This window comes from Notamacropus eugenii, chromosome 4 (genome assembly GCF_028372415.1).
Source record: "Notamacropus eugenii isolate mMacEug1 chromosome 4, mMacEug1.pri_v2, whole genome shotgun sequence".
NCBI lineage: Eukaryota > Metazoa > Chordata > Mammalia > Diprotodontia > Macropodidae > Notamacropus > Notamacropus eugenii.
The window spans coordinates 382,476,745-382,548,833 of record NC_092875.1 but is presented as its reverse complement, the minus strand read 5'-3'; the positions used below and the strand labels follow the sequence as shown (position 1 = coordinate 382,548,833).

Here is a 72,089-nt window from a genome sequence, read left to right as displayed (position 1 = left end):
CCAGGGACAGATGGATTTACAAGTGAATTCTATCAAACATTAAAAAAGGGTTAATTGTTAATTCCAATACTATAATAACTGTTTAGGAAAATTGGGGAAGAAGCAGTCCTACTACATTCTTTTTATGATAAAAATATTGTTCTGAAACTGAAACCAGGAATAGCCAAAATAGATAAAGAAAATTATAGATCAATTTCTCTAATGAATACAGATGCAAAGATTTTAAATTAAATATTAGCAAAAAGAATACAACAACTCATTATGAGAGTAATACATTTTTGTTAAGCTAGGATTTATACCAGGAATGCAGGGCTGGTTCAATATTAGGAAAAATATTAGTATTATTCTTCATATCAACAACAAAACTTACAGAAATCACATGATAATCTCAATAGATGCAGAAAAAGCTTTTGACAAAATACAACACCCATTCCTATTTAAAACACTGGAGTGCATAGGAAAGAACAGAACTTTCCATAAAATAATAAACAGTATCTCCCTAAAGCCATCAGCAAGCATTATATACTATGGGGATAAACTAGATGCATTTCGAATGAGATCATAGGGGAAGGGGGTGTAGACAAGGATTTCCATTATCACCAGTGTTATTCAATATGGCAACAGAAATGTTAGCTGTAGCAATAATATAAGAAAAATAATTGAAGGAATTAGAATAGGAAAGAAGAAGTTATCACTTTTTCCAGATGATATGATAATACACTTCGAGAATTCCAGAGATTCAAGTAAAAAAAAAAAAAAACATTAGTTGAAAGAATAAACGACTTTGGAAACGTTGTTAGTTACACAGTAAACCCACATAAATCATCTGCATTTCTACATATTACAAATAAAGGCCAACAGCAAGAGAAAGAAAGAGAAATTTCATTTAAAGCTGTGGTAGACATTATAAAGTATCTGAGAGTCTATGTGCAAAAACAACCTCAATGACTATATGAACACAATAATAAAATAATTTTTGCACACATAAAATCAGATCTAAGTAATTGGAACGAAATCAGTTGCTTGTTGGCAGACTGAGCTGATATAATAAAAAAGGTAATTCTACCTAAATTAATTTACTTATTCAGTGCCATACCAATCAGACTACTAGAAAATTATTTTCCAAAGCTGGAAAAAGTAATTCCAAAATTTATCTGGAAGAACATAAGTTCCAGAATATCAAGGGAACTTATGAAAAGAAATGCTAGGGAAGGTGGTCTAGCCCTACCAGATCTGTAAAGCAGCAATCGTCAAAACAGCTTGGTGCTGTCTAGGAAATAGAAGGGTAGACTAGTGGAAAAGTTAGGTATTGAAGACAAATTAGTCAATGAATATAGCAATCTATTGTTTGATATTGTATGATAAACACAAGGACTGCAGCTGCTGCAATAAGAACTCACTGTCTGACAAAAATTCCTGGAAAAACTGGATAACAGTGAGGCGAAAACTGGTTCCAGACCAATGCCTGATATTGTACACAAGAATGAAGTCCAAATGGATACATGATGAAGATATAAACTGGTAGAACAATTATTGTCAGATCTATAGAGAATGGAGAAATTTTTGACCAAAGAAGAGAAACAGAACATTATGAAGTGCAAAATGGATAGTTTTGATTACATAAAATTGAAAAGTTTTTGCACAAACACACCCAATGCAACCAAGATTAGGCAGGAAGCAGAAAACTGGGAAAAAAATTTCAACTAGTGTCTGCGATAAGGATTTCATTTCTAAAATATATAGAGAACTGAGGGAGGGCTCCTTAGAAGTGAAGGAAGAAATAGGAAGAGAAAAGGGAAAGGGAAGGGAAGGGCAAAATAAAATGGAGGAAAGACTGAGGGAAGCAGTGGTGAAAAGTGAAACTATTTTGAGGAGCAGAAAGGAGAAATAAAAGCACAGAGAGGGAGAAATGGAGTGGAGAGGAAGACACAATAATCATAAGTATGAATACGAATTGGATGAACTCTCCTATGAAACAGAAGTGTACAGCAGAATGGATTAAAAACTATAATCCTACAATATATTGTTTACAAGAAACACATATGAAACAGGAAAATACAGAAAACTCAAGTAGAATATATTATGCTTCAGCTGAAGTAAAGAGAGCAGGGATAACAATTCTATTCTCAGACAAAGTAAACCAAAAAATGTGTCTAATCAAAAGAGATAAGAAAGGAAACTATATTCTACTAAAAGGCACCATAGACAATGAAGCAATATCATTCTGAAACACATATATACTGTTATAGCATCCAATTTCTTAGAGGAGAAATTAAGGGAGTTACAGGAAGAACCAACGAAACTATATTAGTAGGAGACCTCAAACTCCCACACTCTGAACTTGATAAATTTAACCTCAAAATAAATGAGAAAGAAGTTAAGGATGTGAATGGAATTCTGGAAAAGAGAGATATGATAGACCTTTGGAGAAAACTGAATAGAAAGGAATATTTCTTTTTCTCAGTGGTACATGGCACATACACAAAAGCTGACCACGTATTAGGGCATACAAATCTCATAATCCAGTGCAGAAAGGCAGAAATATTCAATGCATCCATTTCAGATCATAAAACAAACTAGGAAATCAAGGAATATTTTATTTCTCAGATTTGTGGAGAATGGAGGAATTAATGACCAAAGAAGATACAGAGAACGTTGTGAAATTAAAAATGGATAACTTTGATTACATCAAATTGAAAAGTTTTTGCACAAGCAAAACAAACGTAATCAAGATTAGGAGAGAAACAGAAAACTGGGAAAGAATTTTTCCCACTAGTCTCTATGACAAAATCCTCATTTCTACAATATAGAGAGAATTAAGTCAAATTTACAAGAACATAAGCATTCCCAAATTGAGTCATGGTCAAAGAATATGAACAGGTAGTTTTCAGAGGAAATGTTTAAACCTAACTATAATCATATAAATAATGCTCTAAATCACTATTCATTAGAGAGATGCAAACCAAAGCAACTCTGAGTTACCACATCACACCTATCAGATTGGCTAACTTGACAAAACAGAGAAATAATAAATGTTGGAGAAGATGCAGGAGAGTTGGAACACATTCATAGTTGGTAGAGTTTTGAGCTGATCCAGCCATTCTGGAGAGCAATTTGGAACTATTCCAAAGGGCTATACAAACGCGCATACACTTTGAACCAGCAACACCGGGAAAACATTATCCACAGTAACAACCACAGTATAAAAGGATGTTTTGATAAATGTATCCGTTCACAGTAAAACGTTTGAAGAGGACTCACAATGTAAAATGCCATCTATATACAGAAACAGAACTATAATGTTGGAATACAGAATGAAGCAGGGCATGTTTCGTTTTTGTCATGGTTTCTCCCATTTGTTTTAATTCTTTTATGCAACATGACCAATGTAAAAATATGTTTAATAGGAATGCTTGTGTAGAACTCATAGAAGCTTGCAAGCCATCTTAGGGAGGGAGGTTGAAGAGAGAGGGAGAAAATTTGGAACTTATGGAAATGACTGTTGAAAATTGAAAACAGATATATTAATGATTTGGGAGGGACTAATATTTAGCAGGTCTTTTGTCTGATTGAAACTCTTATTCCATTGTCTAATAAAACTAAACACATTTTTAAAGTTTTTATCTACTCTCTAACTACATTGATTTCTAAATTCCAAATGCAACTTTTAAAATTCATTTTTTTTTCTAATGGCCCAACAACTTTTTCTGATCATTTGCAACCATTGTTTTTTCAGACCATAGTTTTCATTATGCTACTAGTATCATCATCAGTCCAGCATTTTATCCACTACCTCATGTAGATACATCTAGCATGTACTTTTCGTTTTAAGCAATTAAATAAACATATTGAAATGTAAGCTCATCTTCTACAGGATCACTGAAAGGTATCTTTGGAGAATTTAAGGAGCCAATAAAATGACGAGATTGCTATGCACCCATTCATGTTTCTATGTGATTTATTTTCTACACTTACGTTTTACATATTGAAGCTTTTCATTACAAACATTTGGGAGATTATAGATACTTGGAACAGTAATATCTATAAAAGTTGCCATTTTTGCTTTTACTGACCAATGTAACATTTGGGTGATTATAGACAAGAATTTTGCATAATACATAATTTACAGTATAGGTTATTTTCTGTTTCTCAAATTGATGATGTGATCTGTATTGATAATAAGAAAACTTGTCATCACTTAGTTTAAGAAAGATAATGATCGTGTGGCATATAATTCTGACTAACTAAGATGACTTTTTTGTGTTTTCTATAGGGGTTATATTCTTGCGAACTAAAATGTTACATTGTTTCTAACATTTCAACAAGCGTTTTTTTTCTCCAAAAAGTATTTATTAAGCACCTACTATGTGATAGGAACCATGCTAAGTACTAGAACAAAGATAATGATGCCACTCCTATTCTTCTACTCATGATGAATTTACTTTCTAATATTTCTTTTATAATCTGCATCAAAGTCCAGGCTTAAAGATAATCTTTCTGTAAGGGCTTTTGTCAATGACTGAGAAACAAACTGTCATAAATTTCTCCGTTCTCTCAAACAAAATAGCTTACAATATGTAATTGTCCATTTCTTCTTTGTCAATTATCAAGTTCAATTGGGCATTGCCCATGTGAACCTTTTGATTGTTCTCTGAAAATTTAGCCATTTCTTAAGCTTATTCCATAGAAAAAACCCCTTTTGATTATATCGAATAATCGAGTGTCAAATAACTATTTTAGCCTTTCATTATTGCATATATGTGTTCCATATATGTGTCCCATATATATACACACACACACATGTACATGCATACATATGTGTGTATATATGCATATGGGTATATGTCACAACTGGATTTGTGCAGGTACTAGCAGTTCCAGAAATTTCCAATTGAAATTTAACTTCTGTTTGCCTATAAATCACTTTATATAGAGAACCTCAGCTTTCTTCTTGATAGCCTATTATGCTCATTATGTTTTGCATAGAGAACAAGATATTTGCAAGTTATCACATTTATCATTTGGTTCAATATAAACTCCAGGTTCAATCTGGAAGCCTTCATTCTGTTGTTGTTGTTGTTATCGTTGCTGGGTATTTTTGTCATTCACTATGCAGTTGATGTTTGTCGAATACTAATGAAATTTTGAAATCACTAGAGAAAGATAAAAATGAGATTAAGGATCTAGAAGCCAAAAAAACTATTTTGAGATGAAGAAGTCATTATTATGAGTTTATCATCATCATTGTTATCATTGATGTTCTGATGTAAGGAATTTCTCATGAGAAATGTTCCTCTACCAATGATGTTAAGCAATATTTTTCACCTTGTAATTTCAAAAAATTGCCTCATTAAAGCGTTATAACTTGGTTTCCTCTAATCTAAGGTCGTTACCTTATTCAGTATGGCAGGATATCACTTATGCTTTTATTTGTTGTTTCTTATTCATTTGTTTCAATTGTGCTTTACTCTTCATAACTCAATTTAGGATGTTCCTGGTAAATATTTTTCAGTGTGATTTGCCATTTTCTTCTCCAACTCATTTTACAGATGAGAACATTAAGGCAAGCTGGGTTAAATGACTTGACAAGGATCATAAGCTGGTATATGCCGAAGGCCAGATTTGAAATCAGTAGCTTATATATTCCTGACTCTGGGTGTGACACTCTATTCACTGTGGAACATAGCTGGACTATATTTTATTTACCTACTCTTTAAGAGTAATATTAGAAAAAAATGTACACAGCTTTCAAATAATCATTTCAGGATATGAAGAAATCCATTCCAAAACACATAACGCTGAAAAATTCCATATGATTCTACCACAGAACTTAATATTTAGTCTTCCTAATGAATGTTGGCATTGCTAATAACTATAACCATGAATTATGGGGCTGCCATGTATGTCCAATATATTCTTTCATATTTTTATTTCAGAAACTAATATCTACAGGATTCATTTGGACTAATTTACTCAATTCAGATACCAGACGCTTGTGCACTGCAAATAGTGTTGCATCAGGGGAAACGAATCATGAATGATCAATAGAACAAAGATCTGTTCTCTGGCATAAATAGAGGGCCCTATTTTGTATATTAGTCTTCAAGATTTCAGAGTAGATTCTAATTTATAGAACACCCAGTCAATTTTTCAGACTATTAGATTATTCCTAAGTCGATCTTTTTTTGAGGATATATAAAGATTAATGTATAAATAAATAAGAGTAATTTGCAGTTGGTAACAAAGAGCAATATCAAGATCTCTATGCAAAACAATACCCTTTAGGTCTTTCTTAACTTCAATATCTTCCAATTGTTTTCTCTCTTTAATTTTTTAACTGTTTATCAAATGATAGCCTTTCCTCTTTTACTCAATAGTGCTGGAATTCACTGCTTGAATCTTCTATCCATATCTTTTTTTTCTTTGCAAATTTTTGCTGTTATTGCTTTCAACTTTCAGGTTAAAACTTGCAAAATTTCCCAGGTCCATAGCTCTGAATATGTCATTTGACTCTTTATGTGACCCTTGGTCATCACTCCCAAATTCCCTTTTCCCTTTCTGTTTTTGAAGATTTTTGAAGGTTTCTGACTTATTTCTCTGAATAACCATGGAATCCTTTGCAGTCTCTAGTTACACCTTTTCTCTCCTAGAATGTCCTCTGGGAGGGTCCAGTTGTTTTTATTCGCAGTGTTGAAACGATGAAAAAAAAATTAATGGGACATCATGACCTTTCTAAGGAATAGTGAGAGATATATGATCCGTTGTTTTCTATATTTGGGCACATATTTTAAACCAAACTCTATATAAACTGTGGATATAGCATGCTTGTCAGGCAAGGAAACCTGACATTGTACCTCAATTTAATTTAAATTTGCAACCTGGAAATCTAAACATAGTGAAACGCTCACTTCATAATATGGCAGACAAAACTGTCTTCTTCAGCTTGATGAGTGTCATACTATAGAAACTTTCCTACGATTAAGTGTAAAAGACTTTTCAAGTTATTAAGAATAGGGGAACTGTATTTAACTGTGTTAACAGTTTTTGGTGATAATGATAATGAGGTCATAAACATAGAGTAGATAGTTCTGCACCATTTAATAAATGTTTCCATTCAATTTCATTTATTTCAATTTCAATTTGAATCATGAGTTTTACTTGAGGCTCTTAATGATGTGTGATCAAGAGACAGATCTTTTCAAGTTTTTACTGCATAACCTGATTGTAAGCTAATAATGTTCTTTCTATAAATATGTCTGTCTTTAAGTGGATATTATAGCCGAAGTTAGTCTTTTTAATTTATCTCCAGGTATTTACCTGTCTCACATTTAATATATTCTAACATTTATAGTTAATTGTATTTGCTGAGTAGGTTTCACTAAAGCAGTAACAAATCCTCTGAATATATCAATGCTTAAATAGCTAGAAACTATTTTAAATCCACTTAGTAGGAAGCTGCATAATTCACTCACAATTTGTTCTGACTTCCTTATCAGTTTGCTTAGTATCTTAGAAAATTATTTAAACTGCCACTCATATAGAACATAAGAAAACATTAATATTATTTTTAAATTAATAATTATACAAATATAAATGTGTTTGTGAAGCTGAGGGAAGTAAAATATTTGTAGCTGCTGAATCTCTTGATACTTTGAGAACTTAGTGTTTAGTTGTATTTACTAAGGCAGGTGGCTTTCTATTAAAGAAAATTTTGTTACTTTTCTCATTTATCACCATTAGGAGTTTTTATAAAACATCATTTTGTGCAAGCAAACCTCTTGCTCTTTGTAGTTCGTATGCCTCAATAATAAGAAAGTGAAAAATGAAACTTGTTGGAATATTTATTTAATGTTAGCCTCTGTTATCTGGCTCTCTCATAAGCTATGTAACTGAAATAAATGCAGGTCTTGAGGAGATATTATCTTTCTTTTTTTAAGTTGCAGTTTTTATCTCATATGCAAATTATTTTGAAATCTATGTCTCTAACTTCTCATGAACTTGAGTCCTGTTTTGCTACTTGCTTGCTAGACATCTCCAATCATATGTAGTATGGTGTTTCAAACTCAGCAAATTAGAAAAAGACCTCATTAGGGTTTCTGCTTACCTTGTTCATATACCTTAGCAGTGTACTTTCCAAGGATGTACACTTAAGTTATCAGTTTCATGTACGCATTTCTGGAGCAAGCTCAATATCTGGGAGGCTCCAAAAGAAATTGTGGGAGAGAAGAGATATAAAGTTACCTACAAAATCAAAGGTCTGCACAGACATTGTGCTGATCTCTTTCTTGTATGACTAGGAAACCTAGACTGAATACCGAAGCCATGCCAGAAAACCAAACTGCTTCCTTTTGTTTTGTGTTCTGAAGACACTAAGGATCACCTAACAAGCTAAAATACCTGACACTGATGTCTTTCCTGAACCTGAATTGACAAGCATTCAAACTCTACGGTTGAGTGAGCAACACTGATGGACAGACCATGTTGTTTGGATGCCAAATGTACATTGGCCTAAAAACTTACTTACACAAAATTACGGAACTCACATGTTCACATGGAGATCAGGAGTGACATAAGGACATTTTCAAGATCCCTCTGAAGAAATTTGGCATCACTTTAAGACATTGAAAACAATAGCACGGGACCATTCAGCGTTGTGTGTCCTTATCAAAAAGTGCTATACACTATGAGTGAATCAGAATTTCAGTACGTCAAAAAAAATTGAGATAAGCAAATGTAAAGATATCTCCATTCCAAATGTTCATATGGTCCATTTGTGTTTGACATGTGGTTGAATTTTCTGAGCTTGTGTTGGTTTGATCAATCACAGTTAGACACATTATATATTGATCCCAACATGATGATTTCATTTTGGTCATCTCTGAGAATGAAAAACAAAAATAATTCTCTTTTTTAATACTTTTCTTACATTGCTCTTGTTATTTTGCCCGATGTTTCTGCTGCTACTTTTATTAGTTTTTTCTTAAATCTCTTCTTTTCTTTTTAAAATTTCTCTCTCTGTTTTTAGCCCTTCTAAGAATTCTTTTTGGGCTTGTGTCGAATCTGTCTTTTCCTCTAATGCTTTTCTTTTCTTTTTTAATTAATTTATTTATTTCACTTTTAACATTCATTTTCACAGAATTTTTGGGCTCCAAATTTTCTCCCTCCTTGTCCCCTCCCCCCACCCTAAAACACCGAGCATTCCAATTGCCCCCATCACCACTCCGCTCTCTCCTCCATCATTCCTCTCTGCCCTTGTCTCCCTTCTCTCCTCTGTCCTGTTGGGCCATATAACTTTCTATACCCCTTTACCTGTATTTCTTATTTCCTAGCGGCAAGAACAGTACTTGACAGTCATTCCTAAAACTTTGAGTTCCAACTTCTTTTCCTCCCTCCCTCCCTAACCCCTCCCTTTGGAAAGCAAGCAATTCAACATACGCCAAATCTGTGTAGTTTTGCAAATGACTTCCATAATAGTTGTGTTGTATAAGACTAACTATATTTCCCTCCATCCTATCCTGCTTCCAATTATTTCTATTCTCTCTTTTGATCCTGTCCCTCCCTGTGAGTGTTGACCTCAAATTATACCCTCCTCCCCATGCCCTCCCTTCCATCGTCCCCCCCACCATGTTTATCTCCTTGTCCCCCATCTTCCTGTATTGTAAGATAGGTTTTCATACCCAAATGAGTGTGCATTTTATTCCTTCCTTTAGTGGAATGTGATGAGAGTAATCTTCATGTTTTTCTCTCACCTCCCCTCTTTTTCCCCAAGCTAAAAAAGTCTTTTGCTTGCCACTTTTATGACAGATAATTTGCCCCATTCCATTTCTCCCTTTCTCCTCCCACATATTTCTCTCTCACTGCTTGATTTCATTTTTTTTAAAGATATGATCCCATCCTATTCAATTCACTCTATGCACTCTGTCTCTATGAGTGTGTACATGTGCATGTGTGTGTGTGTAATCCCACCAAGTACCCAAATACTGAATAGTTTCAAGAGTTACTAATATTGTCTTTCCATGTAGGGATGTAAACAATTCAACTTTTATAAGTCCCTTATGACTTCTCTTAGCTGTTTACCTTTTCATGCTTCTCTTCATTCTTGTGTTTGAAAGTCAAATTTTCTTTTTAACTCTGGTCTTTTCATCAAGAATGCTTTAAAGTCCTCTATTTCATTGAAAGACCAATTTTTCCCCTGAAGTATTATACTCAGTTTTGCTGGGTAGGTGATTCTTGGTTTTAGTCCTATTTCCTTTGACTTCTGGAATATCGTATTCCATGCCCTTCGATCCTTTAATGTAGAAGCTGCTAGATCTTGTGTTATCCTGATTGTATCTCCACAGTACTTGAATTGTTTCTTTCGAGCTGCCTGCAATATTTTCTCCTTGACCTGGAAATTCTGGAATTTGGCCACAATGTTCCTAGGAGTTTCTCTTTTTGGATCTTTTTCAGGTGGTGATAGGTGGATTCCTTGAATACTTATTTTGCCCTCTGGTTCTAGAATCTCAGGGCAGTTTTCCTTGATAATTTCATGAAAGATGATGTCTAGGCTCTTTATTTGATCATGGCTTTCAGGTAGTCCCATAATTTTTAAATTGTCTCTCCTGGATCTATTTTCCAGGTCAGTTGTTTTTCCAATGAGATATTTCACATTATCTTCCATTTTTTCATTCTTTTGATTTTGTTTTGTGATTTCTTGGTTTCTCATAAAGTCATTAGCCTCCATCTGTTCCATTCTAATTTTGAAAGAACTATTTTCTTTAGTGAGCTTTTGAATCTCCTTTTCCATTTGGCTAATTCTGCTTTTGAAAGCATTCTTCTCCTCATTGGCTTCTTGAACCTCCTTTGCCAATTGAGTTAGCCTATTTTTCAAGGTGTTATGTTCTTCAGAATTTTTTTGGGTCTCCTTTTGCAGGGTGCTGATCTGTTGTTCATACTTTGCTTGCAAGTCTTTTATTGCTCTTCCCAGTTTTTCCTCCACCTCTCTAACATAATTTTGAAAATTTTTTGAGCTCTTTATGATCTTTTCCCAGAACTGATCCCACTGAGCAGGCTGGGATGTAGAAGCACTGACTTCCGTGTCTTCCCCTGATGGTGAGCACCGCTCTTCCTCATTAGAAAGGAGGGGAGGAGAAACCTGCTCACCAAGAAAGTAACCCTCTATAGTCTTGGTTTTTTTCCCTTTTCTGGGCATTTTCCCAGCCAGTGACTTGACCTCTGAATATTCTCCTCACACCCACCTTGCCTCCGGATCCTCCCAGCCAGCGCTTGGTGTCTGAGACTCAAATGCTGCTTCTCAGCCTCAGGGCTTTGGGTGGGGGCAGGGCTGCTATTCAGTGTGAGATCAAGTTCAGCTGCCCGGGTCGGGGCAGGGCCACCTCACGGGCTCAGTTCCCTCAGGGGGTTTATGCAGAGACCTTCAACAATGGATCCGGGCTCCTGCCTGCTTGGGGAGCCTTGGTCTGCTCCCACCTCCGCTGTTGCCTCCCGAGGGGGCCTGAGTTATGGAGACACCCTGCTCCCCTCTCAGCGAGCCAAAAAGACCCTCTCACTCACCTTTGGTGCCCGTGGGTGGAGGGACCTGCGCGGCTGCTGGAGATTCTGTCCCTGAAGCCTGCTCAGATCTGCTCCTCTAGATGCTGCGCGACCAAGGCAGGGCTGGGCTCTGCTCTGGGTCCGGTGTGTGACAGACCTCTCGGATCAGTTTTTCAGGTCTCTCTGGAATAGTAATATCCTCTGCTTCGTTGTTCTGTGGCTTCTGCTGTTCCAGAAATTGTTGGGAGTTCTTCTTTACAAGTGTCTTATGGATTGTGGGTTCGGAGCTAGCATATGTGTATGCTACTATGCCATCATGGCTCCTCTCTCCCAATGACAATAATAAGAAAAATAATGTAACATTTATCCAGAATTTTATTTTTATTTGATGTTGTATTATTGTGGTCAATTTGCATATTTCAGAAATATAAAATTATAGATCAGGAGCTGAAAAAAGACCTCTCTCATGTTTCTCGCTGTTTTCTTCCCATTTCAACACTTGAAACTGATTGTTCAATGTTCCTTTGAATTAATCAGACTTGTCTTATTAGACTCTTATCTCTTCTTTGCTTAGGCTCAACAAATTACATGGAATCAAAAGCTTGAACAATTTAATAATTCTTCTTTCACAATTCCACATTTTTTTCTAGAGTAGTTGCACCAATTCATAGTTCCATCAGTAGACAATTAATAGATGTGAACAACCAAATATTTACTTCACATATCACCCTTTTTTCCTCTTCTGAAATCCTTCATTCAAAGAAGAGCTGTAATGAATTTGCTCTGTACACCCAAAATGTTCTTAATTTGAAGCCCAAGGTTTCATTATCCATAACATTTTCTTTCAATATTATTTTCAGTATTTTTGCTAACATAATAATTTATGTATGTGAGATGTGTTACTCATTGAACAGTTAATAAAAGAAGGTTCACTTTGCCCTAACATAATAAGAACATGAAACAAGGCTACGGTGTCATTTAGATTCCATAGATACTGCATTTCTTTGGTCAGCAAAGCATTGCATGGTGACTTGAGTGGTCTTTAGACATCTATTAAGTAAGAAGACCCTTATTTTGATGTGGAGGAGACTTTTTTTTACCAGAGCATTTCATCAAGAGAAGTGAATGCCTATCATATTTCAGGAGCGGCTTTGTTTTTTCGTTTTTGCCCTTTTATAGACAAGTAAACCTCGTTTGGGGAATTTGGGAACTATGATCATACTACAGACTTTTAGAGAACTTTCCATCAATCATTTTATTTCAGAGATAATCTTCCTGACATAGTTCTAAGGGAAAAGAAAGAAAAAAAGTGAAATGTTAAGATATCACTATCTATATGTATCTATCTATATAAAACTATGTATTGTATTTTGCATATATGGATGGATGGATAGATGAATAAAATTTCCTACCCTTCTCCCCAAAGTATCGTCATAAAAAAGAAGAAAAATGTCTAGAGGAGGACAAAGGGCAGAAGTATTACTCTTTTATACCTTGTTCAGAAAGATCCACCACAGAAACTAATTATGATTCATGGGGTGAGTGATGTCATTTCTGACCTTTAACCATAATTCCAAAGTAATGCTAAAATTATGTGGTGACAATGAGCTGGAATAGTTTTAGAGATAGCAATACCAAAAATATCAAAGACAGATCACAGATGGTGGCCCTTCTTGCACAGAGAACTCAATTCTTCATCACACACTAGGGTAATCAATTTGGTCTCAGCTTTTTACTGAGGTCTCATCTTTCCCTGTCAACATTATGTCATTAGCATATTGCCATACCTCAACTTCTCTGGGAAAATGAGGCTTCATTCAGGTTTCTACTCTCAATAATATCACAGTATGAGGGAATATTAAGGTAGACCTAGGGAAGGTCAGTGAAATCATACTGGACTCCTTCCCAGGTGTAAAAATGACTATTGACTTCTCTCAGACATAGGGATAGAGAAAGAAAAACTGGTAAAGTCATCACCTCAATATCACTTGTCCCAGACCTGGGGTACTCGGGTTTGCAATATTTATGAGGTCAGGATTAGCTGTAGAGATGAGCATAAAATTTTTGTTCAACTCCTACTAATTCATGATCAGCTGTCAGGTGCATCTGTCTTCCTCACAAAAAACACAGGGTTTGTAATGGGAGTTGGTATAGCAAAGTACTCCAATTTCTTTCATGTCCAACATTAGAGAGGGAGATAAACGTATTTGCATAAATATTACATAAATATTCACACAGTGTTTCATATATTAAAGTATTACAGATATTCACACAGTGTTTTACTATATGCTTGTATGTGCAGGTATTTACATATACACATGTACACGCACATATAGGTGTATGTGTGTATGTATATACACACACACACACACACACACACATAAGCACACACATATGCTCTGGGTTTCAGAACAAGGCAAAATTAAAGTAGCTAGGTGACATAGAGGATAGAGTGCCAGACCTGAAGTCAGGATGACTTATCTTTCTGAGTAAAAATCTGACCTCAGACACTTACAAGCTGTATGACCATTGGCAAGTCACTAAACCATGTTGACCCTAGCTCCCCACCTGTAAAATGAATTGGAGAAGGAGACCAAACCCAGATCTACCTCTGAGAGAGGGTGTCTTCCGTCCACCTAAGCAAGACTCCTTCCTTTCTGTTCCCAGGGTCCCACTGATATAAGTATCATCACAACTTTCTTGACCTCCTGATTATATTTCACCAAATGACCTGTTTATGCCTACATTGCTGTATGATGCAGGAGACTAATAGTTGAAGTATAAAGACATTCTGGTGGCACTCTACTCAAGAGATGAGATATAGTCTCCTTTGAATTAGGCTGTTCATATGGTGGCAGATCATGAAGGTTATGGTAAGGATAAATCCTATTTGTCAATTATGTTATCTTTAGGAATTTTCTTTACTTCCCTGAGAGAGCTAACTTTAAAGGATGCTAATATTCCTGAATCCAGGAACTAGCAGCTCTCTGTCTGAGGTTCTAAGAAATTGAACTAATTTTACCTAAGTTAGCCCTTAGGGATCTCCCCAAGGTCATGTAACTCAGCTGCAGAATGTATACATTATGCTATGCCTTCAAACAACACTCTAAAGAGGACTTATAAAATTTCTCTTTCAAACTCTTATATACCACTACAATTCGTTGTTAGCAAAGGTCCATCCACTCTTGGTTGTATCAGGGTAAGTTTCTCACTCTTTTCCTAAAATAAGCAATAAGAAACAATTATTTAAACCACTGGTGGGAGGTCATGGTTTTGTTCTCCTTCTTTCTCACGGTTCTACTACATTGTCAGTCATAAAACCATCTTATTTCATCCCAATTACAGATCATAGGAAATGAGAAGGGTGAAGCCAAGATGACAGGGAAGAAAGACGAACCTGTAGAAGCTCCCCGCACCCAGCCAATAAAATACCAGTAGAAATGACTCTCAACAAATTCTAGAGCAACAGAAGCCACAAATCAAGAGAGTGAAAGAGAGTTCCAGCCCAAGACAGCCTGGAAGGGTGACAGGAAAGGTGTATTGCACCAGGCTTGGAGCAGAGTGCATCCCAGCATGGACTGCATGGTGTAGCAGGGACAGGACTCAGATCAGCTTCAGGGTGCCACCAGAAGAAGCAATTCCCAGATTGCTCAACTCACAAATTACATAGACAGTTTCAAAGGTCATTGAGAAAACTCTTTCACTTGTGTGAGAAGGGATTGTGGTCTGGACCCGACAGCAGCAGCCACTGCCATGGGAGTGTCCATTTTTGGAGTTGTCCACCTAAAGATCCTAGGAGAATTGAGCCACTGATCTGGATCTCAGTCCTGAGTGGCTCTTCTGGGTTGAGGAAGAGTGCTGGTAGTGGAGCAGGAGAAGGTTCTGGAAAGTGAACTCTACAGTCAGATCCTGGGCAGAACAGACTGGCTGTGGTTACTCCCAGACCAGAGTGCAGGCCAGGAGAGGAGTAAACTCCTCCCCTTGATTGTGCCACCTCAGAAGAACTTACAGGACCCCAGAGTTTGCCACTCTCTTGAGAAAGGACTCAAAAGTCAAGTAATTGCCTGGGAAAATGCCCCAAAATGGGAAAACAATAAGACTATAGAAGGTCACTTGCTTGATGAACAGGTATTTTCTTCCACCATTTGGGATGAGGAAGAAGAATGTATAACATCAGAAGAAGTTCTAAAAGCAAGGCTTCTGAATGCAAAACCTCCAAAATAAATATGCAGTGGTCTCAGGCCATGGAAGAGCTCAAAAAGGAGTTTTAAAATCAAGTAAGAGAGGTGGAGGAAAAATTGGGAAGAGAAATGAGAGAGATGTAAGAAAATCATGAAAAGCAAGTAAACAGTTTGCTAAAAGAGACCTAAAAAACGCTAAAGATAATAACATCTTTAAAAATAGGTTAATTCAATTGTCAAAAGAGGTCGAAAAAGCCAATGAGGAGAGGAATGTTTTAAAAACAAAATTAGTCAAATGGTAAAGGAGGGTCAAAAACTCACTGAAGAAAATAAATCTTTAAAAATTAGAATGGAGCAGATGAAAGCTAATGACTTTATGAGAAACCAAGAAATTACAAAACCAAACCAAAAGAATGAAAAAGTTAGAGATAATGTGAAATATCTCATTGGAAAAACAACTGACCTGGAAAATTGATCCAGGAGAGACAATTTAAAAATTATGGGCCTACCTGAAAGCCATGATAAAAAACAATATTCTATACATAATCTTTCATGAAACTTTTAAGGAAAACTGCCCTGACATTCTACAACCAGAGGCGAAAACAAATATTGAAAGAATCCATTGACCACTTCCTGAAAGAAATTTCAACACAGAAATTCCAAGGAATATTGTAGTAAAATTCCAGAGTTCTCAGGTCAAGGAGAAAATGTTGCAAGCAGCTAGAAAGAAACAACTTGAGTATCGTGGAAATACAATCACGATACCACAAGATCTAGCAGTTTCTACATTAAGGGAGAGAAAAGCTTGGATTATAATATTCCAGAAGTCAAAGGGACTAGCATTAAAACCAAGAATCACCTAACCAGTAAAACTAAGTATAATACCTCAGGGGGAAAAATGGTCATTCATTGAAATAAAGGACTTTCAAGCATTCTTGATGAGAAGACTAGAGATGAATAGAAAATTTGACTTTCAAACACAAGAATCAAGAGAAGCATAAAAAGGTAAATAGGAAAGAGAAATCATGAGTTACTTTCTAAAGTGGAACTGTTTACATTTCTACACTGAAAGATAATATTTGTAACTCCTGAAATTTTGCTCAATATTTGGGTAGTTGGAGGGACTACAGAGAGAGAGAGAGTACAGGGTGAGTTGATTAGAAAGGTATGATATCTAAAAAAATTTAAGGGGTGAAAGAGGAATATATTGGAAGGAGAAAGGGACAAATGAAATGGGGCAAATTATCTCTCATAAAAGAGGCAAGAAAAAGCATTTTCAATGGAGGAGGAAAGGGAGGAGGTGAGAGGAAAAATGAAGCTTACTCTCATCACATTTGACTTAAGGAAGTAATAGCATGCTCAGTCCGTTTGGTATGAGAATCTATCTTACACTACAAAAAAGTAGGGGAGAAGGGAATAATTGAGATGAGGAGATGATAGAACGGAAGGCAAATGGGAGGAGGGAGTTATTAGAAGTAAACACTTTTGGGGAGGGACAAGGTTAAAGAGAGAATAGAATAAATGGGGGCAGGATACGATGGAGGGAAATACAGTTAGTCTTACACAGCATAACTATTGTGGAAATCTTTTGCCAAACTACACATAAACAGCCTATGTTGAATTGCTTGCCTTCTCAGTGGAAATGAGTGGGCAAGGAGGAAGGGAGAGAAGTTGGAACTCAAGGTTGTAGGAACTAATGTTGTGAATTATTTTTTCATGTAACTGTGAAATAAGAAATACAGGTAATGAGGTATAGAAATCTATCTTGCCCTACAAGAAAAGAAAGAAGATGGGGATACGGAAAGGCCTGGGTGTGATATAAGGGAGGGCAGATTGGCAAAAGGTTAATAAGAATGCACGGTGTTTCAGGGTGGGGGTAGGGGAGAGATGGGGAGCAAATTTAGAACTCAAAATTTTATGGAAATGAATGTTGAAAAGTAAATGTAAATAAATAAACATTAAAGTGAAAAAAATAGAAGATGTCTTAAAGGTAGTTCTGAAAATAGCACTCTGTTAGTTTAAGTTCAGTTTTGGCTTAGTTGTGATACTCATTAAATCTTTGAACAGTTCAAGAATGGGATTTACTTTGACCTAGGAAAGCAAAAATTTGTCACAAAGAAACAGTGACACGTACCTTTTTTTATTTATTTCCCCCTCTTCTCCATATGGAAATATTCTGGTCAGTAGGGCAAGGTTTATTTACTCGTGGTCTTTAAACATGCACCAAGTCAAAGGGGTCTCAATTCCATGTGATTGGGACTTTTTCTTTGCTTAGGGGACAAAGAAGCTATATCAAAGGAGACAGAGGTCCATCAGGTTGCAATGCTAAATTTATTTTCTTTTAGGAAGAACTAATTTCTCTCAAGCAAAAAGAAGCAACACTGTTCCCATCATACTCAATTGATTTAAATTCTGGGAATTGTTTGCTTTCCTGTCTTAAGGAGTATAATGCTTTGACATGAAAGAGGAGACTAAAAATCTTTAGTAATATATAAAAACCAGGAAGTTTGTGAGGTTCAAATGAGATGATTAATATAAAGCACATTTCAAACTTTAAAGTATTATGTAAATAACTTTTGTCATCATCATCATCATTATTAATTATTCTATTATCACTAGTCCTTTAGGCTGAATATTTCATTCCTTGGGCATTTTACTTTTATCTGTGGAAATCAAGTAATTCTTAAAAAGTGATCTAGGGGTTTGCTGGTAATAACTACTCTATCTAGAAAGAAAAAGTGTGTCCAATCTTTTAAGATTAATCTTCATTACTAATATTTTTCCTAAGTCTCACAGCTATACAAGAAATCAAGCCCTAACTTTTCTGAGATATAAATATTCCCACTGAAAATTTAGTAATAGATTCTCAGAAGTAACTACTGCAGATTTCGAAAATACCCCTTGTTGAAATCCAAAATAATTGACAATATTCAAAACCAGGCTGTCGTGAACCAGCTACTGAAGTTATCAGATCTGAATGGACCAGCTTACAGAGCACCAAAAGCATTAACACGACTTGTAAATCATTAGCACAGTGCTGAATATATGGCAGTAACACACATACACACACACATGGACATGCACACAAGAGAAATATTAATGAATTGACAATAACACTTTTTCTGCTTTAATATTAACATGGGATATTATTTGTTATGTCTATTATTTTGTTCAGGACAATTATTGGTAATAAGTGTTATTATTTTCACCATTTTAAGATGGAAAAATTGAGAAAGAGATATAGTCACATAACAAATGAGTGTTGGAGAAAGTATTTAAACTCGTGTCCTCAAATTCAATTCCAGTTCTCTTTCCACTACAACAACTTGTGGACTCATAATTGGTTTGTTGATTTTCAATCTTTGAACATTTATTAAATATCTACCATGAACCAGGCATTGTGGTAAGTGATAGAGATATAAAAAGGGACAAATATCTACACTCCAGGAGCTTAAATCTAATGAGGGAAATGCAAATAAATATATGCAAAATAAGCTATATGCAGTATAGATAAGAAATAATTAACAGAGAAGGCAATAGATTTAAAAGGGTCTGGGGAGACTACTTAGAGTCAGGGATGTCTGTAGCTCAAGAGGATGAGGAAGAACTTTGGAGGCATGAGGAATAGCCAGAAAGGATGTCTGGAATCAAGAGATGAAATGTGTTATTGGTAGAACAATCAGGAGGCCATATACATTGGATCAAAACATATGTGTTGGGTTGTAAGATGTAAGAATAATGGAATGGCTAGAAGAGTCTAGGTTATGAGGAGCTTTCAGAGACAAACAGAGTATTTTTTATTTGTTCCTGAAAGCAATAGGAAGTCCCTGAAGTTTATTGAGTAGATATGGTGCCAAAGGAAGACCTGCGTTTTAGGAAAATCACTTCAGTAGATTAATGGAGAATGAAGTGGAGGGGGAGAGGCTTGAGGAAGACAGACCCATAATAGACTATTGCAGTAATCAAGGCGTGAGATGACAAGGTTCTACATTATATTGGTGTCAATATCAGAGAAGAAAAGATAAAGAATCAAGAAATATTGCATAAGTGAATGGCACCTCTTGGGGAATAGTTTAGATATAGGAAGGGAAGGGAAAGATAGTGAGAAAACTAGTATCACTTCTAGTTTTTGATTTGAGGGACAGGGAGGATGGTATTTTCCTGTATGCTACTGTAATACAAAAGTTAGGAGGGGAGAAGGATGTATAGGGAGGCAGTGAGGTCTATTTTGGGAAAACTGAGTTTAAGACATGTACAGGACATCTAGTCTGATGTGTGTAAAAGGCAGTTGGAGATGCAAGATTGTAAATCATCAGAGAGTTTGGGGCAGAATAGGTAGATTCACGAATCATCAACATAACAATATTAAGTCCATGGAAGCTTGCATGACCACTAATTGAAGTTGAAGAGAAGACTAGAAGAGGACTCAGGACAGAGCCCTAAATGGCACCTATGATGAGTAGTCTTCACTTTAGTAATGATTAGTTTCTTACAATATTCACTGTGTTAAAAAATAAAGGCACATGTACTGAAATGATATATATGAAACTATCATTTCTTTTAATTGACAGAGCTATTTTCAACAACTTGGTTTTATTATAGTATACTTTGTCGCTGCTTATCATTATTTTAATTTCACCCAATTTAGTTTATTTGAATTGTATAAAAAAGTTTTATTATTTAGTTTAGAGAAAAAGACCCAGAGGTAAGTAATACAGTGAGGGACCATAATGGATAGTGTCATAATACAAGATATAATTGCATATTGGTAATAATTTTGTCAGAAATTTATCATTTTATGGTAATCATTGTTTTTATCAAAATTTTCACACCATAATAAATGTGTCAACTATTTCAAAGACTAAGATTAGCAAAATATTAAGTTTAAGAAATAATTGTTCCTAATGTAATAATATGCCACAAGCAAATGGATCAGTCATTGAAACAGTCACCATTAAATATCTGAATTTTTATTTGGGATTTTTCAATGTAAGTATTTGCCTCTTCCTATAGAATTGGAGCTTACTGATTTGAGAAGGACAGAAAAAGCTCTTTTTCAGAGGCATAAAAATGTGGCAAATCTTTTACAACTCTACAAAAAATGAACTTATTTTCTCCCACATTGCAGAATTAGGTTGTTAAGCAGCAGTAGTGGACATGAGCAAAATTACAGACATTTGGATTTCAAAGTTTGTGCAACTGGGAGAATTGAAAGAAACTAACAGTGCTCTTCTCTGAGACATGTTAATCAAGTCCTGTGTTTTCAATGCAGACTAAGGTGGTGTTAATTCTTCTGGCAGATTTGTCATGTTGTGGAATATATTGAGCTTGAAGTCAAGTAAAGATCCCAAATGTTTGTCACTCAGACTATATTGTCTATCTACACACTACTACCCATTTAGTGATTTTTTTAAAGTTGAGGCTTTGAATTCAAGATGATATATGTGTCATTCCTAATTGAATTTTGTCTCATTGGATTTCACATATAATTTTACCTTTTCATTAAAAAATCCAATTTTGTTATCCAATATTAGCTAACAGTCCCAAATATAGGACAGTTGGGAATTGGATAATCATGTTTTCTCTAAATGATATTGATGAGCACTAGACTAAAGAGCTCTAATGTAAAGATGTGGATTATCAAGTATCTTTCTTCCACCTTGTGCAAAAAGTGGTATACAGGACTTTGTCAATATTTTGCTCCAGAATGTTCAAGAAGGTTTAATAGACAATGAGAACAGTATGACATCTTTAAACATAGGGCTATTAAACAAAGACTAAGATTAGCAAAATATTAAGTTTAAGAAATAATTGTTCCTAATGTAATAATATGCCACAAGCAAATGGATCAGTCATTGAAAGAGTCACCATTAAATATTTGAATTTTTATTTGGGATTTTTCAATGTAAGTATTTGCCTCTTCCTATAGAATTGGAGTTTACTGATTTGAAAAGGACAGAAAATGCTCTTTTCCAGAGGCATAAAGTGACTATTAAACATAAGTGTTTCCTTTCTTCACCCTCAAGTGTCAGCTCTCCAATAAAATGTTCTTGAAGACTGACAAAAAAATAAAGCCAAGCTAATAAGTTTTAATTTGAAGATTCTAATCACTTCCTTACTCTTCATTTTTGAAGGATGTACATATATATATGTAAGAGAAAGAGACAGAGAGCACATACATAAGAGAAAGAGAAAGTTTATGTTCCTTGTTACTACCTCAAACTGGTAACAAAGATAGCGAACTAATTATAATGACTAAGCATAGTAGCAAAGAAGAGATGAGAAAAAAATGCTTCCCTATTGTCTTATAGAAGCAAGAGAATGGGTATACAATATTTCATATGCAGTTAGACTTTGTTGATATATTGGGTAGTTTTGCTGATTATATTTTTTCTTTTTTTATGCCGAAAGGGATAGCTCTTGGGTGGAGAAAGATGAAGGGACATATTTAGAAATGGAAATTTCATTCATCTGATTATCTATGGTTAGATAAAAAAAATTGCAACTGAAATTCTACCCCACAATCATGACAAAATTGAAAGAAAAGGAAAATGATAAATGGTGGAGGAGTTTTGGGAAACTAAGCACCTTAATGTCCCATTAGTGAACCTGTGAATTGGTACAGCCATTCTAGAAAGCAATTTGAAACTATACACAGAAAGTTACTATGTCGTTTAATTCAGCAATATCATTAGATCTATATACAAAAAAGATGAAAGAAAAAGAAGAATCAATTGCACATTAAAAAAAAATATGGTAACTCTTTTTTATGATAGTGAAGAACTGGAAACTAAGGGAGTTTTCTTCAAATGAGAAATGACTGACATTTATGGTATGAAACAAATCATTACATATGAATTTAATAAGATAATTATTATGCTGTAGTAAACAATGAAAGAATAGTTTTTCAGAAAACTGGGAAGAATTGTGTTACAGAATGAGCTAAACAAAACCCCGAAGTCAATTTATAAAGTAACATTTGCATGACAAACAACTTTGAAAGACTAAGAACTCTAATTAATGCAATAAGTGAACATGATTCCAAAGCACAAATGTCAAAGCCTGTCTGTGTATCTACCAGATAGATGATAAGTTCAGGATTTAGAAGGAAAAACATAGTTTTGGGCATTTACAATATGAAAATTTTAGTACTTAGGGTTGGCAAGGTATAAGAAAAGAGAGAAACAATAAAGAAAAAAGAGATGGATAGATTGTTGCAAAATTATTAGTGACTATAGTGATTACTGAATAGGATTATTAAATCAGATAAATATTTCATGATATTCCATGGAATCTTTATAAAAATTATTATTATGTTCAAATATAAAGAATCACAGGAAAGTATAAAAAGGTCCAATGAGAAAGCAAATTGTGGATGGTCTACCAAGTTTGGAGTTTATAAACTGATGACTTAAAGTAAGGAAAGCTATTCATAGATAGAGTACTAGGTAATGCTGAGATGAATTATAACATCAAAATTGTAAAAGAAGAATGTAAGGCTAAAGCATGGGTACGTATTTGGGAAAGGTGAAGCAAATGTATGAATAAAAGTTCATAATGAATACTTTTAAAAAATACTTGGGAGGAATGAGTCAAAGGAAGGAATGGAAGGATAAATTATTTTTATGAGCAAGAAATTTCAGAATTCTGCATTAGGAAGGAAAAGTGGTTTCCTCTCTCTGAATTGATAATATTAGGTGTAAGGTAAAGTGAATTTTAGTGGAATTACTTAGCATTGATTTTTCTACCTGGTTTTAGATTTATCAAAAATTCAAAAACAAAAATGTAATTTTTAGAGGATCATATACGAGTGTATAAACTTTAAATAAGTGTGATTTGTGAATATTCTATCTAAAATGCATATGCTAAAACAACAAGTCACTTGTGAAATGACTGATGATTGAATAAATTTAAGTAGGAACTTAACAGTGGGCATTTGAAATATTGTATTTAAAAAAATCAATTGACATAAAATTTCAGGAACAAGTCTTTGGTGAAAAATATGGCATTTGTTTCCCATTCATTTTCCTGAGGGGAAGTTCAGCCATTGTTACCTAGACTCTGGCTATACTTAAATGTAAAACCAAGTTTGACTTTTTCAATTTCCCTGGCTTCAGTCAAATGGGCAGTTAGCTTCTTGATGAATTAAAGTAACTGTCACTTAAACCAATACATGTGTACAGGAAGGAGCACAATGAATTTTTCCACTGTTCAATCCTGATTTGTTTAAGGGAAGTTTTATGGGAAAAAAGAAACACATTGGCTATCCTGTGTACATTTGAGATGGCACCAATAAGACTTTATACATGCTAATGAACTGATCAGAATTTTATTTAGTTGCATTACTTTTTCACTTACATAAAGCTATCAAGTTTTGTCTACATGAAAACAAATCAACTAATCAGCTCAACCAATGAAATAAAATATAGCAAAATAGAAATGAATCATTTGGCATTAATAAAATATGGGTTCAACCTAAAGAGTTGTATTGATCAATCTAGGTAGGGGCTGAATGACAGATATATTCCATTCCAGTTTTAACATTTGAGATACTGTATTACTTAAAAAATTTAATTTTATTTATATAATCCACAAGTTCAATGAATCCCAAGTTAAGACAAATCAAATAATGTTCATTCCATAGTTCTCTTTAACAATGAAATTATATTAACCTGATTAAATTCTCTCTTGAGTTTTACTTTGAAAATCTGTATCACAAAATGGAAGAGTGGTTTAAAATCACTTCCTCACCTTTTCACTTCCTCACCTTTTAACTTTCTCTTTGATCCTCACCCACTGAGCCTCTACTACAAGTCTTCTTGTTCCCATACTGAATCTGTTCTCTGTTAGGTCAAGTATACATTCACATTTGCCACATATACTGACAATTTTCTCAGTCCTCATCATTCTTGATCATTTTATAGTATTTGACATGGTCAATAATGTTTGTGTTTTATTCTTTTGTTTCCAGGAAACTATATAATGTAATAGATCGCTCTCATTTTCCTTCACTGGTTCTTACAAGCCTCCTCTCCTTGAAATTTTTCTCTCCTTTTTCTATAATCTCTCCATTGGCACGACCAATTATCACCTGAGTGCACATGACTCTGACATTCAAGTATATCTAAATCATCTATGTAGAAATTTTTGTATGGGTTAAACAAATGTTTTCCATGTGTTAGTTACTGAACTAAATGCTAGGAAACCAGGAAAAGTAAGAGGACAATATGATCTCTCCCCTCAAGCAATTCATTTTAATAAGAGCTATAACATGAACATAACTATACATAAAAGATAATTGCAATATATATTGAAGGCATTGTAGAGAGAAGCAATTCAGAAGTGTGGAAGATAGCCCTCCTGTGGGGATGGGATTTAAACTTATACTTGAAGAAAACAAAGCAAGTCTGGAGGCAAAAGTGATAATGGACAACAATGAAGATTTAAAGCCAGCCAATGTAAAGATACATTGTCACAGCAAGTAGGTCAGTATTACCTGAACAGTTGAGTAAGGGGGAAGAAGGAAAATGTACGAATGGAAAGGCATGAAGTGGTAATATCATTAAACTGGATCTTGGAGATAAAAGGGAACCATCAGGTAAAATATTTAAACTTCTGCTTGAGCAAGGTCACTTTGGTAGTGAGTAGATTTCAAATTCTATTTCAGAGAGCTTTCATGAATGAAGGTATAATAAATATTGGAGTAGCATTTAGAAAAGAGATAAACAGGGAAGAATATCTGTGTGGAGCAGAGAAGAGGAATGTGACCTGTTGAAAGTGAAGTTCTGTATTCATAGAGAAAATTAGACTTAAACTCCACAAATTTTACATGGAGTTTGGTGGATTCAATAAAATTCTTAGAGCATTCCAGTTACATTCCAGCTTACCAGAAAGACTTTAGAGTATTATGAAGCTACACCTTAGCACAGTATTAAGATGACATTCAATTGATTGCCAGTCCTCTTGGAACCAAATATGTTCTGATGTAAGAACAGTGTGAGAGATTTGGTGAATTCCAAAGATGCCTCATATTTCTTTTCAGCATGCTTGACATGTTTACTATTATTTGGCAGAGGTAGGTGGTAGATAAAAATAGTAAAATTAGGCATACATTTTTAGATATGACTGATGTTTTGTTTGATTTGTTTGACTTTAAATTTGTTACAGGGACATTTTTTGGGGGAGAGAAGAGTTATTGTGAAATGAGCATTATACAAAACAAAAGATCATGCATAAAACATTTTATAACAAAAAACAATCCTGAAAAAAATGTTTAATCAGGAAAATAATGTTCTCATTTTCAGATGAGGTAAAAGGAAAATACAATTTACTTTTTAAAAGATAGCATAGACCTTGGGAGCCCTATACCCCAAGGATAGAAAATGTAAGAATCTACTTGGATATATTGCAACTCTCATAACTTAAATGGCCAGTGGGAGGGAAAACCATATGATTCTAGGTAATTAGTCCATCAGACTTTGATTATGAGTCAAAAATGCTTGCAGATACTTGAAAAAGAGGAAGTTTGGGGTCACAAAAGAATAATTGAATTCAATTGTCCTTAAATGAACATTTATTGCGTGTACACTATGGACACAGAACTGTTCTGGAGATTTATAGACAACAATGGAGGGAGGGAATCCCTACTTTTAATCTGATCATATGATCAGACATCGTAGATTTAGAAAAAATAAATATAAACTCACAGAGATCTTAGAAATCTTCAAGTCTATCCCACCGCAATCATTTTATAGATGAGGAACTGATGTCTCAGGTCACATAGGTAGTAAGAGGAGCTATGACTTCAACAATGACTCCAAATTTGAAAGACTATGAATAATACTAGCTCAAATTATAAAGGATTAAATGTTTTCAAAGTTCTATGTATAATTTGATCATTACAACAATCTAAAAATGTAGATAATACTATATATATTTTTTGCCATTTTTAGAAAGCAAGGCTGAGAAAGGTCAAATGACTAGGCCAATATCAAGTAAATTACAGATGTCAGACTATGAATTCAACTCTATATGCTACTGATTCTAAACATAACTCCCTCTCCAATATATCATGCAGTCTTCAACTAGGAGGAAAAGATATATGTGTAAAAGAAGCTATGGAATAATGTATGGAGTGAAAGTGGCAAAAGACTAATGAAGCATGTTAAACAAGGAAGTAAAATATTGAAGCAAGCTGGTGTAGGACTTGATCTAGCTTTTTTCTCCTATACATCTTTCACACAGCTATGAAAATCCTAAAGCACAGGTCTGACTAACTCACTACCAACTCAATAAAATCGAGCACCTCCTTTTCTCATTAGGTTTGTTTAATAACTGTACACACACACACGCACACATATGTGTGTATGTATGTATATATATATATATATATGTACATTTATATTTGTGTATACGTATATATGTGTAACTATATATAACTGTACACACACACATGCCTGCACACACACACACACACACACACACACACACACACACAGAGTTCCAATTCTCTCCACTCCTTTAATATTCATTTACGAGGCAAGCAAATAACCACTATACATGCAAAGTCATATCATCAGATTTAAGTATAAAGTACTTCATCTGGCATTCATTTAAATCCCTCTCAACCAAGTTACTACCTAATTTATCAGACATACATTATACCCCTCCACTCACTTTTCTTTTAAATTAATTTATTTTAAACTTAAGTAGTAAAATAAATACACAAAAAGGAAAAAAAAAAGAGAAAAAATATTATAAACTTAAATACTGAAACATAAATACAAAAAACGAAAAAAAATCATTGCCATGTACACAACAAAACATGAGAGGATTAAAAATATGCAGCAATGTTCATTTCAAGAAAGCTTATATCATAAATACTACAAATTGTTTTCAGAGTTGCCTATCTTTCCTTTTGCTTCCCCGTGAGTTTCCTTTTGTTCTTGCTGTGCACTTTTTATTTTGTTATTTTTTTCTTCCTTCCTCCCTCTACTCAACAAGGAGACTACTACTAAGCATATATATATATATATATATATATATATATATATATATATATATATATATATATATATATATATATATATATATATATATATATATATGTATGTATGTATGTATGTATGTATGTATGTATATGTGTATACATATATATATATAAATAGAACTTGCATACATATATACATATATGTGTGTATATTAATGTATGTTGGAGAGAGAAGAGGTATTAGATTGAGTACCAAATCGAAGGTCTACAGAGCTCTTGTGCTAGCCTCACTGCTGTATGCCTGTGAAACCTGGACTGTCTAACAGCGCCATGCCAGGAAACTGAATCACTTCCGTTTGAACTGTCTTAGGAAGGATCTGAAGATCACCTGGAAGGATAAGATACTAGATATTGAGGTCCTTGCTCGAACTAAACTGCCAAACATTCAAACTATGCTTCAGAGAGCACAACTCAGATAAGCTGGCCAGGTTGTTTGAATGCAAAATGTATACTTGTCAAAAAGACTGTTTTGTGGAGAACTCACATGGGGCAGGTGAACATATGGTGATCAGAAGAAGCGATACAAGAACACTCTCAAGGTCTCTCTTAAGGACTTTGAATTTAATTGTGAGACATGGGAGACACTATCACAGGACCACTCACCATGGTGTGTCCACATCAGAAAAAGTGCTGTGCTCTGTGAGCAAAGCAGAATTGAGGCAGCACAAAGGAAACATAGAATTCACAAATTTGGAGCAACCACTCCAAATGTTCACACAGACTTTTTGTGCTCAATCTGTGGTATAGCATTCCAAGCTCATATTGGTCTGAGCAACCACAGCTGTAAACATTGAAATTTCACTTTATCATGGTGATGTCATTTTGGTAGAATGAAGGACAACAACCAATCAACCCAGTCCACCAACTCATTATTTCCTACACCATAGAAATATTTCAGTCTAATTATGCCTAATTATTTTATAAATACTATTGGTTAATATGCCTGACACACTGTATAGTTTCCATATTTTTGTCTTTTGATTTAATCTATTTTTGATTTAACTTTTCTGAAATGATTATTACTCCTATTTTCTTGACAAATACTACTCATCTCTATGCTTTTGTGTATCTCTTATGCCCTATTCCATTCCAATCCTCTACTATACTTCTACCTGCTACCTTGGCCTTCTATTACTTAATCTATCCCCTCCAAAGATCCCTCCTTTATCCCCTCCCCAACTCTCTCCACTTGCCCTCTTGTTTCTATCTGAATTTCGTTTTCTAGATAGATGGATAGATAGATATATAAATAAATACATAGACAAACAGAAAGATTCCATCTTTATCCCATTCCTATTAATTTAGATACCCTTCTATGCCCCCCTTTTTTCCAAATGCCTTATCTTCTTATTTCTCTATAAATTTAGAAAACTTTTATTCCCTTCTAAATGTATATGTTGTTTCTTCTTTATTCCCAATCTAATATGAGTAGGGTTCCCTCTAAAAATCCCCCCTTATGTCTATCACTCTCTCTCTCTCCTTAGCCTTTTAATTCTTTCTGAATTTAGACTTTTACACATACATACATATATATGTGTGTGTACATATATATGTATATATATACATACATATATATGTATGTACGTGTATGCATTGTTCCCTCTTTAACCCATTCCTAATAAGAGTAGGTTCCAGAACTACTAGCCCTCTTCCACCATCTAATTCCTCTGTGTCAGTTCTTCTAACACCTCTTTTATATAAGATAATCACTCTTTGTATCCTTTTCCTAAATGGTTTTAATTTGGGGGATCACATAATACTCAGGTCTATCCAAATATTTCTTATGAACTACCCAGTTGCTAATAACAGTCTTACATATATGTTTTACTTGTCCTCATATAAAAAGCAAACAGTCTATTCTAATTGACTCCTGTGTAATTAGTATTTGATGTGTACTTTATATTTCTCATAAATCTTTCATGTCAATGTTTTCTACTAAGTTCAGGTATTTTTGCAATAAAATCTTGAACTTCTGCCAGTTCATTGAATGTCCATTTAATTTTTATTCAGAATTATACCTAATTTGCTGTGTGTGATATTATTGGCCACAATCCCAAGTCTTTTTCTCTTTGATATGTAGTGTTCCAAGACCTGTGATCTTTTAGTTGTTTCTGCTGGGTCTTGTTTGATTCTAATTTTAGGTCTACTATATGTATTTTGTTGTTGTTGCTATATTTTCTTCTTGAACTGGAGGTTTCATGATTTGACTATAATATTCCTGTTGGTCTTCCTCATAAGACCTCTTTCAGGTGGTTACCATTAGACTTTTTTTCTATTTGTACTTTCCCTTGTTATTCTAATGTGTCAGTACGATTTTCTTTAATCATTTCTTGTATTGATGTATCAAGATTTTTTTTTAATTGTGGCTTTCAGTTAGTCTGATTTTTTTTATATTTTTTCTTCCTAATCTGTTCTCAAGATCAGTTGGTTGTTTCAGGAGATATTTCACACTCTTTTTCTATTTTTTATTATTTATATTTTGTTTTATTATTCCTTTGTCTCTTATAACTTCACTGGCTTCCCCTTTACCAGTTCGAGTTTTCAGGTAGTCATTTTCTTCCTTGAGATTATAGATCTACTTTTCTGGTTGGTTGACTTTCTTTTATAATCATTTTGTCCTTGGATTGTATTTTTTTTTTCAATTTTTCCTCAATCCCTCTAATTTTATTTTTAAAGTTTTTTTTTTTTTGCTTCAAAGAGCATTTCATTTTTCTGAAAAATTATATATCAAGAACATTTTAGTGCTCCTTTTTAAAAGACCATGAGTTGCATATTTTTCTCTCTCCCTGATTCCTCTACCCCTTTCTGAACATGGTAGGCTGTTTGATATAGTTTATACATGTATTATAATGTAAAATATCATTTCATATTCATCACTGTTGTGGAAGAAGAAACATATCAAAAGGAAAACAAAACTTGATAAAGAACTGAAAAAACATATGCGTCAATCTGCATTCAGAGTCCATCAGCTCTTTATCTGGATATAGATAACATTTTTCATCACGAGTCCTTTACACTTATTTAAGATAATTGTGCTGCTGGAAAAAAAAAAAAAAACTGAGTGGTTCATAGTTGATCATCACATGATGTAGCTGATACGGTGTACAATGTTCCCCTGGTTCTCATTTAACTTTGCATCAGTTTGTGCAAGTCTTTACAGGTATTTCTGAAACCTGCCTTTTCATTATTTCTAACTGCACAATAGTATTCCACTACATTCTTGTATCACAGCTTGTTTAGCCTTTCCCTAATTGATGAATATCCATTTAACTTCAAATATTTTCCCATCATAAATATGGCTGCCATGAATCCTTTAGCAATAGTAATATTCTTCCCCTTCTTAAAGATGTCTTTGTGATATAAGACCTGGTAGTGACATTCATGGATCAAATAGTATGCACAGTTTGATTGCGCTCTGTTCTCTGGAGGTCAAAACTTTTGAGCTCTGGTCTTTTCATTAGAAATCTTTGAAAGTCTTCTATTTGAATAAATATTTTATTTTCCACCAGAAAGATTATATTCAGTTATGCTGAGTAGGTATCTCTTGGTTGGAATCTTAATTCATTTACCTTGGAGTATATAATATTCTAAGACTTGCATTTCTCGACTATGGAAACTTCCAATTCCTTTACAATCCTGACAATAGTTTCATGATATTTGACTTGTTTCTTTTTGGCTACTTGCTATACTATCTCCTTGATATGTGAGGTCTGGAATTTGTCTATGGTGTTCCTGGGAGTTTTTATTTTGGGGCTTCTTTCAGTATGTGATAGATAGATTCTTGCTAGTTCTATTTTGTCTCTGGCCCAAATATATCAGAGCAAATTTCTTTGATAATTTCTTATAATATGTTGTTCAAATGTAAGGTCAAGCAAAGTAGATTCTTTTGCTGTTTTGGTTTTACTAAAAGTGCTTCCAATTGAATGATGTAATTAGAGAACTTCTTTTCCCAACACAATGATGGGCCTGCCCATTGAGGGAAGCTTGATTAGGGGAGTTGTTTTGTAGAAGGGTCCCAGTTACCTTTTCTTTTCTTTTTTTATTTAGTCATTGGGTCAGAGGGTCATGCCCTCTGGTTATGAAAAATGTATAAATATTTTGAGGGTGAGGTTGTACTTTGGATCTTACTGACCAGAAGCGTTTGTTTTTCCAGACAAAGACTCTGGTAACCTACTAAGGACCTCCCTAGATTGGAAAACCCACAGGTTTGTGTTTCCCTCTCTGGTGACTATAGTCAGACAGTTGGACATATCTGTTGTATTATAATGTATGTATTGATTATAGTCAGACAGAGGAAACCATGTCTGTTGATACGTTATTTCTGTGTATTTTCTCTCAAGCTCAGGATGCTGACTTTTCCCCCTGAACTAACTCAGTCATACATGTGCTTGATTAAAGTGATTGTTGACACCTCAAAAATTGTTTTTCCTTTTATGGATGAAGATCAAAGAACCTGGGATAGCAGCCTTCAGTCTATGTTAGGGTGCTTACTGATACAAGAATTTTTTTTTTTTTGTCATAGGCTCTGGTAGTGCAATAATTATTGTACTATCTCTCCTGTATATTTTTTCTGAAAAGACATATTTTCTTTTTATTTTGTTTTTATCGTATCTTGATTTCTTATATAGTGATTATTTCCATTCCTTCAATTGTAGTTTTTAAGTAGTTATTTTCTTCAGCAAGCTTCATACTTCCTTTTCCATTTAGTCAAGTCTATTGTTAGAGCATAATTGATCTTGGTGATTATTATTTTTGTATCTTTACCCATGCCATTCATTTTTTTTCATGATTCTCTTGTATTACTCTCCTTTCCTTTCTCATTTTTTCATCTATTTCTATAATTACCTTTTGAAGATCCTTTTCAGAGTCTTCCAGGAATTATTTTAATGCCTGAAGCCAAATTGCATTTTTCTAAGTAACCTAATTCTAAAGAATGAGTAGGTTGAAATATGAGCCATAGAAACAAGAAATACTTTTAAAAGAGAAGATAATGATGAGACAATTTATTAAAATTTATGGACAAAACAAAAGCAGTAAATGGAGAGAAATGTATATCTCTTATTACTTACATCAATAAAATACAGAAAGAGCAGATCAATGAATTGAGAATGCAATTTTTAAAAAGTATAAAAAGAATAAGTTATTAATACTAAGTTAAACACCAAGTTAATATGATGAAAATCAAAGGCAAAATTAATCATATTGAATTTTAAAAAGCTATAAAATTAATAAATAAAATAAGCAGTTTGTCTTATGAAAAATTAATGAAACAAATGCCATTGATTAACATGATTTAAAAAGAGAGAATCAAATCGCTGATATCAAAAATGAAAAGAGTGAATACAGCATTAATGAACATGAAATTAAAGGAATCACTGGGAGTAATTTTACTCAATTATTTGCCAACAAATTTAGCAATTTAAATGAATTGGAAGAATATTCCAATTCTATTGTAACCTATCTTAGAAGAAGAAAAGGAAGTGTCCATAAATGATCTTCCCAAGAAAAAAAGCCAAAGGTACAGTGGGATTTACAACAGAGTTCTAAATCAAGTAGCCAACAAAGCCAAATTTAAAGATCAACTAATTCCAATAATAAGTGAATTATTTTGGAATAATAGGCAAAGAAAGAGTCCTACCAAACCCTTTATATGATATCTATCTATCTATCTATCTGTATGTGTATATGTATACATATATATATATATATATATATATATATATATATATATATATATATATATACACATATATATATGGAGAGAGAGAGAGAATGCTAATACCTAAACTATGAAAAGTAAAAGTAGAAAGAAAATTACCGATCAACTTCAGTAAGGAAAACTGATTCAAAAATTCTAAATAAGATGATACGTAGGAGACTACAATAACATATTTTTACAAATTATACATTTTGACCAAATAGGATTTATACCAGAGATGCAGGACTGGTACAAAATAAGAAAAAGTCTTGGCATAATTTAGTATACCAATAATAAAAGTAACAAAAATCATATGATGATATCAATAGAAGAGGAAAATACTTTTGATAAAATACCCATTCCTTTAAAAAAAAATCACTGAAAAACATAGGCAAAAGTGAATTTTTCTTCAAAATGAAAAGAAGCATTGACCTAAAATCACCAGAGATCATTACTTGTAATGGAGAAAAGTAAGAAGCCTCCACAATCAGATAGAAATTAAACAAAGATGCCCAATATCAACAGTATTATTTGATATTATACTAGAAATGCTAGAAATAGCAATGGGAATAAAAATGCATTGAAGGAATCAGAGTGGACATTGAGATAATAACTTGAGATAATAAAAATATCTGTTTGGCATATGATATGATAGCATACTTAGAAAATCCTAACAATTAAAGTCCAACACTCTTGGAAATGACTAGTAATTTTAACAAAATAGCAGGACATAAAATAAACACATACACACAATTATCAGCATTTCCATATATCACCAACAAAGTCTTGCAAGGAGATATAGTAAGATATACTTCAGGTAAAAAATATGTAGACAACATAAGAGTATACCTGCCAAGATCTGGGAAATAAATCAAAAAAATTATAATTGTTCATGGATGAGCTGAGTCAATGTAACAGAATAAAAATTGTGCCTAAATTGATCTATTTGTTCAGTACCATGCCATTAAAATTATGAAAAGCTCATTTTACTGGACAAGAAACTGTCTATAAAAATTTACCCCAACTTTCAACTCTCAAAATTACCTCCTTAGGAGAGGATCTCAATTTTCTTCCACTCCCCCCAAAAGTCAATTCCCTCCTAAAGAAGGGAGGAGGTGCAACAGAACACTTTCCTTCCCATCAGCAAATCTTTCCTTCATTTTCTCTCATCCTTTCCACTTCTGCAATTTCGATCATGGGCTCTTCCTCCTCCCACTTTCTAGGTCTCTGCTTTGTGTTGAACTTGCTGCTTTTTTTTCATATTGAAAAGCTCCCAAACTCCAAAATAAACAGGAAATGAGGGAAAAAAAGAAATGATGAGCAGGTGGAATTCAGAAAAACCTGGAAAGACTTGCATGAACTGATGCTGAATGAAATGAGTAGAACCAGGAGATAACTGTACACAGTAATAGTACCATTGTGGGATGGCCAGCTTTGTCAGACTTCACTCTTCTGAGCAACGCAAAGATCCAAAATAATTCCAAAAAACTTATGATGGAAAATGATTTCCACATCGAGAAAAAGAACTATGAAGTATTAATGTAGATAAAAACATATTATCTTTTTCTTTTGTTGTTGTTTTTCTTTCTCATGGTTTTTTCCCCTTTTGTTCTGATTCCTCTTCATAAAATGATCAATGTTGAAACATGTATACTGCCTATAAGACATTGCATGCTATCTTGGGGAGGGATGTGTGAGGGCTTTAGAACTCAAAATTTTACATAAATGAATGTTGAAAACTAAAAATAAATACAGGATCTTTTTAAGGTGCTATTTATCCTTGATAGAGGAGAGCTCAGAAAGCCCTTCAGTCAAAATCAGGACAAACAGAGTGAAAAAGAAATTTCTAGAACTTCCTAAAATCAGGTAAGCATCTTCACAACACTGACATCACAATGCTGGCTAAACTTTTCTATTTCCTGTTTTTCCATGCTGAATGATATAAATGAAATCATGGGTAAGAATAAAAGTTACTTGTTGCAGTATAATGCCAAAGGAAGATAAGAAATTTCCAAGAATGTCCAAAATTGATGTAGAAGAAATGCCCAATTCACCTGGCCATGATACCATCACTAGCATTATCATTAATTGCTAAGATATAAGAAGTTACACAGGAGGTAGCACAGGAAAGAGTGAACTCTTCCATGGCTTAATTTAAGTCATGCCCAGAATTATGTTCTTTTAACCAGTATAGAAGAGTAATTTTATTGAAAGCAGCTGTAGTAGAACACTATTATTATTTCAGTTGAATATTGCAATTGTTTCACAGGTGCTAACAACTTCAGTCAGGCCAGAGTAGTCTCCTGTTGCTAAACAAACATATGTCAGTATTCGGAGATCCAATCTGGAATCTTTCCAAAATAAATCCATTAACCAAAACATCTGGAGTGTCAACATATCTTAATGCACATGTGCACCATACCTGTTTTTGAAATTGGTACCCACTTGATCTCCCCCAAAAATCTTGCTGTTGTTTACTATCCTCAGAGGTTTTATTTTAGAATTCATGTATTTGCACTTCCTAACAGAAAACTGTGAAAATATGACACAAGGATTCAAAGGTGAATGAATATCAGAACCGGATTCTCAGTATAGGGTTTGTTTTAAGCATGTGTGCATTTTCTCTCTTTTGCTTTGTTTAAATACACTGCCCTTAATTTAATTGAAGTATTTAACGTCTTCAGCTTATTAAGAGTTTCAATAAATTTGGAAAGCATTGTCATACAGCCCACACTTAGCAATGCCCAAAATGTATTGAAAAGGTAGGAATATGCACCTCTGACCTAAATGGTAAAATATAAAATACCCTATCCTCCTGTTAGATAAAGTTCTATCTAACAGGAATCTAGACAGGGTACATACAAGGAAAAACTTGTTTTTGAAAATTTTTAGATGTTACTTTGAAAGTCCTTCATCATTCATTTGTTTCAAGCATCCTGCTGCATACTCCCTTGCATAGTGGTCTGGATAATCAAATCTAATGATTTCAGTGCTTCTCTAGGAGCCCATATCTGAAGAAGAACCTGTAGCTGAGTAACATCTTCAAGTTTGATCCTTTTGACTGACAACAACAATTTTTGCAATGCCTCTAGACATTTTTATCTACAACCTTATTGTAAAATCCAAATAAGATTCACTTCAATCTAACGCAGCTAGAATAGGGGATCCCTCTCAATAATCTCTTTTAGCAGAAATGGCTTTTTTTCTTCCTCATCTTGATACATTACCACAGCCACTAAGTACAATGGCAACTGTCTTTTCAATAATCTTATAAAAGAGAGGGTAATAATAAGGATTTTTTCAGGTAATTTAATATATAATGCTGTCATATTTTTAATATATGGATTCAATTCAACAGTTCTCATTGCATCAATATTTCCTCAAATTCATCACGAAATGATGACCATCTGTGCAACATTATTTCTCTAGTTTTCAGATTTCTTTTAAAATGTCTATCACCAGGGTATTTACTCATGCTATAGATAGTGTAATTTTTTCAGCTTTCCTGATAATCTGGTATTGGAACAATTAATTGTCTTAGTTGACTTTTCTTGTTTTTATTTTATCCACAGAAAAAATTGCAAAGCGTACCTGAACCACTTTCTAGGGGTAAGATATAATTAATATGAGATTCCAATGATTCACAACACACATGGCCACATCTTTCAGGTATCTCGAACTTATAACTGGTTTAGAAAAAACCTCTGTTGCATGAAAAATTCCAGTACTGACAGGAACTTTGACAGTTTCTTCTGGGTTCAATGTATTCCCCTTAATCAATATAACTTGAAAAGAGAGAATATTCTCTCAAATATTAAAAATTATTACTATTACAGTGGAAGAAGGTGGGATGAATTTTGATTCATGACAGTTCTCTCATATTCATTTTCTGCTTGCACACTTTATTTATTTTTCAACATTAAACAAGAGTAATTTTGGAAAGATTCCTATTTTTAACAGAGTTCTGGACATACGGTAACTGAGGTAATGGAGGATCATCAAAGATAATTCTAGTCTCCTAATGCTTTGTATATTTAGTAATAGAGATCAACTTCATCTTCCTTCCCAAGGATAATCAATAGTTTTGCATTGCCAACTCATTTAGTTTGATGATAGTCAAACCAGGAGACTTTTGGAAACAAAACATGTCCTGACAATTTTCAAAATGCACAGTAACCAGAAGATTTCTATCGTGAAGTTCAAATTCCAAATTTTCAGGAATGTAAGGGTCTTTTTATGGTGCAAAAGTGTGCTTTAACCAATTCATCCAAGATGATAGCACTACATGCAGATGCCAGTGGATATTCTGAAAGCCCGGGGTGGGGGTTAAGTTTGGTGGAGGCAAGATGGTAGAAAAAAGGCAGCAATTCCCATGAATTCTCCCAGAAACTCTTCTAAACAACTTTAAATAATGTCATAAAACAATTTCTAGAGCAGCACAAGCCACAAAAGGATGGGGTAAAATAATTTTCCAGATAAAGAAATGTAACACCTGAATGAGGGTGGAACAGTCCAGAGCAGGTTATGACAGCAGAGATTCAGTCCCAACAAAGACCAGCCTCAGCAAACTAGAAACAGACTTTGGGAGAAAGTAAATAAGCAGAGACAATAACTATTTCTGGAGCTCTCAGTCCAACGACGGTAAAATACTTGAACAACTAGTCAGAATGAGATTATCGGGGTTGCTTTGTCAGCATTGTGGCAGAAGTCTGTTACTTTGCATATACTTGGGTCTGGGTCACAGTGCTGGGGAGCAGTCCCAGAGTGAGGAAGAGAACTAGCGCACTAGAGCTTGAGGCCTCAGTGGAGTGGAGACACTCATCATAGTTCCAGGGAAGAAAAGAGTCTTGTGACCAGTCACAGACCAGAATATAGGCCAGGAGAATAGTAAACACACCTCTCCTTTGATCGTACTACTTTTGAAGAATTGAAAATTTACAAATCACTGAAGTATCTGGGAAGACATTTGCACAAAACCCCTGAAGCTTGGGACAGTGCTCACTCTACCGTGAAAGGAGAGCTCTACTTTAAGAAAGATTTACAAGTCAAGAAAGAGGATAGAAGAATGAACCAGCTACACAAAACAAAATCTGACCATAGAAAGTTACTATAGTGTCAAGGCTCCCAAAAAGACAGCAAAGTTGAAGCTCGCATAACCAAAGACTTAAGAAAAACAGGAATTGGTCTTATCCCATGGAAGAATTTAAAAAGGATTTTGGACATCAAGTAAGAAAGGTAGAGAAAAATTTTGGAAGACAATTGAGAGTGATGCAAGAAAATCATAAAAACTGAATCAACAACTTAGGAAAGGAGACACAAAAAATACTGAAGAAAATAAATACTTTAAAAAACTGACTAAGCCAAATGGTAAAAAAAAAAAAAAAAAATGTCAAAAAAAGCCAATGAGAAGAAGAATGACTCAAAAAGCAGAATTGGCCAAATGGAAAAAGAGGCATAAAAATTCACTGAAAACAAAAACTCCTTATAAATAGAAATTTCCAAATGAAAAAGGAGGTACAGAAGCTCAATGCATAAAATAATTCTTTACAAATTAAAATGCACCAAATGGAAGTTAATGACTTTATGAGACATCAAGAAACAACACAGAAACAAAAGAATAAAAATAGAAGAAAACATGAAATATATTTCTGAAAAGAAATTGATCTAGAAAATAGATCCAAAAGAGATGATTTTCAAATTATTGGACTAACTGAAATCTGTAATCAATAAAAGAACCTAGTCATCATATTTCAAGAAATTATTGTGGAAAATTACCCCATCTTCTAGAACCCAAGGGTAACATAGAAATTGAAAGAATCTACCAATCAACTCTTGATAGAGATAATAACTGCCAAGAATATTATAGCCAAATTACAGCATTCCCAGACCAAAGAGAAAATATTGCAAGCAGCCAGAAATAAAAAAATTCAAACATCATGGAACCACAGTCAAGAAAACACAAAATTTAGCAGTGTCTGCATTAAAGGATCATAGGAATGGCCATATGATATTCCAAAGGGCAAAGAAACTAGCATTACAGTCAAGAATCCCTACCCAAAAAACTAAGTATAATCCTTCAAAGGGGAAAATGGATTTTCAATAAGATAGAAAGCTTAAAGCACTATTTATGAAAAGAGCAGACCTGAATGGAAAATTTGACCTTCAAATAAACAGGAAACAAAAATCATAGGGGACTTAATAATGTTAGATTATTTACATTCCTACATGAGAAGATGATATTTGTAACTCATAAGACTTTTCTCATTATTAGGGTAGTTAGAAAGAGGATATATAAACAGAGGGCACAGATATTAGTTGAGTACGAAGGCATAATATGTAACAAAAAAAAATAAAATGAAGTAGTGAGACAGGAATGCACTGGAAAGAATTGAAAGGGTGAGGTACAATGGGCTAAGTTATCTCACATAAAAGAGGCAAGAAAAAGTCATTACAATGAAGAGGGGGAAGGTGAGGACGAGTGAATGAACCTTACTTTCATCAGAATTTTCTCAAAGAGGGAATAACACACACACATACTCAGTTCAGTATAGAATTCTATCTTTTCCACAGGAAAGTAGGAAGAGAAGGAATACACAGAAAGGAGGGGGTAATAGAAGGGAAGATGGATTGGGGGAGGGGTGGTCAGAAGAAAAATACTTTTAGGGAGGGACAGGGTAAAAGGAGAGAATAGAAAAAAGCAGGGGAAAATAGGAGAGAGGGAAATGCCATCAGTAATATTTACTGTAAAAAAATTTGGGAGCAAATTTCTCTGATAAAGGCCTCATTTCTCAAACATGTAGAAATCTGAGTCAAGTTTAAAAAAAGCCATTCTCAAATTAATAAATTATCAAAAGATATGCACAATTTTCAGATGAGGTAACCTAAGCTCTCTACAGTCAACCCCCCAAAATGCTCTACAATCAGTATTGATTGGAGAAACGCAAATTAAAAGACTTCTGGGATACTATCTCACACCTTAGATTGGCTAATAGAACAGAAAAAAAAATGACAAATTTTGGATAGAATGTGGGAAACATGGAATATTAATGCATTGTTGGCAGAGTTGTGAACCGATTCCACCACTCTGGAACTATTTGGAACTTCATCCAAAGGCCTATAAAACCATGCATACCTTTAAAACTAGTAATACCAATAAGTAGGTATATGTACTAAAAGAGACATAAAACAAAAAGGGAAAGGACCAATACAGACAAAAAACCATTTAAGCAGCTCTTTTCTGGTAGCAAACAATTAGAAATTGAGAGAATGTCCATCAAATGGGGAAAGGCTGAAAAATTATGTCATTGTGATGGCATATTATTGTTTTAAAAAAGTGTTGAGCAGGATGCTCTCAGAAAAACTTGGAAAGGTTTACCTGAGCTGATGCAATGGGAAATGTACTGTGTACAAAGTAATATTAATATTGTAAGATGAACTGTTAATAACAGCTATTCTCAGCAATACAATAATCCAAAACAACTCTGAAGGACTTGTGATGAAAAATGCTATCCATCTTCAGAGAAAATATTGACGGTGTCTGAATAGATATTGAAGCACACTTTCTTTTACTGTATTTTTCTTGATATTTTTGGAGGTGTGCTTGGGTACTTTTGTCCATGTTTTCTTTCACAATATGACTAACATGGAAATATTTTGCATGACTACATGTGAATAAATTATATTGAATTCTTGTGTTCTCAATTTGGGGTGAGGGGGAGGGAGGGAGATAATTTAGAACTCACAGTTTTAAAAAATAATGCTAAAGATTAGTTTTACATGTAACTGGGGAAACATAAAATGCTAAATAATTTAAAACAAACAAATAAAAAAATTTATGGGAGTGGAGCCATCTGATGCTGAGAATCAGTAGAGATCAAGGATGTCTGCCAAAGCAGGAAGTATTATAAAATTGAAATACATTCATAACAAAGGAACTTGAAGGAAGATAGCCCCAATTTTCGTTTTTATTAGGTTCATAAACAAGCTTTATTTTAAACATTGAAAAAATGTGCTTTTACTGATGGCTTTCTCAGAATTTGAAGATGGTCTGACACCCTCAGCATCAACAGGCTCTGTGGCCCTTGAGCTCTCCTACATAGATTCTGTCCCTGCCAGAGCTGCCATTCTTCAGAACTGGTGCAGCCCCTTGGCAACTGCCATTTCCAGCCTGACTACCACATCACTGTCAGATGGAAACAAAGACATTTTTAAAGAAAAAAAAGGAAAGCAAAAGTATGAGAATACGAAAAAAATCATCAAAAATGATTAATATATTAAAATAAAATTTTAAAATATATGCAGTTTCTCACAAGCATGGACCTCCAACCAAGGAGTATAGAAAGGTAACTTCTCATTCCGTATTTTGAGGACATGATTGTTTCTTGAAATTCTACAGATTCAAATCTGATTATCTTGTGGTGGTTTTTTAATTTACATTTTCATTGCTGTATTCATTGGGTTTGTTTTGTCCTTTATTATGCTTGTTTTATTCTGTTTCAATTAATGTAAGCTTTTTCACGCTTCTCTGAATTCTCTCTCTGTGTGCACACATATATGTATGCATATGCATATACATAGAGGTGTATAGGCACACACATACATAGGTGTGTACATATATACATATGCGTGTCTATACATGTACGTATATACATCATACATAATCCATAATATGTATGTATATATATTTGCATGTATAATTGAAGGCTTTCAATTATACATAATAAAATTAATATATTTTCTTATAGAAATTTCCCTGTCCTTTATTTTTGTAGAATATGATTGTTTTATTTGAGGCAATAAAAGGTATTTGATCTAATCCACTATTATTTTTTAATGATATGGTCTTTAAAATTCAGGTCATATCCATTTTGAATTTGGTGTTTTCAGATTTCTCTTCAATGTTCATCAAATAGGGAATTTTCTCCTACCCAGATATTCAACTAATCTACTTTCTAAAAAGTTATATTGAGTTTTACTGTGCTATATTTTTCTTGCTTCTATGGTTTGGTCTTTGACTCATATGTTGTTTAGCATTTTCTTTTCATGTTTCCTCTCAACCCCATTTTAGAAGTGCTTCCTGAACTAATTACTATTTTCATTGTGCTATGTATTATAAAGGATGTATAATATTTTTGTCTCATTTTTGTTGATTTGCACTTTCTATGTACCCAAACATATATTTTGTAAAAATTAGAGGACAGTGTATTGAGAAACATGTATATTCTTTCCGATATCCACTTAGAGAAGTCATGATTATCTTATTTCTAGTTCGTGCAGCAATTTATTTAATTCTCTTTTTTCTCTGTCATTAATTGTTTTGTTAGATTTGCCCACAACGGAAAGATTTCAAAATCTTCTGCAACTATTAACTTTCTCATATCCTCTTATAATTCTTTTTTGGTTACTTAATCCTTACAGATGGCTTAATATATATATATATATATATATATATATATATATATATATATATATATATATATATATATATATATATATATATATATATATATATATAGTTTTTACTTGCACTACTTATATTTCTCTCTTTTAAAGACGTTGTAAAAAAAAATTGCATGCCCATGCTGTGATGTTTGCTGTTTACTTAATTATTGTTTGTTTTACTATTTTATTATGTTTTGTTATTTTAGGACTAGAATGCCCTTGGGAAGTATTTTTAGATTAATGAGAACTTTAGAGCAAGCTCTCTTGGCTACTCTATTGTCTACCATCAATCAGGAAACATTAAATGTCTTCTTGGTGCTTAGTTGTTTTCAGTCATGAAAACACTGTGACTCCATTTGGGATTTTCTTGAAATAGACATTGGGGTGGAATGCTATGTCTTTCTCCTCTCATTTTACAGATGAGCGAAGTGAGACAAATATGGTTAAGTGAATTGTCCGGGATCAAACAGCTAGTGTCTGCGACCAGATTTGAGTTCAGGAAGATGATTTTTCTGACTCTAGACCTGGCACTCTATTGACTGTACCACTTTTATTCTCGCATCACAAATCCTACATTTAGATAAAGTAGCTATCAACCACTCACTATGTGATGGTCTTTTTTAACAAATGAAAGAACTACATTTACATAAGGATTTTGATTAATAAAGAGAAATATCTGAAGCTTATATTCTGTTTTGTCAACTCATGCTTTGTGTACAATCTAATGAAAACTAATGATGTCTTTAAACTGGAATGCAAGCAATACCTAATATTATGTTTTGATTATTTGAAAACAGATTTCTAACATCAGCCAATGCAGATCAGATCACATGAAATTCCATGAAAATATTTTGTATTATAAAATAGTTTTTTGAAGGACTATCGTGTTGTTCATTTTTTTCAGGGTCAAATAATGAGATTGATAGAGATTAAACAGTAGTCATAGAATTATATATTTAGAGGTAAAAATACTTTTGATGTCATCTAATCTGATGTAGTCTTTTACAGATAAAGAAATTTAGGCCTCAGTAGGTCATTACACAGAACAGAATGGTAATAATTAGCAGAAATGGAATTCCAAATGAAATCTTCTACCTTCAGTGTACTTTCTACCACACCACACTTGCTTGCAATGATTATATTGGCTCATCTAGTACTGTATGGTTATTTAAGCTAACTATGCAGATAATCTAATTTGATAATCAGAATAATTTTTCAAGGAAATATAAAAGTATGCTATTGCATGTCTTTCAGACATGGGCAACCTTGGACTCAGAGAGTTAAAGGCTAGTAAGATGACAGATTGAGTAAAAAGAAGGATCATATCTCAAATTCAAGTTCATTAACTGGAAAAACAGTGTTCTCTATGCTGTTGGTCATATTTTATTTTCTGGGATCCTTTTTTTTTAACAAACTGAGAACTTGAACAGAAGTATAAAAATTCAATCCTTTGTTGTTTTATGTATTAATAGTGTATGTTTTGAATCATAAACACCTGTTTTATATTACCACTAGATCATGCTATTTGTATTTTAGTTTTACTTGGTGACCTTTATAACTCTGACATTTATGTATGTCTTTAAAGTTTAAAAATCATTTTATTTGAACCTTACAAGAAAACTGACAACCACTATAGGTATTACATTCATTTTCCAGAGGAAGATATTGTGGTTCAGAAACTTAAGTTATTTATGTGTCAGAAGTCAAGACACAAATGATGATTTCTTGAATTAAAATCAAAGACTCTCTCCATTATACTCAGTTGCTTCCTATATTAAGTGCATTAATTTAAAATATAAATTATATGATAAAAAATAAACCAAGAAATCCTTGAGGTTCTGTTATCATTTCTATTCTTCAGTTTTCAATACTGTATGAATTGGTCCACAATATTAGAGAACTAATATTCACATTGTTCTCATTCAGAAAGTTCCCCTACATAGCTGCCCATTTAGCCTTTATGAATAGTAGCAATTGAGTATTTTTAAATTTTTCCCCTTTTCTCTTCCCTTTTTGTCTTAGATAAACCTAATATTGGTAAGTTAAATGGTGTACACAGCTTACCAATGTCTTCATGTCATTTCAAAATGGCAAGCTCAATCTACAGTGCAATCAATAGTGCATCAACAGGCTTATTTTCCCTCTGTCTAATCATTTTCTTTTCTACTTTTTCATGTTTGGTGTCTGATACATATGAGGTAGAACCACTGGATTACTCTAATTTCTATTTTTCTGATTATTAATGAATTAGAATATTTTTTCATGTAGTTATTGAGTATTTAGGTTGTTTCTTTGAAAACTACCTTTTCATATCATATGACCTTTTTTCAATTAAGGTGTGATTATTCTTATAAATTTGAATTAGTTCTTTATGTATATTGAATATAAGAATTTTATTAAAGAAAACTGCTTCAAGGAGTATTATTGATGAGTTAACTTATTCCTTTATTTTAATTGCATTGGTTTTCCTTGTGGGAAATAAAAAATACTTTACAATTTTATGCAACTAGAATTATGCATTCTATCTTCTATTATTTCCTATTTGGTTTTGTGATTAATATGGAGAAATGCTCCCAGTTTTCTTTTAAGAGATCCTGCAAAAGTTATTATTGTTCAATTCCCATCTATTCATTCACTAGGATTTTTAAAGTAAAATATCATGTCAACAGCAAATAGATATAGTATCAATTAATTACCTCTAGACCTAATGGAAATCAGCCCTGAGTTCAAAATAATGATATAAATTATCTACATTTACATAGAATTTTGTATATATTATCTCATTTGATCCTAAAAATACTCTACAAAATTATTATTAAAAGAAATATGGATATTTTATGGATGTGGAAACTCAGTATCAACTTGGATAAAGAAGATGCATATAGGGACAAATAGAAGTAATCTATTACTGGAATCAATATCTGTCCCTCTAGTCCAGAATTCATTGCCCTATTCCACAGCTGCAACCCTTACAATGCCTCACATTTATACGATGCTTTAAAGTTTACAAAGAATTTAAGTATATCATTTCATTTAATCATCACACAAAATGAGGGAAAGGCTATTATTATTACTATTACTTTTTATTTTGGCATATATCTTGTTGTACTTAATTTGTTGCAGATTGTACAACATTAGCCTCATTAGCCCGTGAGCTCATTGAAAGCATTGATGATGTTTTGCCTGTTTTTTTGTATCCCTAGAATGTGGCAGAGTGCTTAGCACAAAGAAGTATCTTAATGTTGTTAGTCCTCCATTTTGAAGACCAATATCACTGGGTGATATCTTGACTTACAAGTAAATTTGATTTAAGTGAAGCAGAGCTGTAGTCTTCAGCCTGTCTCTCTTCCACAGCCATTGAAGTCCAGGGACAAGACAAATGTCATGAAAACTGATGACAGCTAGAATACAGTGTATGACCTTGGCATCTTTGATATCTAATTAAGCTCTAAGCACTCCACAACACTTGTTTTAGCCTCCTTCATGGTCTTCGGAACAAATTGTTCTCATCCATTCATTTCACCAGAGAAAATCTTCACGTTCTTGAGCTAGACAGCCCGCTAACTCACTGAAAGTATTTGGAGGCCAATTGGTTCCTTTCAATCTGGTTTAGCTCATGGGCCAAGACAGTTTTATTGGAGTATGGCCTCGCTTCATGATACAACTTCCTGGAGACATAGGTGAGAGTTGAGTGAAGTTACACACCAAAGATGAATGAGCACTGCTGAAAAGGGCTCAGCAAAGCCCTTATATCAGAGGTGCTAATCTTCCCTAAACATCCCTTATATCCCAGTTCCTTAATAAGCACATATTGGATGATTGACTATTAATTTCATTGCAGTCAGTGCTAATCAAACCTCATCTGCAATGTTCTTTTCTGCTCAGGGCCCTGTAGTTTAGAATGACATAGATTAATAAAATGCAGGGGTTGGGAAGCTGGAGGTGACATGTAACTGTCTAGCTCCTCCAGAGTGGAACTCTGAATGCAAACTTCACAGATTCTTTTATTCAGGGTATTCATTTTGTGAAATTTGGATTCAGTCGTAACGTCGTGCTTGAGCACCTAGAGGGCTACATGTGGCCTCAGGAATGGAGGTTCCCCTGTAGTATCCACAAGAAATTAACCTGGATGGTGAAAAGCTGTGAATGCATGACATATCAAGACTGGCTGAAAAAAATGTGTGTCTTTAGCAGAAAGTGGAGAACACTTTTAGGGAACATGATAGCTATTTTTAAGTATCTTAAGGGCTGTTGTGTGCAAGAGGGAGCAGGTTTACTCTTGTCTCACATGGTAGTAATAGTTGCAAAAGTAACTAGTTTTGGTTTGCTGTAAAGAAACTCTTCCTTACAAGTAGATCTTGTCCAAAGGGGAATGGGTAGCATTGAGAAGAGATGAGTTTTCCCTCCTTGGAGATGATCAAATAGTGACTAGAATACCTCTTCTCAAGTAATTAATAGTGGCTATTTCTTTTGTATATTTGTTGAACTAGTTAGCAGTCTGGGTTCCATCTAACTCTAAAATTATGTGGCTTTGTGATAATCTATCACCCTTGAAGGGCTTCTGTCATAGCTGTGAAAAATTGCAGAGGCAGCAGCAGATGAGCAAGTGCTTGTAGATAAAGAAAGTGAAAGATCTCAGAGTACTAGATATACATAGTACTATTTGGAAATTTCTATTGCTTGTTATCCCAATCGCTCTGTGACACATTTTTCTCCTGTCTTAAATTCTCAATTTGAGGCAGTTAGATGGTTCATTCGATAGAGCGCAGGGCACGGAATCAGGAAAACTTTTCATTAGGAATTCCAGTCTGGCCTCAGATATTAGCTGTGCGATTTTGAGCAAATCATTAACACCTTTTGCTTCTTTTTTTCATCTGTGAAAGGGTCTGGAGAAGGAAATGGGAATCTACTCCAGCATCATTGCCAAGAAAATTCTAAATTGAATCACGAAGAGTCTAACAACTGAAAATGACTGAAAAATAAAAATTCTCAACATTAGATAGTAAAATCACAGTTAGAGATGACACGTAAGGGCCATAGAGCATATTCTCTACATTTTATGATTGAAAAATGGAAACAAAGGGAGTTTTAGTGACTTAACCAGGGTCACATGGCTAGTGAATGTTCTAGGTGGAAACAGAACTTATAATTTTTTATGTGCTAAATCCAGTGCTCTACACAAAGCTCTAAATAAGATTAACTTTCAGTTACCTGAATCTTCTTTACTTACTGTAACAACAAGGAAAGTAGGATTTTTCTAGTTTTTTTCTGGATTGAGCTTTAGACAATTAAGTGCCTTTGATTGAGCCCTGACTTTGTTTGAATCATGAGCTTTGATTGAATCAAGAATCTTGGACTGATCAAAAATCTTTGATTGGAAACAGTGTGTGTGTGTGTGTGTGTGTGTGTGTGTGTCTGTGTCTGTGTCTGCGTCTGTGTGTATACATACCTTGTTTTTCTTGGAAGGAGAACAGAGAGTAGAGAGAGAAGTAAACATCAGCAGGCTAGGGGAACTTACCTGTAAGGAGGCCTAACAGGAACAATGTTTGTGATGTTGGCATTCCCTCTGTTGATCTGTGCTGATTTGTCAGACAGAAGTCCTGTCTCTTGATCTGTGTTAATTTCTCAGGAAGAAGCCCTGTCTGTTGGTCTTTATGAGTTAAAGAGTGGAGATCCACCTACGGGAAGAAGACTTGGCTTAAGCCCCCTTTAAAAGCTATTAAAGTGAATTGAGATGATGGTGCTGGTAATGTGTATAAGTATTGTTGTAGCCCTGTTAAGCTTTGTTTTCCTAGAAAGAAAATCTGTGGGCAGGAGCCCCTGGAGTCTGCTGTCAGGCAGAAGCAAGAAGAGTTTGAAGTGGAACAGTCCCCATAAGCTGAGACAAGGAGCAGGAGGAGAGACCTGCTTGTGTGTGAACCCAGGCAAGAGCTGGGAGCCGTGGGGTTGGGAATGACCTGGAAAAAAATACAAATAGATTATTCAGAATCATCTCGAGATGAGAGAGGCTTTACTTGGATATTGTGTATTGATTAAGGAGGTTGTTCTTACAATGACCTAGGGGTGGATGAAGTGGTATTTTCTGGTACACCTTAAGGATGTGTCATGTTAGGGAAGACACTACCCTGGTACCCCCTAATATTGGGAATGAGATGATAGATACTATGTGCCATATGACATACTGAGTGTTATGAGATTCATATATGTATTAGAAGATATGTTTTGCTGAAGGATGTTGTAATAAATGTTATACTTTAACTTCTTAAACAATGTTTAGTCTATTGCTGAATAAATAGAAAGTTCATTATATTATGTGATTAGACCTTTAAAATTATTCACAGCAGCAGTGCTCATGTATGCTACTATGATTGGCAATGCACCTATCAGATCCTCCATCTAGACAGATTTGTCCACTAAAATGACTCTACCTTTATTTCATCAGGCACATCTTTATGAGGAAAACTGACTTGGTGTTGCCACATATACCTATCTATAACCAGCATAAGTTATATGCATGAAACCTTAAATGCTAACACATTGGTTTGTGGTACAAGAATAACATATTCTTCACTGAAATAATGTAATCCAACAGGGCCTTATTTGTGGAGATTGATTGTGAAGTCAAAATTTCTAAAAGTAACATTCAATATGACCCTGGTTCATATAAACAAAATTTTCCAAAACCAAGCCATCCTCTCTTCAATAAGTCACAAAGCAGGACTCATTTGCTTCAGTATGAAAATTCTGGAAAATATTATAAATTAATGTTGACAGTAGCAATTGAACACAGACATGTTGTTGTTAGAATAGGAAATTGTTTGAAATTGCAATGCTGAAGGAATTGTGACTATTCACTCATATACTTTATCCACTAAAGTGCAAGTGGCTGTACAGTTATGTAAACTTAAAAAAAAAATTTGCAAGTGGATCCTGGAGATACTAAGCGAATATTAATAATATGCACCACTGAGACTATAATAAATAAATAATGAATAATTAGGATCCTCCATTTCACACAAAGCATGACCTCATTTGTGTGATTCTCATATAATTCAGATCATGGAAGTTCAAAAGGATATTTAGAGACCTCCTAATCCAACCCTCATTGGCAAAGAGTGAGAAAACTGAGGCAAAGAAAAAGGGTTGGCCTACAGTAATTTTGCTAATTAGTAGCAGGAGAAAGATTACTATCTGGGTTATTTAATTTTATTTGTTATTTAATTTAATAGGAATAACTTTTTATAACATCCTGAATGGAATCATACTAATTTTAAAAATATAAGCACGATAGAGATTGCATTGAACAGATTTATAGTCATGAACTCCTTTGAGGAAATCATGTAGTCTCCAAATTAAAATAATAACATGATGTAAAACACTCTATGTTTATCAAATATTATGTATATTATATATGATATAATGCATGTGACATATAACATATATGTGATTATATGTTTATGTTAATATACATATATATGTACTTACACATATATGTATATATGTATGTATTCCTACCTACATCAACACATAAAACCTCTGAAGTATTTAAATTAATGCCACAAACATTTATCAAATTCCTATCATATTTAATGCACTGTTTTAGGTATTGCAGATAAAAAAACAAAAAGAAAAACCTAATAAACAAATAAAAACCTTGGGTTCTTGCACTCAATGAACTTGTAGCTCAATACAGTGTTACCTTAAAAAGACATAAGTACAGCATGAAGTATAACATGAAAAAATAAAAGACTTTTTGAAGGAAATATTATAAAAAGTTTATGAAAATTCAGTAACAGACAAAGGGAGGAAGGAAGGGAGATTGGGAAGAGATTAAAAATTTTTTTGTAGGTAGAGAAAATAAATAGATAATGAGTATGTTTTACCTAGTGCCTTATAGTTTACACAGCATAATGACCCAGCAAGTAAAATAGCACAACGTTATTTTGTTGGAAAGAAAGCTATATGATATAATAGAGAGAAGCCATGGATTCAGTAAGTCCTGAGTCCAAGTCACACTTCAGACACTTACTGGCTAAGTCAATTAATCATTAAGTAGGTGACTCTGAGACTATATATTGCCGAGCACTGCATTAAGTACATCCTAGGTAACCAGTAGATGCTATTGTCTAAGTAAAGTTTCATGGCTGATGTTTAATAAATTCTATTCCCTTCTATCTACTAGAATGCTGTCTTTCTAGACACAACTGTGGTCTGCGCATAGGGCATAGCTGTAAACATTGACTTTCATCTAGTCATGTCTACTACTTTTTCCTCCCTTCTTGAAGGGAGTGGGGGAGGAATGGGATCTTGACCAAGACTTCTAATGCTTGTTTTCCTTGCTGTGCTCTGTCTCTATTCATGATTGGTTATTTAATAAATTACACACTATTTTAAAAATTTGCCTATTAGTTTCAAGTAAAAACAAAACCTCATTGTTTCACTTTGGTTTTCCTGTTTTAAAGTTTATAGAATTATTTCTTAATTGTAGCAAAACCATTGAGTCATGAAGTTATGGAAATTCTAAAGCTATTGGTGAGATACTAGAATTTGTACAGTATTTGATTCTATGTAAAATTTAGCTAACCATTATTATCTAGTAACAACGCATTGACCCCTTCAACCAGCACCTCTGGGGACAGTCCATAAATAAACATTTACTATACTACTTTACAATTATCCATAGATAATATGTGATAAGGAAACAAAATGAGGATTTAGCAACACCTTAAGGAATACTGAGGAGGGGGGCGGAGCCAAGATGGCGGAGTGAAAGCAATGACTCACCTAAGCTCCTGGACAAACTCCTCTGGATATCTCTAAAAGGAGAATCTGACCAGACTTTGGAGGTGTAGAATCCAGTGGGTGACAGACTTTGACAGATTCGGAGCCCAGGTTGGACTGGAAGGTCCACGGGAAGGATCTGTTCCGCGGGGGTAAGCCCCCAGCGCACAGAGCAGCATGGTCAGTGCAGCAGGGCTGAAGGGACGTAAGAAGCCCGAGAGTGGCGGGCGAAACCAGCCGAGCAGGAGACAAGCCAAACCAAGCTGGTGAGAGCCACTGAGAGCTAGATATCAGTGCAGCAGCCCTTGAAACCTTCAGCCTGAAGACTAAACTTCGGTAAGTCACCTACTTGAACTTCCGGGAGCCAGGATGGCGGAGTGATCAGTAAATGCTCTCTTCTCCCCCTGATGACTGTGAAAGAACCATAAAATTCTTCCCCAGATAAATTCTGGATCAGCGGGAACAGCAGAAGGAGGCAAATAGTCTCATAACACCAGAGGCTAGAAAAATAGCAAAGGGGGATTCTTCCTACTGTGGCAGAGGCGATCTGGAAGGACAGATGACCCAGGGCAGAGAAAATTCGCACTGAGACCCAGGCAAGCCTCAGAGCCAGGAGACAAGCCCCAGGAGGGGCGGGAACACACATTAGTTTCTAAGCGTGCCCCAGCCCTCCAGGGGAAAAGGGAAGACGATAGGGAAGCTGGGATCACCATCCCCAGACCTTGACTTTGCCTCAGGTCAGCTGAGAAGATCTCCTGAGACCAGACCACCCCTCCCACACACCTAACAAGCTAACCCCAGGGTTGATCTGGGAAACAAAAAACAAAAACCTGCTTTTAGCTTCTTTACACATCAGCTCAAAACAAAGATCTGTACCGTCTGATTGAAAGAACCAGAAGCTACAACACTCAGGCAACATTATGAATAGGAAAAAGCAGAAGGGAGAAAAAACCATAGAATCTTTCTATGGGGGTAAGGACCAAAACACAAACACCAAAGAGGTCAGAGCTGAGACTGTACTTCCATCTGAAACTTCAGAAGGGACTATGAATATCTTGCAAGCACAACTAGCTTACCTGGAACAGCTGAAGAAGGGAATAGAAGAAAACCTGGCCAATGATTTTAAAATTATAAAAAAAGAATTCACTGATGAGAACATCACTTTGAAAAGGAAAATTGAACAAATGGAAAAGGAAGTTCAAAAATTAACTGGAGAAAATAATTCCCTAAAAGGAAGAGTTAAACAAACGGAAAAGGAAACCCAAAACCTAATTGGGAAAAGTGATCAAATGGAAAAGGAAACACAAAACCTAACTGGGAATATTGGTCGAATGGAAAAAAAAGTACAAAAATTAAATGGAGAAAATAGCTCCTTATAGGAAAAATTGGTCAGATGGAAAAGGAGATGCAAAAGTTAACTGAATAAAACACTACGATGAAGATTAGAATTGGGCAATAAGAAACTAATGATTCAATGAGGCAACAAGAATCAGTCAAACAATCTAAAGAAGGAAAAGATAGAAGAAAATGTAAAATATTTAATTGGAAAAACAACTGACCTAGAAAATAGATCCAGGAGAGAAAATTTAAGAATTATTGGCCTGCCAGAAACCCATGATGAAGAAAAGAGTCTGGACAATATCTTCCAGGAAATCATCAAGGAAAACTTCCCAGAAATACTAGACTCAAAGAGCAAAATAGTCATCGAAAGAATCCACCATTCCCCTCCCTAAAGGGATACCAAACTCAAAACCCCAAGAAATATCATGGCCAAATTGCAGAGCTATCAAGTGAAGGAGAAAATACTACAAACAGCCAGAAAGAAACAATTCAAATATCAAGGACACACAGTCAGGATCACACAGGACCTTGCAACTTCTACATTAAAAGATCGAAAGAATTGGAACCCAATATTCCATAAGGCAAAGAAGTTGGGACTTCAACCAAGGATCAACTACCCAGGAAAGTTCAGCATAACATTTCAGGAAAGGAGAAAGTCATTCAACGAAATAATGGATTTCCAGAGCTTCCTGACCAAAACACCAGAACTCAGTAGACAATTTGATCTTCAAATGCAGGTCTCCAGAGAATCATAAAAAGGTAAACAGAGGGGAAAAAACAAAAACAAAAACTTGCTACTCAATTAGGACAAACTGTTTACCTCCCTATAAGGGAAGATGATACCTGTTAATCTTGAGAACTGTGCAGCTATTATGATAAAAGGGATATATGTAGAGGGAACGGGTATAAAGTAAATGATGTCATGTCAAAAATATGATTTAAGTATGAGAAGGGATTGTAATAGGAGGTGTGAAAAGGGGGAAGCAGAAAATGGCAAATTATATCACAGGAAGAAGTACAAAACTATAGTAGAGGGAAGGAGGGGAGGGAGATGAGCATTGTTTGAGAGGTTCTCTCATGTGATTTGTTCAAAGAAGGGAACAATAATCATAAGTAGATAATCCAAACTAGCTCTATAGGTAGTAGGAGGGGAAGGGAAAAGAAAGGGGAGGGTGGCTAAAAGGGAGGAAAGAAGCAATAAGTGTAAAGGGGAGTAAAAAGGGAGGGGGGCTAAAAGAAGGAGGGGAAGGCTGCAGGAGGAGGGGGAGAAAAGTGAATACTATTGAGGAGAGGAAGGGAGACGGCAGAGATAAAAGCACAAATGGTGGGAAAGAGGTTGGAGGGAAATACACAGATCATAATCATAACTGTGAATGTGAATGGAATGAACTCCCCCATAAAACGGAGACGGATAGCAGATTGGATTAAAAGCCATAATCCAACAATATGCTGCTTACAAGAAACACATATGAAACGGGGGGATACATATAGGATAAAGGTCAAAGGATGGAGCAAAATATATTGTGCTTCAGCTCATGTAAGAAAGGCAGGAGTAGCAATCCTAATCTCACACAAAGCGAAAGCAGAAATAGATGTAATCAAAAGGGATAAGGATGGAAACTATATCCTGCTAAAAGGCACCATAGACAATGAAGCAATATCATTACTAAACATGTATGCTCCAAGTGGTATAGCATCCAGATTCTTAGAGGAGAGGTTGGGGGAGTTGAAGGAAGAAATTGAGAGCAAAACTATACTAGTGGGGGACCTCAACCTCCCCTTCTCTGAACTCGATAAATCCAACCTCAAAATAAACAAGAAAGAGGTTAAGGAGGTAAATAAAACTCTGGATAAGGTAGATATGATAGATCTTTGGAGAAAATTAAATGGGAATAGAAAGGAATATACCTTTTTCTCAGCGGTACATGGAACATTTACAAAAATTGAACATGTACTAGGACATAAATTCTCACAATACAGTGCAGAAAGGTAGAGATAATCAATGCATCCTTTTCAGATCATAATGCATTAAAAATTACATGTAATAAAAGGCCATAGAAAGAGAAATCAAAAATCAATTGGAAACTAAATAATCTAATTCTAAAGAAGGGTTGGGTTAAAGAAGAAATCATAGAAACAATCAACAACTTCATTCAAGAGAATGACAATAGTGAGACAACGTACCAAAACTTATGGGATACTGCAAAAGCAGTTATTAGCGGAAGTTTTATATCTTTGAATGCTTACATAAATAAAATAGAGAAAGAGGAGATCAATGACTTAGGTTCGCAGTTGAAAAAGCTAGAAAAAGAACAAATTGAAAATCCCCAAGTAAATACCAAATTAGAAATACTGAAAACAAAAGGAGAGATTAATAAAATTGAAATTAAGAAAACTATTGAATTAATAAATAAAACCAATAGTTGGTTTTATGAAAAAACTAATAAAATTGACAAACCTTTGGTCAATCTGATTTAAAAAAGGAAAGAAGAAAATCAAATTACTAATATTAAAAATGAAAGGGGTGAACTCACCTCCAATGAGGAGGAAATTAAAACAATAATTAGAAACTACTTTGCCCAACTTTATGCCCACAAATTCGATAATCTAAATGAGATGGATGAATATTTTAAAAAATACAAATTTCCCAGATTAACAGAAGAGGAAGTTCAATACTTTAACAACCCCATCTCAGAAAAAGAAATTAAACAAGCCATCAATGAACTCCCTAGGAAAAAATCTCCAGGGCCAGATGGATTCACAAGTGAATTCTATCAAACATTTAAAGAACAGTTAATTCCAATACTACATACACTATTCTTGAAAATTGGGGAAGAAGGAGTCCTCCCAAATTCTTTCTATGATAAAAATATGGTTTTGATACCCAAACCAGGAAGAGACAAAACAGAGAAAGAAAATTATAGACCAATTTCCCTAATGAATATAGATGCAAAAATTTTAAATAAGATTTTAGCAAAACGAATACAGCATCTTATCACGAGATTAATACATTATGATCAGGTAGGATTCATACCAGGATTACAGGACTGGTTCAATATTAGGAAAACTGTTAGCATTATCGATCACATCAACAACAAAGCTAACAAAAACCACATGATTATCTCAATAGATGTAGAAAAAGCTTTTGACAAAATACAACACCCATTCCTACTAAAAACACTGGAGAACGTAGGAATAAAGGGAACTTTCCATAAAATAATAAGCAGTATCTATCTAAAACCTTCAGCAAGCATTATATGCAATGGGGATAAGCTAAATGCATTCCCAATAAGATCAGGGGTGAAACAAGGATGTCCATTATCACCACTATTATTCAATATGGTACTAGAAATGTTAGCTGTAGCAATTAGACGAGATAAAGATATTCAAGGAATAAGAATAGCCAAAGAAGAAACTAAGTTAGCACTCTTTGGAGATGATATGATGATTTACCTAGAGAATCCCAGAGATTCAAGTAAAAAATTACTTATATTAATAAACAACTTTGGCAAAGTTGCAGGTTACAAAATAAACCCGCACAAATCTTCTGCGTTCCTGTATATTAGCAACAAATTACAGCAGCAAGAGATAGAAAGAGAAATCCCATTTAAAGCTAGGGCAGGCAGTATAAAATACTTAGGAGTCTACCTGCCAAAACAAACCCAGGGATTATATGAACACAATTACAAGACACTTTTTGAACAAATAAAGTCAGATTTAAGTAAGTGGAAAAACATTAGTTGCTCATGGGTAAGCCGTACTAATATAATAAAAATGACAATTATCCCTAAATTAATATACTTATTTAGTGCCATACCAATTAAACTATCAGACAATTACTTTCTAGAGCTGGATAAAATAATATCAAAATTCGTTTGGAAAAACAAAAGGTCCAGAATATCAAAGGGACTAATGAAAAGAAATGCTTGGGAAGGTGGCCTAGCGCTACCAGACCTCAAACTCTACTATAAACCAACAATTATCAAAACCACTTGGTATTGTCTAAGAAACAGAGAGGTAGACAAGTGAAATAGACTTGGCACTCAAGATGCAGTAGGCAAGGAATATAGAAACCTTCTGTTTGATAAACCAAAGGACCCCAGCTTCTGGGATAAGAACTCATTGTTTGAAAAAAATTTCTGGGAAAACTGGATAACAGTGTGGCAGAAATTAGGCATAGACCCATACCTGACACCATACACAAGAATAAAGCCCAAATGGGTACATGATTTAGGTATAAAGATTGATACCATGAATAAACTGGAGAAGCAAGGAATAGTGTATTTATCAGATCTATGGAGAATGGAAGATTTCTTTACTAAAGAGAGATAGAAAGCATTATGAAATGCAAAATGGATAACTTTGATTACATTAAACTGAGAAGTTTTTGCACAACCAAACCCTATGCAACCAAAATCCGGAGGGATGTAGTAAATTAGGAAAGAATTTTTACAGCTAAGCTCGGGGATAAAGGCCTCATTTCTAGAATATATAGAGAACTGATCCAAATGTATAATCATACAAGTCATTCTCCAATTGATAAATGGTCAAAGGATATGAACAGGCAATTTTCAGAGGAAGAAATTAAAGCTATCTATAATCATATGAAAAAATGCTCTAAATCACTATTGATTAGAGAGATGCAAATCAAAACAACTCTGAGGTACCACATCACACCTATAAGATTGGCAAACATGACAGAACAAGAAAATGATAAATGCTGGAGAGGATGTGGGAGAGTTGGAACACTAATTCATTGTTGGTGGAGCTGCGAGCGCATTCAACCATTCTGAAGAGCAATTTGGAACTATGCCTAAAGGGCTACAAAAGTGTGCATACCCTTTGACCCAGCAATATCGCTACTAGGACTATATCCCCAAGAGATCATAAAAATGGGAAAGGGTCCCACATGTACAAAAATATTTATAGCAGCACTCTATGTAGTTGCCAAAAACTGGAAGTCAAGGGGATGTCCATCAATTGGGGAATGGCTGAATAAATTATGGTATATGAATGTAATGGAGTACTATTATGCCATAAGAAATGATGAAAAAGAAGACTTCAAGCGGCGGAGCCAAGATGGCGGAGTGAAAGCAACGACTCACCTAAGCTCCTGGAAAAACTCCTTTGGATATTTCTGGGGGGAGAGTCTGACCAGACTTTGGAGGTGTAGAATCCAGTGGGAGACGGACTTTGACAGATTCGGAGCCCAGGCTGGACTGGAAGGTCCACGGGAGGGATCTGTTCCGCGGGGGTAAGAGCCCGGCGCACAGCGCAGCGCGGTCGGCGCGGCAGGGCGGAGGCGACCCGAGGGGCCCGAGAGTGGCGGGCGAGACCAGCGGAGCAGGATATAAGCCAGGCCGAGCCAACGATATCAGCGCAACAGCCTTTGAAATCTTCAGCCTAAAGACGGGACTTCAGTGGCTCACTACTTGAACATCCAGAAGCTGGGATGCCGGAGTGATCAGTAAGTGCTCTCCCCTCCCCCCCGATGACCGTGAGGGAACCAAAAAATTCTTCCCCAGATTGATCCTGGATCAGTGGGAGCAGCAGAAAGGGGCGAGTGGTCTCGTAACACCAGAGGCTGGAGAGGTGGCAAAGGGGGATTCTTCCTACCGTGGTGGAGGCTGTCTGGAGGGACAGACGACCCAGGGCAGAGAAAAATTCGCACTGAGACCCAAGCAAGCCTCAGCCCGGGAGACGAGCCCCAGGAGGGGCGGGAACACGCATTAGCCTCTAGGCGTGCCCCAGCCCTCCAGGGGAAAAGGGAAGACAATAGGGAAGCTGGGATCACCATCCCCCTGGACCTTGCCTTTGCCTCAGGCCAGCTGAGGAGATAGCCTGAGACCAGACCACACCTCCCACACACCTATCAAGCTAAACCCAGGGTTGATCTGGGAAACAACAACAACAAAAAAAAAAAAAGCCTGCTTTTAGCCTAGACAAACATCAACTCAACTTAAAAGATCTGTATCTTCTGACTGAAAGAACCAAAAGCTACAACACTCAGCCAACATCATGAATCGGAAAAAGCAGACGAAAAGTGAAAAAACCATAGAATCTTTCTATGGGGATAAGGACCAAAACACAAACACCAAAGAGGTCAGAGCTGAGACTGTACTTCCATCTGAAACCTCAGATGGGACTATGAATTTCTCGCAAGCACAACTAGATTACCTGGAACGTCTGAAGAAGGATATAAAAGAAAAACTGGCCAATGATTTTAAAACCATAAAAAAAGAATTCACTGATGAGAACATCAATCTGAAAAAGAAAATTGAAGAAATGGAAAAGGAAGTTCAAAAATTAACTGGAGAGATTAATTCCCTAAAAGGAAGAGTTAATCAAACGGAAAAGGAAACTCAAAACCTAATAGGGAAAATTGATCAGATGGAAAAGGAAACCCAAAACCTAACTGGGAAAATTGGTCGAATGGAAAAAGAAGTACAAAAATTAAATGGAGAAAATAGCTCCTTAAAGGGAAAAATTGGCCAGATGGAAAAGGAGATGCGAAAGCTAACTGAAGAAAACAATACGATCAAGATTAGAATTGGGCAAGTAGAAACTAATGACTCAATGAGGCAACAAGAGTCAGTCAAACAAAATCTAAAGAATGAAAAGATGGAAGAAAATCTAAAATATTTAACTGGAAAAACAACTGACCTGGAAAATAGATCCAGGAGAGAAAATCTAAGAATTATTGGCCTGCCAGAAACCCATGATGAAGAAAAGAGTCTGGACAATATCTTCCAGGAAATCATCAAGGAAAACTGCCCAGAAGTACTAGACTCAGAGGGCAAAATAGTCATCGAAAGAATCCACCGTTCCCCACCGGAAAGGGATCCCAAACTCAAAACCCCAAGAAATATAGTTGCCAAATTCCAGAGCTATCAAGTGAAGGAGAAAATACTACAAGCAGCCAGAAAGAAACAATTTAAATATCAAGGTCACACAGTCAGGATCACACAGGACCTTGCAGCTTCTACATTAAAAGATCGAAAGAATTGGAACCCAATATTCCGTAAGGCAAAGGAGTTGGGACTCCAACCGAGGATCAACTAACCAGCAAAGTTCAGCATAACATTTCAGGCAAGGAGAAAGTCATTCAACGAAATAAGGGATTTCCAGAGCTTCCTGACCAAAACACCAGAACTCAATAGACAATTTGATCTTCAAATGCAGATCTCCAGAGAATCATAAAAAGGTAAACAGAGGGGAAAAAACAAAAACAAAAACTTGCAACTCAATTAGGGCAATCTGTTTACCTCCCTGTAAGGGAAGATGATACCTGTTAATCTTGAGAACTGTGCAGCTATTATGATAAAAGGGATATATGTAGAGGGAACGGGCATAAAGTAAATGATGTCATGTCAAAAATATGATTTAAGTATGAGAAGGGAATGTAATAGGAGGTGTGGAAAGGGGGAAGCAGAAAATGGCAAATTATATCACAGGAAGAAGTACAAAACCATAGTAGAGGGAAGGAGGGGAGGTAGATGAGCATTGTTTGAGAGGTACTCTCATCTGATTTGTTCAAAGGAAGGAACAATAACCTTAAGCAGATAATCCTAACTAGCTATATAGGTAGTAGGAGGGGAAGGGGGAAGAAAGGGGAGGGTGGCTAAAAGGGAGGAAAGAAGCAATAAGAGTAAAGGGGACCAAAAGGGAGGGGGGCTAAAAGAAGGAGGGAAAGGCTGCAGGAGGAGGGGGAGAAAAGTGAATACTATTGAGGAGGGGAAGGGATACGGGAGAGTTAAAAGCATAAATGGTGGGAAGGAGGGTGGAGGGAAATACACAGATTAATCATAACTGTGAATGTGAATGGAATGAACTCTCCCATAAAACGGAGACGGATAGCAGAATGGATTAAAAGCCATAATCCAACAATATGCTGCTTACAAGAAACACATTTGAAACGGGGGGATACACATAGGATAAAGGTCAAAGGATGGAGCAGAATATATTGTGCTTCAGCTCATGTAAGAAAGGCAGGAGTAGCAATCCTAATCTCAGACAAAGCAAAAGCAGAAATAGATCTAATCAAAAGGGATAAGGATGGAAACTATATCCTACTAAAAGGCACCATAGACAATGAAGCAATATCATTACTAAACATGTATGCTCCAAGTGGTATAGCATCCAGATTCTTAGAGGAGAGGTTGGGGGAGTTGAAGGAAGAAATTGATAGCAAAACTATACTAGTGGGGGACCTCAACCTCCCCCTCTCTGAACTAGATAAATCCAACCTTAAAATAAACAAGAAAGAGGTTAAGGAGGTAAATAAAACTCTGGATAAGGTAGATATGATAGATCTTTGGAGAAAATTAAATGGGAATAGAAAGGAATATACCTTTTTCTCAGCGGTACATGGAACATTTACAAAAATTGACCATGTACTAGGACATAAAAATCTCACAATCCAGTGCAGAAAGGTAGAGATAATCAATGCATCCTTTTCAGATCATAATGCATTAAAAATTACATGTAATAAAAGGCCATGGAAAGAGAAACCAAAAATCAATTGGAAACTAAATAATCTAATTCTAAAGAAGGATTGGGTTAAAGAAGAAATCATAGAAACAATCAACAACTTCATTCAAGAGAATGACAATAGTGAGACAACGTACCAAAACTTATGGGACACTGCAAAAGCAGTTATTAGGGGAAGTTTTATATCTCTGAATGCTTACATAAATAAAATAGAGAAAGAGGAGATCAATGACTTAGGCTTGCAGTTGAAAAAGCTAGAAAAAGAACAAATTGAAAATCCCCAAGTAAATACCAAATTAGAAATACTGAAAACCAAAGGAGAGATTAATAAAATTGAAATAAAGAAAACTATTGAATTAATAAATAAAACCAATAGTTGGTTTTATGAAAAAACTAATAAAATTGATAAACCTTTGGTTAATCTGATCAAAAAAAAGAAAGAAGAAAACCAAATTACTAACATTAAAAATGAAAGGGGTGAACTCACTTCCAATGAGGAGGAAATTAAAACAATAATTAGAAACTACTTTGCCCAACTTTATGCCCACAAATTCGATAATCTAAACGAGATGGATGAATATTTTAAAAAATACAAATTGCCCAGATTAACAGAAGAGGAAGTTGAATACTTAAACAACCCCATCTCAGAAAAAGAAATTGAACAAGCCATCAATGAACTCCCTAGGAAAAAATCTCCAGGGCCAGATGGATTCACAAGTGAATTCTATCAAACATTTAAAGAACAGTTAATTCCAATACTACATACACTATTCTTGAAAATTGGGGAAGAAGGAGTCCTCCCAAATTCTTTCTATGATACAAATATGGTTTTGATACCCAAACCAGGAAGAGACAAAACAGAGAAAGAAAATTATAGACCAATTTCCCTAATGAATATAGATGCAAAAATTTTAAATAAGATTTTAGCAAAACGAATACAGCATCTAATCACGAGATTAATACATTATGATCAGGTAGGATTCATACCAGGACTACAGGGCTGGTTCAACATTAGGAAAACTGTTAGCATTATCGACCACATCAACAACAAAGCTAACAAAAACCACATGATTATCTCAATAGATGCAGAAAAAGCTTTTGACAAAATACAACATCCATTCCTACTAAAAACATTGGAGAATGTAGGAATAAAGGGAACTTTCCATAAAATAATAAGCAGTATCTATCTAAAACCTTCAGCAAGCATTATATGCAATGGGGATAAGCTAGATGCATTCCCAATAAGATCAGGGGTGAAACAAGGTTGTCCATTATCACCACTATTATTCAATATGGTACTAGAAATGTTAGCTGTAGCAATTAGACAAGATAAAGATATTCAAGGAATTAGAATAGCCAAAGAAGAAACTAAGTTATCACTCTTTGCAGATGATATGATGATTTACCTAGAGAATCCCAGAGATTCAAGTAAAAAATTACTTGAATTAATAAACAACTTTGGCAAAGTTGCAGGGTACAAAATAAACCCACACAAATCCTCTGCATTCCTATATATTAGCAACAAAGTTCAACAGCAAGAGATAGAAAGAGAAATCCCATTTAAAGTTAGGGTAGACAGTATAAAATACTTAGGAGTCTACCTGCCAAAACAAACCCAGGGACTATATGAACACAATTACAAGACACTTTTTGCACAAATAAACTCAGATTTAAGTAAGTGGAAAAACATTAGTTGCTCATGGGTAGGCCGTGCTAATATAATAAAAATGACAATTCTACCCAAATTAATATACTTATTTAGTGCCATACCAATTAAACTATCAGACAATTACTTTCTAGAGCTGGATAAAATAATATCAAAATTCATTTGGAAAAACAAAAGGTCCAGAATATCAAAGGGACTAATGAAAAGAAATGCTTGGGAAGGTGGCCTAGCGCTACCAGACCTTAAACTGTACTATAAAGCAGCAATTATCAAAACCACTTGGTATTGGCTAAGAAACAGAGAGGTAGACAAGTGGAATAGACTTGGCACTCAAGATGCAGTAGGCAAGGAATATAGCAACCTTCTGTTTGATAAACCCAAGGACCCCAGCTTCTGGGATAAGAACTCATTGTTTGACAAAAATTGCTGGGAAAACTGGATAACAGTGTGGCGGAAATTAGGCATAGACCCATACCTGACACCGTACACAAGAATAAAGTCCAAATGGGTACATGATTTAGGTATAAAGATTGATACCATGAATAAACTGGAGAAGCAAGGAATAGTGTATTTATCAGATCTATGGAGAAGGGAAGAATTCTTTACTAAAGAAGAGATAGAATGCATTATGAAATGCAAAATGGATAACTTTGAGTACATTAAACTGAGAAGTTTTTGCACAACCAAACCCAATGCAACCAAAATCCAGAGGGATGTAGTAAATTGGGAAAAAATTTTTACAGCTAAGCTCGGGGATAAAGGCCTCATTTCTAGAATATATAGAGAACTGACCCAAATGTATAATCATACAAGTCATTCCCCAATTGATAAATGGTCAAAGGATATGAACAGGCAATTTTCAGAGGAAGAAATTAAAGCTATCTATAATCATATGAAAAAATGCTCTAAATCACTATTGGTTAGAGAGATGCAAATCAAAACAACTCTGAGGTACCACATCACACCTATAAGATTGGCAAACATGACAGAACAAGAAAATGATAAATGCTGGAGAGGATGTGGGAGAGTTGGAACACTAATTCATTGTTGGTGGAGCTGTGAGCGCATCCAACCATTCTGGAGAGCAATTTGGAACTATGCCCAAAGGGCTACAAAAATGTGCATACCCTTTGACCCAGCAATATCGCTACTAGGACTATATCCCCAAGAGATCATAAAAATGGGAAAGGGTCCCACATGTACAAAAATATTTATAGCAGCACTCTATGTAGTTGCCAAAAACTGGAAGTCAAGGGGATGTCCATCAATTGGGGAATGGCTGAATAAATTATGGTATATGAATGTAATGGAGTACTATTGTGCCATAAGAAATGATGAACAAGAAGACTTCAGAGAGGCCTGGAAGGACTTATATGACCTGATGCTGAGTGAAAGGAGCAGAACCAGGAGAACTTTATGCACAGCAACAACCACAGTGTGTGAGAGTTTTTTCTGGTAGACTTAGATTTTTGTAATAACACAAGAACTTCTGAAAAAAAAAAAAATATTCCAATGGTGGACCTCAAGGCAAAAAGCCTTCCACACTCAGAGAGAGAAATATGGAAGTCACTCACATAATGTAGCAGATCATGTTTGTGTATGTGTATCTGTTTGTGTATCATGTTCTGGTTTGTTATACGGATTCTTTCATTTATCTTAGTCTGACTACATATCATGACGATAGTGAAAATATACTCAATAGGAAAGTATATGTAGAATCTATACAGAATTGTATGCAGTCGTGGGGAGGGAGGGAGGTAGTGGGGGGTGGGGTGGGGAGGGATAAAATCTCAATTGTATGGCAGTGATTGTTAAACATTAAAAAAAATAAAAAAATTAATAAAAAAAAAAAAAAAAAGAAAAAGAAGACTTCAGAGAGGCCTGGAAGGACTTATATGACCTGATGCTGAGCGAAAGGAGCAGAACCAGGAGAACTTTGTGCACAGCAACGACCACAGTGTGCGAGAGTTTTTTTCTGGTAGACTTGGAATTTTGTAATAACGCAAAAACTTCTTATAAAAAAAAAATCCCAAAGGTGCTTCTCAAGGCAAAATGCCTTCCACACTCAGAGAAAGAAATATGGAAGTCACTCACAAAATGTAGCAGATCATGTTTGTGTATGTGTATGTGTTTGTGTATCATGTTCTGATTTGTTATACGATTCTTTCATTTATTTTAGTCTGACTACATAGCATGACTATAGTGAAAATATACTCAATAGGAAAGTATATGTAGAATCTATACAGAATTGTATGCAGTCGTGGGGAGGGAGGGGGGTAGTGGGGGGTAGGTGTGGGGGGGATAAAATCTCAATTGTATGGCAGTGATTGTTAAACATTAAAAAATAATAAAAAAATAAATAAAATAAAATAAAATAATAAAATAAAATAAGTAAATAAGAAAAAAAGGAATAGTGAGGAAATATCTCATACAAAAGGTATATTTGATAAAGAATATTCATAGCCAGGACTACGTTGACATAATAGGTAAGAGAATTTAAAGATCTTTCCTGCCCCTTAATGGACCCATGTGACCTGCTTTGTGTTTTGACTTAGCCCACAGTGTGAGTCACATGGAGTTGATGGTGGCTGGAACTTGACAAATGGGTGGAGCAGGAAGAGCAGAAGTGAGAGAAAGTAAGGCAGAGCTGGGAGAGAATGAGGCAGAGTTGAGGCAGAGCAGCTAGTGTGAGGGAGAAAGGGCATGATTTTGCCTAACGTATCTTGTTTATGGGAAGGCCTAATGGAGGTAAGGCTTGGGACTGGCTGTGCTCATTTTATTGGCAAAGTGTGCAGACTTCATTGTTACCGTGGTGGAATTGACTTTCTGATATCTGAACAAATATCTTGGCTTTATCTTTGAGGAGGAGAGTTTATATTTTGTGAATTTACTCTGGAAATACACCTCCATATATATGGTGCTTGCTGTCGGTATCACTTTGGTGTTACAGCTAAGGAATAAAAAAGAAAACTTTTAGAGATTCTCCAGTCTCATGGAGAGAAACAGATCACCCCTTTTGTTTCACAAAGGCATACATCATCATGCTCATAGGTTTACCTACTGGGGCTAAGTCTATGATATCAGAGGCCAATTTTTATCAGTCTATAGTCATCATTGCCCTCTTTTCTCTCTTACTAATCTGATATTGAAAGGGATACTGCCATCAATGCCACAGCTGCTGCTGCTGCTCTTGTAGAAATACAAATAGTTTTAACTCATATGGTTGCCTCTAAGCCTAGACAGATTCATCTAGAGAAACACATTTGCATAAGATCATATAAAAATATAAAAGGGTCAAAGAAAGTAAGGGACCACAACACAAGTCTAACTAGTTAGGTCTGATACCCAAGTAGGCAGTATTAACAGGGATATCATTAAAGTAGATAAAAAACAAACAAACAAAAAAACCCAGCATCCTTCATGTTCTCTCTGTGCAATCATTTTATGCCATCTGGAGAGTTGTAGCCCAAAATTAGACACAAAGGAAGAAGGATGGTTTCCCATGTTATTTCAAAATGACAAATACTTTCAGCACTGGACTACTGCTTGGTCAGAAGCAGCTGGCATGACAAGTTTGTTATCCTCCAAAGACCCAAGCAATGGGTCACTATGTACTTGAGATCCCCAATTTCATAGAAAGACCATTTGTTCCCCTGAAGTATTATATTCAGTTTTGCTGGGTAGGTGGTTCTTGGTTTTAGTCCTAGTTCCTTTGACTTCTCCAATATCGTATTCCACGCCATTCTATCCCTGAGGCTGGGAAGCAGCATTTGAATCTCAGCCCTCAAGCTCAAACAATCTTTATCTCACTCTCCTTTTTCCCTCAAATGTAATATATTTTTGTGCCTCTTCCTGTCCTCCTTTTCACATCTCCTGTTACAATTCCTTTACATTCTTAAATCACATTTTTATCTTCACATCATTCACTTTATACCCGCTACCTCTATCTATGTATATCACTTTATATATCATGATAAATATGCAGTTCTCAAGAATAACAAGTATCATCTTCCTTTATAAGAATGGAAGCAGTTTGCCATATTGAATAACAAGTTTTTCCCCTGTTTACCTTTTTATACCTCTCTTCAGACTTGCATTTGAAGTTCTAATTTTCTATTGCACTCAGGCCTTTGCATCAGTAAGGTCTGGAAATCCCTTATTTCATTGAATGTCGACACCATTGCCTAAAATATTATGCTCAACTTTTCTGGGTAATTGATCCTTGGTTATAGTCACAGCTCCTTTGCCTTATGGAATACCGTATTCCAATTCTTTGATCTTTTAATGTAGAAGCTGCAAGGTCCTGTGTGATCCTGACTGTGGCAGCTTGATATTTCAATGGTTTCTTTCTGGCTCTTACACTATTTTCTTTCTTTCTTTTAACCTGATAGTTCTGGAATTTGTGAAGGATATGCCTTGGGGTTTTACTTTGGGATTCCTTTCAGGAGGTTAACAGTCAATTCCTTCAATGACTATTTTTCCCTCTTCAACTAGGAATTCTTGTACTTTTTCTTCATGATTTCTTGGAAGATATTGTCCAGACTCCTTTTTTTCATCATGAATTTGTGGTAGACCAATAATTCTTAGATTTTCTCTCCTGGATCTATTTTCCAGGTCAGTTGTTTTTCCAATTAGATATTTTACATTTTCTTCTATGTTTTCATTCTTTTTTATTTATTTTTTATTTATTTATTTTTATTTATTTAACTTTTAACATTCATTTTCACAAAATTTTGGGTTACAAATTTTCTCCCCTTTTATCCCCTCCCCCCCAAACACCAAGCATTCTAATTGCCCCTGTGAACAATCTGCTCTCTCTTCTATCATCCCTCTCTGCCCTTGTCTCTGTCTTCTCTTTTGTCCTGTAGGGCCAGATAGCTTTCTTGACCCCTTAACCTGTATTTCTTGTTACCCAGTGGTAAGAACATTACATTTCGTCCTAACACTTTGAGTTCCAACTTCTCTAGCTCCCTCCCTCTCCACCCCTTCCCTTTGGAAGGCAAGCAATTCAATATAGGCCAAATCTGTGTAGTTTTGCAAATGACTTCCATAATAGTTATGTTGTATAGGACTAACTATATTTCCCTCCATCCTATCCTGTCCCCCATTACTTTTATTCTCTTTTGATCCTATCCCTCCCCATCAGTGTCGACCTCGAATTGCATTCTCTTCCCCATGCCCTCCCTTCTATCATCCCCCCCACCCTGCTTGTCCCCTTGTCCCCCACTTTCCTATATTGTGAGATAGGTTTTCCTACCAAAATGAGTGTGCATTTTATTCTTTCCTTTAGTGGAATGTGATGAGAGTAGACTTCATGTTTTCTCTCACCTCCCCTCTTTATCCCTCCACTAATGAGTCTTTTGCTTGCCTCTTTTATGAGAGATAATTTGCCCCATTCAATTTCTCCCTTTCTCCTCCCAATATATTTCTCTCTCACTGCTTGATTTCAATTTTTTATGATATGATCCCATCCTCTTCAATTCACTCTGTGCACTCTGTCTCTATGTATGTGTGCGTGTGTGCATGTGTGTGTGTGTACTCCCACCCAGTACCCAGATACTGAAATGTTTCAAGAGTTACAAATATTGTCTTTCCATGTAGGAATGTAAACAGTTCAACTTTAGTAAGTCCCTTATGACTTCTCTTTGCTGTTCACCTTTTCATGGTTCTCTTCATTCTTGTGTTTGAAAGTCAAATTTTCTTTTCAGCTCTGGTCTTTTCATCAAGAATGCTTGAAAATCCTCTATTTCATTGAAAGACCAATTTTTCCCCTGAAGTATTATACTCAGTTTTGCTGGATAGGTGATTCTTGGTTTTAGTCCTAGTTGCTTTGACTTCTGCAATATCCTATTCCATTCCCTTTGATCCCTTAATGTAGAGGCTGCTAGATCTTGTCTTATCCTGATTGTATTTCCACAATACTTGAATTGTTTCTTTCTAGATGCTTGCAATATTTTCTCCTTGACCTGGGAACTCTGGAATTTGGCCACAATGTTCCTAGGAGTTTCTCTTTTTAGATCTCTTTCAGGCGGTGTTCTGTGGATTCCTTGAATACTTATTTTGCCCTCTGGTTCTAGAATCTCAGGGCAGTTTTCCTTGATAATTTCATGGAAGATGATGTCTAGGTTCTTCTTTTGATCATGGCTTTCAGGTAGCCCCAAAATTTTTAAATTGTCTCTCCTGAATGTATTTTCCAGGTCAATTGTTTTTCCAATGAGATATTTCACATTATCTTCCATTTTTCCATTCTTTTGGTTTTGTATTGTGATATCATGCTTTCTCACAAAGTCCTTAGCCTCCATCTGTGCCATTCTAGTTTTGAAAGAACTATTTTCTTCAGTGAACTTTTGAATCTCCTTTTCCATTTGGCTAATTCTGCTTTTGAAAGCATTCTTCTCCTCATTGGCTTTTTGAACCTCTTTTGCCAATTGAGTTAGGCTAGTTTTCAAGGTATTAATTTCTTCAACATTTTTTTGGGTCTCCTTTAGCAGCGAGCTGATCTGCTTTTCATGCTTTTCTTTCATCTCTCTCATTTCTCTTCCCAGGTTTTCCTCCACCTTTCTAACTTGATTTTCAAAATTCTTTTTGAGCTCTTCCATGGCCTGAGCCCATTGGATGGGCTGGGACACAGAAGCCTTGATTTCTGTGTCTTTGCCTGATGGTAAGCATTATTCTTCCTCATCACAAAGGAAGGGAGGAAATGCCTGTTCACCAAGAAAGTAACCTTCAATAGTCTTATTTCTTTTCCCTTTTCTGGGCATTTTCCCAGCCAGTGACTTGACCTCTGAATATTCTCCTCACACCCACCTCACCTCCTGATCCTCCCAGCCAGTGTTTGGAGACTGAGATTCAAATGCTGCTTCCAGCCTTAGGGCTTTTGGCTGGGGCAGGGCTGCTATTCAATGTGAGATTAAGTTCGGGTGGTCTGGTTGGGGCAGAGCCACCTCTCAGGCTCAGTTCCCTCAGGGGGTTTATGCACAGACCTTCCACAACGGATCCAGGCTCCCGCCCGCTTGGGGAGCCCTGGTCTGCAGCCGCCTCTCAGCTTCTACCTCCCGGGGGGCCTGAGTTATGGGGGCACCCCACACCCCTCTCGACCCGCCAAAGAGACTCTGTCATCGACCCCCGTCACCTGTGGCGGAGGGACTTGTGCAGCCGCTGGAGATCCCGTCCCTGAAGCCTGCTCGGATCTGTTTCTCTTGGTGCCGTGGCTGCAGCAGGTCTGGGCTGGGCTGTACTCCGCGTCTACAGCACGACGGACCTTTTGCGAGAGGTTTGCAGGTCCCTCTGTGGGTGGAGGGACCCGCCTGGCCGCTGGAGATCCCGTCCCTGAAGACCGCTCGGGTCTTTTCCTCTCGGTGCCCTGGCAGCGGCAGGGCTGCCCTCAGCTCCCAGTCCTGGCGCCCAGTTCTCAGTGCGAAGGACCCCCTGCGAGAGGTTTGCACGTCCCTCTGGAACAGAAATCTCCATCGCTCCAATATTCTGTGGCCTCTGGGTACGGAATTCGCCGTGAGTTTCTCCCCTGTAGCCGTTCTGTGGGTTTTGGGTTCGGAGCTATGTGTATGTGCGTCTTTCTACTCCGCCATCTTTGCTCCGCCCCTATGTTTTCATTCTTTATATTCTGTTTGAATGATTCTTGATGTCTCGTGGTGTCATTAGCTGCTACTTGCCGGATTCTAATTTTTGTCAAATTTTTTCTTCAGTTAGCTTTTTCATCTCCTTTTCCATTTGTTCAATTGTTCCTTTTCAGGAGTTATTTTCTCCAGTCATATATTGTACTTCCTTTTCCATTTGTCCAATTTTTCTTTTAAATTCTTCTGTGATTTCTTTTTTTATGTTTTAAAAATTATTTGCCAGTTTCTTTTTCTTCCATTTCTCTAGTTTGCCCTTTAAAATAATTCTTCAGCTCTTCCAAGAATGCTCTTTGATTTTCAGACCAGACCACATTCCCTTCTGAAGTTTCATATAGTAGTACAGTCTCAATGCTGACCTCTTTGATATTTGTCTTTTTTTTCTTGCCCCCATAGATATATTCTATGGTCTTTTCTTTTCTGCTTTGCTTCTTACTCATGATTATTCCCCCTTTTCCTCACTTTTAAAAGTACATTTCTGCTTTTGGGGCACAAGGTGCTCTGTCCCACAGTTCTTGTGTCTTGAACTTGAGGCTTTGTTTGCTGTGGCCTCTTGTTCTTTCAGCTAGAAGCTAAGATGCTTCAGCTTATCTGTGCTAAGCTGACTGGTGTTAGAAAGTAGAGACCAGGTGAAGATTTTCTGTGTTTCCCCAGAGTTATCCTGGAACTAGATGCATTAAATGTGAGAGTGGGGTTGTCTTGCTACAGGAGATCTCTGCTGCGCTAGAGCATAGGCAATTTCAGTGTTTGATAGACCCATCTGTGCCATTGTATCCTCGATTCCCCTGGGGTGCTGGGGCACCCCTGGCTTCCAGGTATTGGAAGTTGTAAGTTCCACTCCCCTGGGGCTCAGTATCTACCTCTGGGTTTGATGAGGTGGGGCTGTCTGGGAGAGCTCTGGTGCTGCACTGGTCCCCTTCAGTCACAGCAAGAGGGACCCTCCTTAGTGATTTTCCTAGCCTCTCAGCCTAAGAGTGTGCCCCTTCAGCTGATCCCACTGTTCTAGGATTTTTCCTGGGAAAATGCTTTATCGGCATTTCATGATCAACAAGGGGAAGGGGAGAGAATTTACTGATCACTCTGCCATCTTGACTCCTGGAAGTTCAAGTAGGTGACTTACAGACACTTAATCTGCAGGCTGATAGTCTCACGAGCAGCTCTCATTTACTTGCTTCTGTTGGACTCCTGTCTTGATTTGATATGGCCCAGATTTCTCGGTGGGATTGCTGTCTCAGACCACCTGGGGCTTCCTTCTTGGCAGGAAAGGCTCAGGTACAGT

General features: G+C 35.5%; 1 pseudogene; it reads right to left on the bottom strand.

Moving 5' to 3' along the window:
• Positions 1 to 35,134: 35,134 nt before the first annotated feature.
• LOC140502613 (phosphatidylinositol 4,5-bisphosphate 3-kinase catalytic subunit beta isoform pseudogene) lies at positions 35,135 to 41,078 on the bottom strand (annotated as a pseudogene).
• Between the last annotated feature and the right edge of the window lie 31,011 nt (positions 41,079 to 72,089).